The sequence below is a fragment of the Pelophylax lessonae genome (assembly GCF_965119305.1).
Source record: "Pelophylax lessonae genome assembly, chromosome: 1".
Taxonomy (NCBI): domain Eukaryota; kingdom Metazoa; phylum Chordata; class Amphibia; order Anura; family Ranidae; genus Pelophylax; species Pelophylax lessonae.
The window spans coordinates 151,550,409-151,622,497 of record NC_138768.1 but is presented as its reverse complement, the minus strand read 5'-3'; the positions used below and the strand labels follow the sequence as shown (position 1 = coordinate 151,622,497).

Below are 72,089 nucleotides of genomic sequence, written 5' to 3'. Positions count from 1 at the left end.
TAATATCCAGACCTTGAATACTAAGAGGTATACCTTATCCATGGTTACACAGTACATGATGATGTGATAGTGAACCTTTAGGACAGTCAGAGTAGCTTGTGCATGTACACCTATGCACATATGGCTTGTTCATATGGGGTGCCTGTCCTTCTACAGTAGGCATTGGTGATGTGGTTGGCAGACCGAAGATGATCCATGTCTGCATGGCAGTGCTGTCCCTTTGGAACGCACGCCAGCCCGCACCCAGAAGCCAGGAACCGGAAGTGTGGGTGGATGCGTTCCACCGCATCCTACGTCACTTCCGCCCACTACCGCTACGTTCTTTAGGGCCCAAGGGTGACCATGGACCGGTAGATACACACTCATGGTCATTTGCTCAGAACGGACTCTCTGCCATGCAACATGTCCTCTTTGCAGCTTTTTGGTTTTGTGTATGTCTTCTTTTCCCCTTTCACATTAGCACATACATATTTTTGCAAGGGGATAGCATTTGCTCTCATCATTCTATATGTCCCCATGGAGACATATTCTCCTTAGCTATCATATATTATGCTGAATATGTATGTGCATCCAGTTTGATCATGCGGGTCTCTCTGTTTTCTATGGCCTGTCCTGGTTTGGCCGTCTGCGACTAATGGCAATGCAATGGCCACTGACAGTACTACTACTAACACAATTGTTGTAATTATTGTTGGGATGCATCCATTAGCATTTGCCCGAGCCACAGCAGCCCCATACGGCACACTGCATGCCATTCAGCTTCGTGTGGGACCTTGGCTACCTTGGAGATTTTATGTACATTATGTTGATGTGTGTACATTCACACCTGCTTTGTGAGTATACTACATACTTTTAAAATTTTAATAAATGGTTTTAGTTTTAATGCACTAGGTCGGTGCGCCCCTTTTCTTTTGTCTTTTTCCCAGTTGGTTCTGGATACCCTTGATCCTGAGGGGGCAGCAAGACCCAGGTAGGACAAGTGATCCCTAGCGCTGTGGCCAATCCCCATGTCTCGGGGGGCGGGTAGTAGACCACCGCAAGGTTAGGAGGGGGGAAGTAGACCACCACAAGGTCAGGAGAGGGGAAGTAGACCACTGCAAGGTCAGTAGACCCCACGGGACCGACCACCCCAAGGAGTACCCGCGCCCCAAACCATGTCCAGAGATGGAAGGGATAGGGCAATGCTACTTACCAGTCCAGTGTAGCATGTGGGTAAGGCTCCCGTGACAGATCCCCCTCTCTACCGAAGTGGGGCGGCTGTCGGCCAGAGGTAGTAATGTGACATGGACTGAAGGCGCCTGGTCATATGTGTCTCTGCGAGACATTTAACTTGCTGGTCATCCCGGTCTGTGGGGTATCATCACGGCTGACCAAGCACGAAGCAAACGGTCTGCACGCGCTCGCAGATTGGAGTGACCACTGGATTTAGATTATCCAGCCCGTTGCCCAGCCAGACTGTTGATCTCTGCAGGAAAAAAGCCAAAAGTCCATTAACAGGGGAAAAAACTGTGGGACCGCACATCCCAGCAGAACAACAAAGTCCATAATCCTGAAGACAATAGGCAGAAAAGAATGGAAGCCTATAGCAGAGAGGGGTTTTTATGCCCAGAGAGGACTGCCCATAGGAGGTGCCGAGTCTTTTTCTGCCTAGTGTCCTACTCCTGTAGGTGGGGCTATAAAATGCTGTCTTGTCATTGATAAAGAAGAGCAGCTGTATCCGTCAGTGAACGTAAGAGAAATTATTTCTAGTAAATTAAGATGGAGATGGGTTATAAATGGTAAAAAAAAGTATTACTAGCAAATCTTCGTTTCTTGGTGGACTGTCGTGTTGGGTGGAAGCCATCATCCGACACTGACCAGAAGGTGAGTACTGCACCTTTATTAGGTGCTCCCCCTTACCACAGTCTGCTATGCAAATATGTTTTAACTCTGTGAAAGCATTGCTGCTGTAACTCCTCCCATAATGCTGAATCTAGGCCATTAATAGAGAAAAATAGCAAGTCTGATTTCACAGCCCCTGAGATATACAGTATCTCACAAAAGTGAGTACACCCCTAACATTTTTGTAAATATTTTATTATATTTTTTCATGTGACAACACTGAAGAAATGACACTTTGCTACAATGTAAAGTAGTGAGTGTACAGCTTGTATAACAGTGTACTTTTTCTGTCCACTCAAAATAACTCAACACACAGCCATTAATGTCTAAACCTCTGGCAACAAAAGTGAGTACACCAATAAGTGAAAATGTGCAAATTGGGCCCAATTAGTAATTTTCTCTCCCTGGTGTCATGTGACTCGTTAGTGTTAGAAAGTCTCAAGTGTGAATGGGGAGCAGGTGTGTTAAATTTGGTGTTATCGCTTTCAGTCTCTCATACCGGTCACTGGAAGTTCAACATGGCACCTCATGGCAAAGAACTTCCTGGGGATCTGAAAAAAAGAATTGTTGCTCTACATAAAGCCTAGGCTATAGGAAGGTTGCCAAGACCCTGAAACTGAGCCGCAGCATGGTGGCCAAGACCATATAGCGGTTTAACAGGACAGGTTCCACTCAGAACAGGCCTCGCCATGGTCAACCAAAGAAGTTGAGTGCACGTGCTCAGCTTCATATCTAGAGGTTGTCTTTGGGAAATACTGTAGATGAATGAGTGCTGCCAGCATTGCTGCAGAGGTTGAAGAGGTGAGGGGTCAGCCTGTCAGTGCTCAGACCATACGCTGCACACTGCATCAAATTGGTCTGCATGGCTGTTGTCCCAGAAGGAAACCTCTTTTAAAGATGATGCACAAGAGAGCCTGCAAACAGTTTGCTGAGGACAAGCAGACTAAGGACATGGACTACTTGAACCATGTCCTGTGGTCTGATGAGGCCAAGATAAAATTATTTGGTTCAGATGGTGTCAAACGTGTGTGTCTTGCCTACAGTCAAGCATGGTGGGGGAAGTGTCATACTCTGGGGCTGCATAAGTGCTGTCAGCACTGGGGAGATACAGTTCATTGAGGGAACCATGAATGCTAACATGTACTGTGAAATACTGAAGCAGAGCATGATCCCCTCCCTTTGGAGACTGGGCCGCAGGGCAGTATTCCAACATGATAATGACCGAAACACACCTCCAAGATGACCATTGCCTTGCTAAAGAAGCTGAGGGTAGAGGTGATGGACTGGCCTAGCATGTCTACAGACCTAAACCCTATTGAGCATCCTCAAACGGAAGGTGTATAGGCACAAGGTTGCTAACATCCACCAGCTCTGTGATTTCATCATGGAGAAGTGAATGAGGACTCCAGTGGCAACCTGTGAAGCTCTGGTGAACTCCATGCCCAAGAGGCTTAAGGCAGTGCTGGAAAATAATGGTGGCCACACAAAATATTGACACTTTAGGGCCCAATTTGGACATGTTCACTTAGGGGTGTACTCACTTTTGTTGCCAGCAGTTTAGGCATTAATGGCTGTGTGTTGAGTTATTTTGAGTGTGTTGAGTTATTTTGAGTTATTTTTGAGCAAATTTACACTGTTATACAAGCTGTACACTCACTACTTTACTTTGTAGCAAAGTGTAATTTCGTCAGTGTTGTCACATGAAGATATAAAAAAATCTTTACAAAAATGTTAGGGGTGTTCTCACTTTTGTGAGATACTGTAACTTATCCTCTTCCCCACCACTATTATAAAGGAAAGAGGAGGAAAGAGAGATATGGTATCCCTTCTGCTTATCGCTTATCGCTCTCCTTTTGTCTGCCACATACAGTCTGGGACATGATGTTCCCTTTGCTATACACCCAATATTATCCTCTGCCATACACCCAGTATGAAGGGATGGAGAAGCCATGTACTCGTGTATCCTTTCCCTATTCTCCCCTGCCATACACCCAGTATGAAGGGATGGAGAAGTCATGTCCTCCTGGTGTATCCTATCCTTAGTCTCCTCTGCCATGCACCCAGCATGAAGAGATGGAGAAGTCACGTCCTCCTGGTGTATCCTATCCCTCCTCTCCTCTGTCATACACCCAGTATGAAGGGTTGAAGAAGTCATGTCCTCCTGGTGTATCCTATCCTTTGTCTCCTCTGCCATACACCCAGTATGAAGAGATGGAGAAGTCATGTCCTGGTGTTTTCTATTCCTCCTCTCCTCTGTCATGCACCCAGTATGAAGGAAATGAGAAGACATATCCTCCTGGTGTATCCTATCCCTCCTCTCCTCTGCCATACACCCAGCATAAAGGGAATAAGAAGACATGTCCTCCTGGTGTATCCTTTCCCTATTCTCTTCTGCCATACACCCAGTACGAAGGGATGGGGAAGACATGTCCTCCTGGTGTATCTTATCTTCCTCTCCTCTGCCATAGACTCAGTATGAAGGGATGTAGAAGCCATATTCTCCTGGTGTATCTTATCTCTCCTCTCCCATACACCCAGTATGAAGGGATGGAGAAGCCATGTCCTCCTGGTGTATCCTATCCCTATTCTCCTCTGCCATACACCCAGTATGAAGGGATGGAGAAGATATGTCCTCCTGGTGTATCCCAGAAGACATGTCTTCCAGGTGTATCCCATTCCTCCTCTCCTCTGTCATGCATCCAGTATGAAGGGATGGAGAAGACATGTCCTCCTGGTGTATCCTATCCCTCCTCTCCTCTGCCATACACCCAGTATGAAGGGATGGAGAAGACATGTCCTCCTGGTGTATCCTATCCCTCCTCTCCTCTGCCATACACCCAGTATGAAGGGATGGAGAAGAGATGTCCTCCTGGTGTATCCCATTCCTCCTCTACTCTGCCATACACCCAGTATGAAGGGATGGAGAAGAGATGTCCTCCTGGTGTATCCTATCCCTCCTCTTCTCTGCCATACACCCAATATGAAGGGATGGAGAAGACATGTTCTTCTGGTGTATCCTATCCCTCCTCTTCTCTGCCATACACCCAGTATGAAGGAATGGAGAAGACATGTCCTCCTGGTGTATCCTATCCCTCCTCTCCTCTGTCATACACCCAATATGAAGGGATGGAGAAGATATGTCCTCCTGGTGTATCACATTCCTCCTCTCCTCTGCCATACACCCAGTATGAAGGAATGGAGAAGACATGTCCTCCTGGTGTATCCTATCCCTCCTCTCCTCTGCCATACAGCCAGTATGAAGGGATGGAGAAGACATGTCCTCCTGATGTATCCCATTCCTCCTCTCCTCTGCCATACACCCAGTATGAAGGAATGGAGAAGAGATGTCTTCCTGGTGTATCCCATTCCTCCTCTCCTCTGTCATGCACCCAGTATGAAGGAATGGAGAAGAGATGTCTTCCTGGTGTATCCCATTCCTCCTCTCCTCTGTCATGCACCCAGTATGAATGAATGGAGAAGACATGTACTCCTGGTGTATCACATTCCTCCTCTCCTCTGCCATACACCCAGTATGAAGGGATGGAGAAGACATGTCCTCTTTGTGTATCCTATCCCTACTCTACCATACACCCAGTATGAAAGGATAAAGAAGACATGTCCTCCTGGTGTATCCCATTCCTTCTCTCCTCTGCCATACACCCAGTATGAAGGGATGGAGAAGACATGTCCTCCTGGTGTATCCCATTCCTCCTCTTCTCTGGCATACACCCAGTATGAAGGGATGGAGAAGACATTTTCCTCCTCTCCTCTGCCATACACCCAGTATGAAGAGATGGAGAAGACATGTCCTCTTGGTGTATCCTATCTCTCCTCTCCTCTGCCATACACCCAGTATGAAGGGATGGAGAAGACATGTCCTCCTGGTGTATCCTATCCCTCCTCTCCTCTGCCATACACCCAGTATGAAGGGATGGAGAAGACATGTCCTCCTGGTGTATCCTATCCCTCCTCTCCTCTGCCATACACCCAGTATGAAGGAATGGAGAAGACATGTCCTTCTGGTGTATCCTATCCCTCCTCTCCTCTGCCATACACCCAGTATGAAGGGATGGAGAAGACATGTCCTCCTGGTGTATCCCATTCCTCCTCTCCTCTGCCATACACCCAGTATGAAGAGATGGAGAAGACATGTCCTCCTGGTGTATCCTATCCCTCCTCTCCTCTGCCATACACCCAGTATGAAGGGATGGAGAAGACATGTCCTCCTGGTGTATCCCATTCCTCCTCTTCTCTGGCATACACCCAGTATGAAGAGATGGAGAAGACATGTCCTCCTGGTGTATCCTATCCCTCCTCTCCTCTGCCATACACCCAGTATGAAGGGATGGAGAAGACATTTTCCTCCTCTCCTCTTCCATACACCCAGTATGAAGGGATGGAGAAGACGTGCCCTCCTGGTGTATCCTATCCCTCCTCTCCTCTGCCATACACCCAGTATGAAGAGATGGAGAAGACATGTCCTCCTGGTGTATCCTATCCCTCCTCTCCTCTGCCATACACCCAGTATGAAGGAATGGAGAAGACATGTCCTCCTGGTGTATCCTATCCCTCCTCTCCTCTGCCATACATCCAGTATGAAGGGATGGAGAAGACATGTCCTCCTGGTGTATCCCATTCCTCCTCTCCTCTGCCATACACCCAGTATGAAGAGATGGAGAAGACATGTCCTCTTGGTGTATCCTATCCCTCCTCTCCTCTGCCATACACCCAATATGAAGGGATGGAGAAGATATGTCCTCCTGGTGTATCTCATTCCTCCTCTCCTCTGACATACACCCAGTATGAAGGAATGGAGAAGAGATGTCTTCCTGGTGTATCCCATTCCTCCTCTCCTCTGTCATGCACCCAGTATGAATGAATGGCGAAGACATGTCCTCCTGGTGTATCTCATTCCTCCTCTCCTCTGCCATACACCCAGTATGAAGCAATGGAGAAGAAATGTCCTCCTGGTGTATCCCATTCCTCCTCTCCTTTGCCATACACCCAGTATGAAGGGATGGAGAAGACATGTCCTCCTGGTGTATCCCATTCCTCCTCTTCTCTGGCATACGCCCAGTATGAAGGGATGGAGAAGACATATTCCTTCTCTCCTCTGCCATACACCCAGTATGAAGGGATGGAGAAGACATGTCCTCTTGGTGTATTCTATCCCTCCTCTCCTCTGCCATACACCTAGTATGAAGGGATAAGGGATGGAGAAGACATGTCCTCTTTGTGTATCCTATCCCTACTCTCCTCTGCCATGCACCCAGTATGAAGGGATGGAGAAGAGATGTCCTCCTGGTGTATCCCATTCCTCCTCTCCTCTGCCATACACCCAGTATGAAGGGATGGAGAAGACATGTCCTCCTGGTGTATCCTATCCCTCCTCTCCTCTGCCATACACCCAGTATGAAGGAATGGAGAAGACATGTCCTTCTGGTGTATCCTATCCCTCCTCTCCTCTGCCATACACCCAGTATGAAGGGATGGAGAAGACATTTCCTCCTGGTGTATCCCATTCCTCCTCTCCTCTGCCATACACCCAGTATGAAGAGATGGAGAAGACATGTCCTCTTGGTGTATCCTATCCCTCCTCTCCTCTGCCATACACCCAATATGAAGGGATGGAGAAGATATGTCCTCCTGGTGTATCTCATTCCTCCTCTCCTCTGACATACACCCAGTATGAAGGAATGGAGAAGACATGTCTTCCTGGTGTATCCCATTCCTCCTCTCCTCTGTCATGCACCCAGTATGAAGGGATGGAGAAGACATATTCCTCCTCTCCTCTGCCATACACCCAGTATGAAGGGATGGAGAAGACATGTCATCTTGGTGTATTCTATCCCTCCTCTCCTCTGCCATACACCTAGTATGAAGGGATAAGGAATGGAGAAGACATGTCCTCTTTGTGTATCCTATCCCTACTCTCCTCTGCCATGCACCCAGTATGAAGGGATGGAGAAGACATGTCCTCCTGGTGTATCCTATCCCTCCTCTCCTCTGCCATACACCCAGTATGAAGGGATGGAGAAGACATGTCCTCCTGGTGTATCCTATCCCTCCTCTCCTCTGCCATACACCCAGTATGAAGGGATGGAGAAGACATGTCCTCCTGGTGTATCCTATCCCTCCTCTCCTCTGCCATACACCCAGTATGAAGGAATGGAGAAGACATGTCCTCCTGGTGTATCCTATCCCTCCTCTCCTCTGCCATACACCCAGTATGAAGGGATGGAGAAGATATGTCCTCCTGGTGTATCCCAGAAGACATGTCTTCCAGGTGTATCCCATTCCTCCTCTCCTCTGTCATGCATCCAGTATGAAGGGATGGAGAAGACATGTCCTCCTGGTGTATCCTATCCCTCCTCTCCTCTGCCATACACCCAGTATGAAGGGATGGAGAAGACATGTCCTCCTGGTGTATCCTATCCCTCCTCTCCTCTGCCATACACCCAGTATGAAGGGATGGAGAAGAGATGTCCTCCTGGTGTATCCCATTCCTCCTCTACTCTGCCATACACCCAGTATGAAGGGATGGAGAAGAGATGTCCTCCTGGTGTATCCTATCCCTCCTCTTCTCTGCCATACACCCAATATGAAGGGATGGAGAAGACATGTTCTTCTGGTGTATCCTATCCCTCCTCTTCTCTGCCATACACCCAGTATGAAGGAATGGAGAAGACATGTCCTCCTGGTGTATCCTATCCCTCCTCTCCTCTGTCATACACCCAATATGAAGGGATGGAGAAGATATGTCCTCCTGGTGTATCACATTCCTCCTCTCCTCTGCCATACACCCAGTATGAAGGAATGGAGAAGACATGTCCTCCTGGTGTATCCTATCCCTCCTCTCCTCTGCCATACAGCCAGTATGAAGGGATGGAGAAGACATGTCCTCCTGATGTATCCCATTCCTCCTCTCCTCTGCCATACACCCAGTATGAAGGAATGGAGAAGAGATGTCTTCCTGGTGTATCCCATTCCTCCTCTCCTCTGTCATGCACCCAGTATGAAGGAATGGAGAAGAGATGTCTTCCTGGTGTATCCCATTCCTCCTCTCCTCTGTCATGCACCCAGTATGAATGAATGGAGAAGACATGTACTCCTGGTGTATCACATTCCTCCTCTCCTCTGCCATACACCCAGGATGAAGGGATGGAGAAGACATGTCCTCTTTGTGTATCCTATCCCTACTCTACCATACACCCAGTATGAAGGGATAAAGAAGACATGTCCTCCTGGTGTATCCCATTCCTTCTCTCCTCTGCCATACACCCAGTATGAAGGGATGGAGAAGACATGTCCTCCTGGTGTATCCCATTCCTCCTCTTCTCTGGCATACACCCAGTATGAAGGGATGGAGAAGACATTTTCCTCCTCTCCTCTGCCATACACCCAGTATGAAGGGATGGAGAAGACATGTCCTCTTGGTGTATCCTATCTCTCCTCTCCTCTGCCATACACCCAGTATGAAGGGATGGAGAAGACATGTCCTCCTGGTGTATCCTATCCCTCCTCTCCTCTGCCATACACCCAGTATGAAGGGATGGAGAAGACATGTCCTCCTGGTGTATCCTATCCCTCCTCTCCTCTGCCATACACCCAGTATGAAGGAATGGAGAAGACATGTCCTTCTGGTGTATCCTATCCCTCCTCTCCTCTGCCATACACCCAGTATGAAGGGATGGAGAAGACATGTCCTCCTGGTGTATCCCATTCCTCCTCTCCTCTGCCATACACCCAGTATGAAGAGATGGAGAAGACATGTCCTCCTGGTGTATCCTATCCCTCCTCTCCTCTGCCATACACCCAGTATGAAGGGATGGAGAAGACATGTCCTCCTGGTGTATCCCATTCCTCCTCTTCTCTGGCATACACCCAGTATGAAGAGATGGAGAAGACATGTCCTCCTGGTGTATCCTATCCCTCCTCTCCTCTGCCATACACCCAGTATGAAGGGATGGAGAAGACATTTTCCTCCTCTCCTCTTCCATACACCCAGTATGAAGGGATGGAGAAGACGTGCCCTCCTGGTGTATCCTATCCCTCCTCTCCTCTGCCATACACCCAGTATGAAGAGATGGAGAAGACATGTCCTCCTGGTGTATCCTATCCCTCCTCTCCTCTGCCATACACCCAGTATGAAGGAATGGAGAAGACATGTCCTCCTGGTGTATCCTATCCCTCCTCTCCTCTGCCATACATCCAGTATGAAGGGATGGAGAAGACATGTCCTCCTGGTGTATCCCATTCCTCCTCTCCTCTGCCATACACCCAGTATGAAGAGATGGAGAAGACATGTCCTCTTGGTGTATCCTATCCCTCCTCTCCTCTGCCATACACCCAATATGAAGGGATGGAGAAGATATGTCCTCCTGGTGTATCTCATTCCTCCTCTCCTCTGACATACACCCAGTATGAAGGAATGGAGAAGAGATGTCTTCCTGGTGTATCCCATTCCTCCTCTCCTCTGTCATGCACCCAGTATGAATGAATGGCGAAGACATGTCCTCCTGGTGTATCTCATTCCTCCTCTCCTCTGCCATACACCCAGTATGAAGCAATGGAGAAGAAATGTCCTCCTGGTGTATCCCATTCCTCCTCTCCTTTGCCATACACCCAGTATGAAGGGATGGAGAAGACATGTCCTCCTGGTGTATCCCATTCCTCCTCTTCTCTGGCATACGCCCAGTATGAAGGGATGGAGAAGACATATTCCTTCTCTCCTCTGCCATACACCCAGTATGAAGGGATGGAGAAGACATGTCCTCTTGGTGTATTCTATCCCTCCTCTCCTCTGCCATACACCTAGTATGAAGGGATAAGGGATGGAGAAGACATGTCCTCTTTGTGTATCCTATCCCTACTCTCCTCTGCCATGCACCCAGTATGAAGGGATGGAGAAGAGATGTCCTCCTGGTGTATCCCATTCCTCCTCTCCTCTGCCATACACCCAGTATGAAGGGATGGAGAAGACATGTCCTCCTGGTGTATCCTATCCCTCCTCTCCTCTGCCATACACCCAGTATGAAGGAATGGAGAAGACATGTCCTTCTGGTGTATCCTATCCCTCCTCTCCTCTGCCATACACCCAGTATGAAGGGATGGAGAAGACATTTCCTCCTGGTGTATCCCATTCCTCCTCTCCTCTGCCATACACCCAGTATGAAGAGATGGAGAAGACATGTCCTCTTGGTGTATCCTATCCCTCCTCTCCTCTGCCATACACCCAATATGAAGGGATGGAGAAGATATGTCCTCCTGGTGTATCTCATTCCTCCTCTCCTCTGACATACACCCAGTATGAAGGAATGGAGAAGACATGTCTTCCTGGTGTATCCCATTCCTCCTCTCCTCTGTCATGCACCCAGTATGAAGGGATGGAGAAGACATATTCCTCCTCTCCTCTGCCATACACCCAGTATGAAGGGATGGAGAAGACATGTCATCTTGGTGTATTCTATCCCTCCTCTCCTCTGCCATACACCTAGTATGAAGGGATAAGGAATGGAGAAGACATGTCCTCTTTGTGTATCCTATCCCTACTCTCCTCTGCCATGCACCCAGTATGAAGGGATGGAGAAGACATGTCCTCCTGGTGTATCCTATCCCTCCTCTCCTCTGCCATACACCCAGTATGAAGGGATGGAGAAGACATGTCCTCCTGGTGTATCCTATCCCTCCTCTCCTCTGCCATACACCCAGTATGAAGGGATGGAGAAGACATGTCCTCCTGGTGTATCCTATCCCTCCTCTCCTCTGCCATACACCCAGTATGAAGGAATGGAGAAGACATGTCCTCCTGGTGTATCCTATCCCTCCTCTCCTCTGCCATACACCCAGTATGAAGGGATGGAGAAGACATGTCCTCCTGGTGTATCCTATCCCTCCTCTCCTCTGCCATACACCCAGTATGAAGGGATGGAGAAGACATGTCCTCCTGGTGTATCCCATTCCTCCTCTTCTCTGGCATACACCCAGTATGAAGGGATGGAGAAGACATTTTCCTCCTCTCCTCTGCCATACACCCAGTATGAAGGGATGGAGAAGACATGTCCTCCTGGTGTATCCTATCCCTCCTCTCCTCTGCCATACACCCAGTATGAAGGGATGGAGAAGACATGTCCTCCTGGTGTATCCCATTCCTCCTCTCCTCTGCCATACACCCAGTATGAAGAGATGGAGAAGACATGTCCTCTTGGTGTATCCTATCCCTCCTCTCCTCTGTCATGCACCCAGTATGAATGAATGGCGAAGACATGTCCTCCTGGTGTATCTCATTCCTCCTCTCCTCTGCCATACACCCAGTATGAAGCAATGGAGAAGAAATGTCCTCCTGGTGTATCCCATTCCTCCTCTCCTTTGCCATACACCCAGTATGAAGGGATGGAGAAGACATGTCCTCCTGGTGTATCCCATTCCTCCTCTTCTCTGGCATACACCCAGTATGAAGGGATGGAGAAGACATATTCCTCCTCTCCTCTGCCATACACCCAGTATGAAGGGATGGAGAAGACATGTCCTCTTGGTGTATTCTATCCCTCCTCTCCTCTGCCATACACCTAGTATGAAGGGATAAGGGATGGAGAAGACATGTCCTCTTTGTGTATCCTATCCCTACTCTCCTCTGCCATGCACCCAGTATGAAGGGATGGAGAAGAGATGTCCTCCTGGTGTATCCCATTCCTCCTCTCCTCTGCCATACACCCAGTATGAAGGGATGGAGAAGACATGTCCTCCTGGTGTATCCTATCCCTCCTCTCCTCTGCCATACACCCAGTATGAAGGAATGGAGAAGACATGTCCTTCTGGTGTATCCTATCCCTCCTCTCCTCTGCCATACACCCAGTATGAAGGGATGGAGAAGACAGGTCCTCCTGGTGTATCCCATTCCTCCTCTCCTCTGCCATACACCCAGTATGAAGAGATGGAGAAGACATGTCCTCTTGGTGTATCCTATCCCTCCTCTCCTCTGCCATACACCCAATATGAAGGGATGGAGAAGATATGTCCTCCTGGTGTATCTCATTCCTCCTCTCCTCTGACATACACCCAGTATGAAGGAATGGAGAAGACATGTCTTCCTGGTGTATCCCATTCCTCCTCTCCTCTGTCATGCACCCAGTATGAAGGGATGGAGAAGACATATTCCTCCTCTCCTCTGCCATACACCCAGTATGAAGGGATAAGGGATGGAGAAGACATGTCCTCTTTGTGTATCCTATCCCTACTCTCCTCTGCCATGCACCCAGTATGAAGGGATGGAGAAGAGATGTCCTCCTGGTGTATCCTATCCCTCCTCTCCTCTGCCATACACCCAGTATGAAGGGATGGAGAAGACATGTCCTCCTGGTGTATCCCATTCCTCCTCTCCTCTGCCATACACCCAGTATGAAGAGATGGAGAAGACATGTCCTCTTGGTGTATCCTATCCCTCCTCTCCTCTGTCATGCACCCAGTATGAATGAATGGCGAAGACATGTCCTCCTGGTGTATCTCATTCCTCCTCTCCTCTGCCATACACCCAGTATGAAGCAATGGAGAAGAAATGTCCTCCTGGTGTATCCCATTCCTCCTCTCCTTTGCCATACACCCAGTATGAAGGGATGGAGAAGAGATGTCCTCCTGGTGTATCCTATCCCTCCTCTTCTCTGCCATACACCCAATATGAAGGGATGGAGAAGACATGTTCTTCTGGTGTATCCTATCCCTCCTCTTCTCTGCCATACACCCAGTATGAAGGAATGGAGAAGACATGTCCTCCTGGTGTATCCTATCCCTCCTCTCCTCTGTCATACACCCAATATGAAGGGATGGAGAAGATATGTCCTCCTGGTGTATCACATTCCTCCTCTCCTCTGCCATACACCCAGTATGAAGGAATGGAGAAGACATGTCCTCCTGGTGTATCCTATCCCTCCTCTCCTCTGCCATACAGCCAGTATGAAGGGATGGAGAAGACATGTCCTCCTGATGTATCCCATTCCTCCTCTCCTCTGCCATACACCCAGTATGAAGGAATGGAGAAGAGATGTCTTCCTGGTGTATCCCATTCCTCCTCTCCTCTGTCATGCACCCAGTATGAAGGAATGGAGAAGAGATGTCTTCCTGGTGTATCCCATTCCTCCTCTCCTCTGTCATGCACCCAGTATGAATGAATGGAGAAGACATGTACTCCTGGTGTATCACATTCCTCCTCTCCTCTGCCATACACCCAGTATGAAGGGATGGAGAAGACATGTCCTCTTTGTGTATCCTATCCCTACTCTACCATACACCCAGTATGAAAGGATAAAGAAGACATGTCCTCCTGGTGTATCTCATTCCTCCTCTCCTCTGCCATACACCCAGTATGAAGCAATGGAGAAGAAATGTCCTCCTGGTGTATCCTATCCCTCCTCTCCTCTGTCATGCACCCAGTATGAATGAATGGCGAAGACATGTCCTCCTGGTGTATCCCATTCCTCCTCTTCTCTGGCATACACCCAGTATGAAGGGATGGAGAAGACATATTCCTCCTCTCCTCTGCCATACACCCAGTATGAAGGGATGGAGAAGACATGTCCTCTTGGTGTATTCTATCCCTCCTCTCCTCTGCCATACACCTAGTATGAAGGGATAAGGGATGGAGAAGACATGTCCTCTTTGTGTATCCTATCCCTACTCTCCTCTGCCATGCACCCAGTATGAAGGGATGGAGAAGAGATGTCCTCCTGGTGTATCCCATTCCTCCTCTCCTCTGCCATACACCCAGTATGAAGGGATGGAGAAGACATGTCCTCCTGGTGTATCCTATCCCTCCTCTCCTCTGCCATACACCCAGTATGAAGGAATGGAGAAGACATGTCCTTCTGGTGTATCCTATCCCTCCTCTCCTCTGCCATACACCCAGTATGAAGGGATGGAGAAGACAGGTCCTCCTGGTGTATCCCATTCCTCCTCTCCTCTGCCATACACCCAGTATGAAGAGATGGAGAAGACATGTCCTCTTGGTGTATCCTATCCCTCCTCTCCTCTGCCATACACCCAATATGAAGGGATGGAGAAGATATGTCCTCCTGGTGTATCTCATTCCTCCTCTCCTCTGACATACACCCAGTATGAAGGAATGGAGAAGACATGTCTTCCTGGTGTATCCCATTCCTCCTCTCCTCTGTCATGCACCCAGTATGAAGGGATGGAGAAGACATATTCCTCCTCTCCTCTGTCATGCACCCAGTATGAAGGGATGGAGAAGACATATTCCTCCTCTCCTCTGCCATACACCCAGTATGAAGGGATAAGGGATGGAGAAGACATGTCCTCTTTGTGTATCCTATCCCTACTCTCCTCTGCCATGCACCCAGTATGAAGGGATGGAGAAGAGATGTCCTCCTGGTGTATCCTATCCCTCCTCTCCTCTGCCATACACCCAGTATGAAGGGATGGAGAAGACATGTCCTCCTGGTGTATCCTATCCCTCCTCTCCTCTGCCATACACCCAGTATGAAGGGATGGAGAAGACATATTCCTCATCTCCTCTGCCATACACCCAGTATGAAGGGATGGAGAAGACATATTCCTCATCTCCTCTGCCATACACCTAGTATGAAGGGATAAGTAATGGAGAAGACATATTCCTCCTCTCCTCTGCCATACACCCAGTATGAAGGGATGGAGAAGACATGTCCTCCTGGTGTATCCTATCCTTAGTCTCCTCTGCCATACACCCAATATGAAGAGATAAGGGATGGAGAAGACATATTCCTCCTCTCCTCTGCCATACACCCAATATGAAGAGATAAGGGATGGAGAAGACATATTCCTCCTCTCCTCTGCCATACACCCAATATGAAGAGATAAGGGATGGAGAAGACATATTCCTCCTCTCCTCTGCCATACACCCAATATGAAGAGATAAGGGATGGAGAAGACATATTCCTCCTCTCCTCTGCCATACACCCAATATGAAGAGATAAGGGATGGAGAAGACATATTCCTCCTCTCCTCTGCCATACACCCAATATGAAGAGATAAGGGATGGAGAAGACATATTCCTCCTCTCCTCTGCCATACACCTAGTATGAAGGGATAAGGGATGGAGAAGCCATGTCTTGTTGGTCTAGCACTGCTCTCCCCTCCTTTGCCACACACAGCCCCTGAAGATATGATGTCGCTTTTCCCCACCCCACCTATAAATGGAATGAGAAGACACGTCCTCCTGGTGAAATTTATCTCTCTCCTCACAGAAGCACCAATCCCCAGCACAGTTCCTGACACACACCACGTGGTGGCGCTCGGCACCCTCTGACATCTCGGTGACGTATATTGTCCGCGCCAGCAGCGCCGTTGTGTGAGAGGAAAATGTATCATAACAGCACCCAGAAGAAACATTGGACCTTCCCCAGTGAGGAGGACATAGAGCGGCTCCGGACACAGACCAATAGTCGGTGTCGGGCCCGAATACGAGGGACGGGGCTGGTAAGGAGTGGGGTGTCTGCTCAGTCAGGCTGCCTTCTGTGTGGTATTAGACGGAGAGCCTCACACAGCATGCAGTATTACTTCTCTAGAGGTTTTCTGGGGGCATTTCTACTCTCCTTATAGGGACTGTCATGGAATAGCAGCTTGGAAGGTGCAGAGAAGCAATGGAATAGATGGCAGGCAGTATCCGGTGTAGCGAAGGACAGGATCCCACATTTCATGTAGTACAGCTCAGCAGTCCTTCGATGTGCTGGCTGCACCATCTCTTCTCTAATCCCATTTATTGTGTCCTCACTCCCTGTACTGTCTATGGAGGAGGGAGGGAGCAGTGTGTCACCCTAGGCTACTTCCCTGATTGCACTACAAACACCTCCCCCACTTCATTACATAGGGGAAGGAGGGGTTTTATAGCTCACAAATGTTACATGGGAAATCTGACAATGTAGGTCGTAAGGTTTCTGGCAGGATCACCAGCTATTTTTTTTTTGTGCTTGCAGAAAATGTGTTCAGCCTGAACAACAAAAAAAGGAAACCAATGCAGCCGCAGCAATATTTGAAATGTTTGTTCTTTGGTTTACAAACAAAAAGGAGCTGGGGGAGCACACCCTGGACATGCATTTCTAAGGCTGGTGCTGCTAGACCAAGAGACATACATATTTACAAAAAAGCACACACATGCAAAAAAAATGACTGTCAAATATAAAGGCAATCAATGAATGAATAAAAATGGGGATTTAGTCCCACCATATGGCCATATCGTGCTCAAGCCCACCACTATGTCAAAGTACCCCATTATCAGTGGGTTCTACACTATCCATAAAATGAAGGATGAATCCAGCCTCTCTAACCATTGGAGCTACTAACTCCTTGCTGGGAGAGATGTGCGAGTGCACTATGAGGGACTCCTCCTATATCTGCCAGTAATGTATTCGGTCTGACCAGACTCTGGGGTTGAGACACCTGTACTCTATCAGTGTCCATTGCCTGGCAGATATAGGAGGAGTCCCTCATAGTGCAGTCGCACATCTTTCCCAGCAAGGAGTTAGTATCTCCAATGGTTTGAGAAGCTGGATTCATCCTTCTTTTTATGGATAGTGTAGGACCCACTGATTATGGGGTACTTTGACATAGTGGTGGGCTTGAGCACGATATGGCTATATGGTGGGACCAAATCCCCATTTTTATTCATTCATTGATTGCCTTTATATTTGACAGTCATTTTTTTTGCATGTGTGCGCTTTTTTGTAAATATGTATTTTCTTTGGTTTAGACATGCTGCTTTAACCCCTCGTTTACCAAGGTACATTTATAAGCGTCCCGCTGTTGTTTTTTTTTTTTTTTTTTGCACACGTTTAAAAAAATAATTTTTGACCTGATGATTATGTAAAACCCTCAAGCGTTCTATATTTTCTTAAAGCAGACACCCTAGAGCAGTGATGGGGAACCTTGGCACCCCAGATGTTTTGTAACTATATTTCCAATGATGCTCAACTACACTGCAGAAGGCATGAGCATCATGGGAAATGTAGTTCCAAAACATCTGGGGTGCCAAGGTTCGGCCATCACTGCCCTAGAGAATAAAATATTGTGGATAACTTTTTTTTTTTATTATTATTTAAATCCAATTTTTTTACTCCAAAAGGATTTCATTAAAGTTAATTTGCTAAAAATCCCCCAAAAATCTATCTAAAGAGAGTTTTCTATTTCAGATACATTAATAACTGACTTTATTTATAAAGCATGAAATGGAGCTTCGTTATGTGGCATGAGGCTGTATATTCTGCAATATTTACATTTTTGGTAAACTCATACAATGAATCCAATGCGATAACATGCCCTGCATTTCACACTAACTACTAGCAAGAATTGGTCTCTTAAAGTTAAAGAGCACCTGTCATTTCAGATCTTTTATGGCAGCGCCTGTTCGTGGTCATCCACTGACCTGCTGCTGCCACTTCAAGCACCCATTTTGTGTCAATGCCACATCATCAGCTGCCCCATTAAAGTGCCTGGGACTGTGGGTTAGTCAACAGTGGGTCAGAGGAGGAACAGCCTTTGGACAGAGATGACAGTTGCTCTTTAAAAATTATGATTTAAATCAAGTTGATATAAAGTGATTGTAAAGGTTCATTTTCTTTTTTTTTTTTTTCAAAAAAACAAACATGCAAGGATTTTGCACAGAGCAGCCCTGCTCCTCCTCTTCTGGGGTGCCCCGGCGATGCTCCTGCCTCTTCTTCATCGGGTGCCCCCCACAAAGAGCCGCTTTCCATTGGGGCATCCATGCGGGCACGCTCACGAGTCCCACTGATGTGTCCATTGACACAGACCGCAGGACTTGGCCCTGCCCCTGATCCGTCACTGGATATGATTGACAGCAGCGTGAGCCAATGGCTGGAAAGATCGGGTTCGGGTAAGAATAAGGGGGGGGGGGTCTGGGGGACAGCTGCAGCACCAAAGGTTTTTCATCCTAATGCATACAATGCATTTAGGTGAAAAACCCTGAGACTTTACAACTCCTTTAAATCAAGCCCTTTTACTAGTGATTTACATCGACTTGAGTTCAATCAAATTCACCCTGAAAATAGTGCTAGTTCCAATTTTTTTACATCATATAGTATTGAAAAAACTGTTTGTGAAATGCAACATTTCAGCAAAAAATATACTAAAGTAAATTTTAGGGCTACAACTATTTTATTCTCTAGGGTGTGTGTGTGTGTGTGTGTGTGTGTGTGTGTGTGTGTGTGGTGTGTGTTATTTGTTATTTGGGTTATGTATTCTTCAGGCCTAAAATGTATTTTTAAGCATGTGTGCAAAAAAAAAAAAAAAACCCAGCTCTTGCAGCAAAAGTTTAAGTCTCTACAGGTCATCAATCAGATTTGAGTTAAAGCGGAGTTCCAGTCTGGGGGGGGGGGGGGGGTGGTAAAACTTAAGTCAGCAGCTACAAATACTGTAGCTGCTGACATTTAATATAAGGACACTTACCTGTCCAGGGAGCCTGTGATGTCAGCACCCAAAGCTGACCTAACCATCGGCTCCGGGTGCAGGCGCCGGCATCCTTACTAAGGGAAACGGGACGTGAAGCCTTTCTGAATGGTCCCGCTGTGTCCCCTTCTGGGACCTGTGTGTGTCTCCCAGAAGGCGGGGCTGCAAATGACGTAAGTTGCCGTGGCGCCTTTACACGGAAGTGGGAGCGGGTACCTGTTTGGGGAGGAAGCAGTAAAGCGGAGCTTCTGTTTTTGGGTGGAACTCTGCTTTAACTGTGAACAATGGGTCTAGAGTTACTGCTGTCATTCCAGGAAGTGGGAAGTGACGTCACCCATAGACTTACTATGGGGCTTCCGTTGTATAGTGCCTCTCCTGCAGCTGCCTCCACGCTGACAGATCAGCATGGGACTGGACTGGATTGGGTATAGAAAAGTTAAGTACAGTGATTTTTGCTTTACAGGGTTAGATAGAATAGTCTTAGAATGTGGCAAAGAGCAGTTTTAGCGTTCGTTTTTGACTGGACTTATCCTTTAAAAAAGAATCATGATGTCTCACTTTTCCTCCAGTGAAAATATTGGAGTTCAGATCACATTCCATTAGTTCCTGTCCCATCAAAACTGACTGTAGACAGTGATACCAGAACACGAAAGTCCCTTCCGGGTCATTAGCAGCAAGAGGAGTTCGGCGAATATATGTTCGCTGATCTTTCTCCCCTCTACCCAGTGGCACCTGTTCTACAAGTCTTGAGTCTGGTATGCAGAGCCCTGGAAACAGGGTGGAAGCTCACACGGGGAGGTGTTGGAACACCGGCAGTTATCAGGGTGTGTGGATTCAATATGACGACTCCACAGGCACCGGATCTCTTTCGTATGATAGTCAGCGCGTCAGTCTTACATACACTCCCAGCGACTGCAGGCTCTGTAATCATGTGTAAAACGTCCTGTCACCAACGACGTACTACATATATTCATGGCAGTAAAAGGCTATCCCCAGCTTTAACAACATCTTCTTACATGTTACACCCATATTTATAGTGTAACATGTATGTTGCTAAGCAATCCAGTGACAATAAAGTAGATCATGATTCAGCGTTGTTACGAGACACTCAGGTTTTTGCATCTCAGTATCGCTGATACCCAGCATCCTCTTTGCAGCCACTTCCGGTCTATATGCACTCAGTCCAGTGTCATCTGCATGTCAGTGCCGGATGGGTTTTCTGTATGGCAACAATGTTAGACTATGCTTACGTAATGAGCATGGCTGCTTGCAGCCTCAATCAGGGTGCAGGTGGCAGGATTTCCAAGCAGGAGAGCATTAGGTTAGGGAGACAGGGACAGACCATTGTCACATGAAATACAAAAAAACTATCAGCGCAAACCCAATATATGTGATAAAATAACTCAACCTCAATTCACTGTGCATAAATCAGGTGTGTGAAAGTATATAAGTGGTATCCGGCAGCATACACCAATCGTGTTTCACAAATCACAATAAACTATAAATCCTACCAAAATGTGATGCGCCAGAAATATAATAAAAAAGTGATGACTTTAAATACAATAAATCATATCCAGTTCATAAGGCACATAGCAATGTGTGTGCTTCCAATATAGTGATATGAAGAGTGTCCCCGTATCCAATTGAAGAAAATCCAGTGATGAAAACAAGTTGTAAATTAGTGAATCCCTCCACCAGGTGAATTAGCCTCTCACCTTCCTAAAGGACCCAAACGGGCCAGCAATCACATGTATCATGGATCAGACTTCCAGGAAAGAGCCACACTGTATTGCACCTCGAGGGATCCCGGGACATATAAAAAACAGATGAAGAAATCTAGTGCTCTCTGCTTACTAATAAGGGTGTGCTTTATTAGAGAAAGGCAGATCAACTCACATTTGTTGGGCACTCAGCCGTGCCTGCTGTATAAGCGATGTCAGCGATCTGTTACCAGAGAGAGACTCTGCGTCGGCCACGCACGCTCCGTCCCCCTATACGCGTTACGTCGAGCGTAATGCTCCTTTGACTTCCTCGGTAGGGGTCTACTATATTTTTTTTAGCAGAGACCCTACAGAATAAAATGGCGATTGTTGTAATATTTTATGTCACACTGTATTTGCACAGCAGTCTTTCAAACGCAATTAATAGACTTTAATGAATAAAAAAAAAACGTAACAGTAAAGTTATCCCAATTTTTTTTTGTTACACAGAGAATCGTGAGAGAATCGTGATCTTTATTCCAAGCTAAAAAATCGTGATTCTCATTTTGGCCAGAATCGTGCAGCTCTATTGTGAATAGACTTGGAGTTTATTCATTCTGTGACTAAATCAATTACAAGTTCTGTCTTCCACTGCAAGAGATAGACTTGTAGTTATCAATGGTACATGAGTTTTGTAAATTTTTGTTTATTAAAAATCTCACAAGCATAATACAAACATATTTACATACGGTATATACAAAATTAAATAAATATATAAACAAAAATAGCTTACTTCAGCATAGAAACAGAAAATTGTTACTATCATGACTAAACTCAACAAAGCCCTAACCTCCACCTAAACACACCCTCAGGCTAAGAAACTATTACACATTTATCCCATGCATGCAGCCTTTTTTCAAAAATTCAATATTATAAAAATATAGGGGACGTGAAAGGACAGATAGAAAAGCCGCACACCCAGAGACTGACAGACAGCAGCTACGGGGACCTGACATTCCTCCATGCCTTTGCCCAGGCTCCCGGCTGCCACCTGTCCTTCTCAAGAACCTGAATCTTCCCAACCTCACCCAGAATGTTGTGCACCACCATCTCGACAGGAATTACTTTTTTCCGAGTGGAAACCTGACACCGTGCATTCCATGTGAAGTAACGGACTATTAAGCTAACTAGAAAAAGTGTCTCGAAATCAAAATTCCGATGTGTCTCAAAACACCCATACGACCACTCCGCATAACTTAAGCGGGAAAGGAAAGGGATACCCAGAGCCCCACCCACCCCCTTACAGACTTCTATATTGAAGGGGCACTGAAGCAAGAAATGGTTCATAGTCTCCTCCACACCTCCACACTCCACTCATGAGTTTTGTAATCACCACCCGTGTTGTCCATTGTCCACAGCTTTCCTACTGAAAGCTCATTCAGAGGTATCGACGGAGAGCTGGAGGAAGGCTGATATTACACCCGTGATTCACTGATCATTGATGCAATGGTTTGTAGTAGTGATCGACCAATATCGTTTTTTTAGTGCCGATACCAATACCGATATTTTGGTCATCGAATATCTGTATCGGCCAATATTTTTGGACATTTATCTTTTTTTTTTCACAGGTACTGTTTTGGAGGCATCTGGGGGTCTAAAAGACCCCAAACCCCTCCTCTGCACTTAAAAGCATTCAAAACGCCAAGTTTGGCTGTTTTTGAATGCTCGCATTTTTTTTAATTTGCCGCCGAGTACCACTTCCGGGTTTTTTACATGGAGACCCGATCAGAGCCGAATGCGGCTTTGATCGGGTCTTCTCTTTGGCGGCTGTGCAGGTAGGATGCCCGGGTCTCCCGGTGGGACGGGAGACCCGGGCAAGCCGTGGAAGGCGGCAAGAGGGGGGGGGGGGGACGTCCCCGCCCGCTCCTTATAATGACAGCTGAGCAGCTTCTCAGTTGCATCGGTTGTCATTACAAGACAGCCGACCGTCGGCTATGGACGCCGGTACCGGGGTGATGCCTCTAGCTGCAGGCATCACTCCGGTACAGCACTTTTCCAGAAATATTGGCGATATCGGTAACTTCAGGGGCCGATTCTGATATATCGGGGAAAGTGCATATCGGCCCCCAATATATCGCCATTGCCAATAATCAGTCGATCCCTAGTTTGTAGGCTTCTGTAAAAAAAAATAATAAATGCACATTTTCTTTCCTGCAAAAATATGTGCATGTTTTTATTTTGTTCTTAAGATATACCTAAAGGCAAAACAGTTTTTTTTTTCTAGTTTTACATAGAGTGGAGAGAGTTTTTAGAAGTTTTTTTTTTTTTTGCTGTCTGCCCAGTTAGGGAGATCTACACTCACTATTTGTCTTGTTTACTGTTATCGACTGTGAAAGAAAGTCGTGACATCTATGTGAGGTTTTGCAAACGTGTACTGTATACATCAACCAAATGTAAATGTAAAATGTCTCTCACAGGCACACTTGGGTGAGATATTTAATGTGGAGCCTCAAGAAGAGGGGATCATCTGCAAATACTATGAGAAGAAGTTGGTGGATTTCTGCAATGCTTTCAAACCCACAATGCCTAAATCTGTCTTGGTAAGTAATAGTAATTGAACTTGTAGGTTTTATAATAGATATGCTTATAATTGTAGCCCTAGGCACAGGCAAACTTTATTATTCGGCTGTATGTTGTCAATTTATTTAATCACTTCAACTCTTCTGACATGGTATGCATATCCAGAGAGTGAAGGGTTAAACACAAATTTGTGCCTAATTTTTTTCAGCTGGCTCTCTTGATATAGGCTCCTTTCACACGGCCGCTCCGTGTGTCCGCAAATCATCCAATCCGTTTGCGGATGATTTGCGGACATAATGTAAGTGAATGGCACTGCGGGTGTCAGCGGAATACCACCCGCTGACACCCGATTTTCCTCCATTCAGTTCTGTTCCGTTTTTACAAATGGAACAGAACCCATTTTTTCTTCCGTGTAAAACACGGAAAGGAAGGAAAATCGGGTGTCAGCGGTGTCATCCGCTGACACCCGCAGTGCCATAGACATACATTATGTCCGCATATCATCCGCAAACGGATGGGATGATATGCGGGCACACGGAGCGGATGACAGAAATGTCATCCGCTCCGTGGTAAAAAAAAAAAAAAAGTCCCGCAGCGGACCTTTCACACGGAGCGGCCGTGTGAAAGGAGCCATAGAGTGAAAGTTATCACTTTCACAGTACTGGTGGTGGAGTTCCTGGACTCTCCCACTCTAAAGGGCCATACACACTATAAGATTTTCTGAAGACTTTTTCCTTCAGATTTACCTTTTCTATGTAGTGCAAGGGCCTGCCAGATTGCATACAAATTGAAAGTGTTTAGGTTTGACCTCATATTATATGGTTTTGGTAAGTCTAAAGGAAAAAGTCTTCAGAAAATCTTAGTGTGTATGGCCCATTAAGCTGGATACACACTATACAATTTTCTTTAGATTTTTTTCCTTTAGATTTACCAAGACCATATAATATGAGATCAAACCTAAACACTTTCAATTAGTATGCAATCAGGCAGGCCCTTGCACTACATAGTTGAAGGTAAATCTAAAGGAAATCTACCAACAAAAGTTGTATAGTGTGTATCCAGCTTTAACCCCCATACACACGTACCGATTGTCGGCTTGTTAGTATGATGCTTCCGACAGCCGACAGCGCATTTTCGGCCGAACAGAATCTGTCGTGCAGGCATTAAAATTTTTGTTGGCCCACACCAGAACGGCCGATTGTTCGCCAGTCAGTACAGAATTCGGCCGACAATCAGCAGATTTGCAAGACTGGGCATGCTCAGAGAAGAAAAAACACACGGAAAGTTAACCATCACATGACATCACTTCTGCAGTCGGCTGTTGTTGGCCGACAAAATTCGTGTGCAGTCTTTTGCACTTTTCAGTGGACAGGACAGCCCTGGACAAAAGACGGCCGATCGTTCGGCCGACGATCGCTACGTGTGTACGGGGCTTTACCCTCTTTGCTGGGAGCCCTGGACCGCAAACAGCTTCAGAAATGGGAAGCGGAAGGAGACAGAGGAACATCTTTTTCTTAATCTCCTCTGCATGGAGTGAAACAAGGAGCGTCAATAGTTTAGTCACTTCTGGTTTCAGAGCTGTGCGGCAGCTAACAGACCAAATCTGTGCTTGGTTATTTGCTTTGGAGAGCAGGGGCGGTAGACCCCCGATGTCCCCATAAAGAGTACCTGTCACCTGCCCAATGCTATCACAGCTTGTGAAAGCAAACAAGTTTGAAATATAATTAAATTAATTGCCACCCAAAAAAAAAAAATTAAATAACATACCCCATGTTGCCCTGCACGAATCCACAAATGCAGATGCACACACAGAGTGCGCACTTGTATGTAAAGCACAATTGCACCACATGTGAGATATTGCCCCAAATGTCAGCGTGAGAAAGATAATTCTTGCACAATAGCTCAGTTACCTCTAAACTGAAGAGTAAAGCTACACTGAACAAAGGGCGCGTTTCCCTTATGCACCATAAACCATAGGTATTTGAAATATAACTTTTAATTCATTCCTATAAAACATTGTCTGGACTGTATATATGTACAAAAAGGGAGGGTGGGTTTATTAGTTGGCCAATAGTGTACTAATGATTGAGGACACACAATGATGAATAATAAATCCGAAAGAGAAGATAGATAATGAGAAAAGTGAAAACAATTACTCTCTCCTATGGAGTCTCAATTTATGCCTGTCTAGACACCACTAGAAAGCTGTAAGGCTCTTTCTTTCTAGCTCTCAAATGTCAGACCGCCATTTATCTTTGTGAGCAGTGAACACACAGGTACTAGCTCCAGTGGATAGCTTTGCTATAAGAGAAGATATTTAGGATAGAAATGAGCCAGAGATGGAGCGCCTTACAGCTTTTAGATTGACTTGATGAGTAAGAGGAGCAAGCATAATCTGTGGTGTGCGGCTACATAAATCCTTATAGACCAGTGGGTCTCAACTCCAGTCCTCAGGAACCACTAACAGGCCAGACTTGAAGTATTACCTTGGGGAGATGCAGACTAGAGTACTGCAATCACTGAGCAGCAAATTATATCATCTGTGATATATTTCAGTTCGCTTGCAAACCTGGCCTGTTAGTGGGTCCGGAGGACCGGAGTTGGGAACCACTGTTAGACCATCTTGTCTAGACAGGCACAATTTGAGACTCCATAGGAGAGAGTAATATTTTCACTTTTCTCTTTATCTATCTTCTCTTTCAGCTTGATTATTCATCATTGTGTGTCCTCAATCATTAGTACACTATTGGCCAACCAATAAACCCACCCTCCCTTTTTGTACATATATACAGTCCAGACAACGTTTTATAGGAAAGAATAAAGTTAAATTTCAAATACCTATGGTTTATGGTGCGTAAGGGTCACGCACCCTTCATTCAGTGTAGCTTCAGTTTGTTGCCAGTCTGGTCGTTTTTGCTAAACTTCAGGTATTAGTCTATGTTAAACTGAAGAGTAGTAAAGGGTTTTAAATTCTCACCTAATGGAGATTTTTTTTTAATACCATAGTTTCATGATCTCATGGGTGCATGCAATTTTAATTCTTCACATGTTTGGTATCTATTTTCTTGGAGCAATCCCATATTTTATATGTTACCAAAAAATTGGGTATTGTATTGCGTTTGGGCTCATGTACACAGAGCAGTTGAAAACCTTTTCTAAACGCTGGAAACCGACGGTAAAAAAACGTCTGTTTTACAGCTTATACATACTGAGTTTATGCGATTGTAGCAGCAGTTATGAGCATTTGAGGTTAGAAGGGTTTTTAAAGATAACTTCATGATACCCTCTCAAATGCCCACAATGCATGGAAAAAAATGTAAACTATTAACTATTTCAGTAATTCAGTCATTCTGTGAGAAGAGAGAGCAGTGTGCTTGAAGATTGCTGTCTTATTTTTTGTGTTTTCACTATGGATCCCATCATGAGCATGTGTGAGGAAATGCTCCTGATCTTGCTGTTGCTTAGGCTCCTGAAGACTTAGAAAATTTTATGAGAGGTCCAGAGTTCATCTCTCCTGGACTAATCCATTGATGCGGGCAACAGCATGTGGTTAAATTGTGTTTTTTCTACATTTTTTTTATATGTTTTAAAAAATCAGAAATGTTTTCCCCCTTTAAAAACGCTTATAAACGCAAACGAGCATAAACGTGGGTTACTGCGTTTACAAGCATTTGGTGTTTGAAATGCCCATAAACGATAGTCCTTAACGTGGTTTTTCTGCTTTAAAAAAAAAAATGCCAGTAACCTCAACTGCCTCTAAACTAAAATAAATACATGAGTGAGTGAACATGTAGGCATAAGATAACATTATGGAAAGTTCAGGGGCTGCTGAAAAAATGCCCAACTGCTCCTAAATGTCTGTTTAGTAGTTGCAGTGTACAATGAGGTCTTTGTGTGCACTAAAATACATTTTATTATTATATAAATCCATTTAGATGTATTTTTACTATCTTTTTTTATTCTACAGGGCCTCTGCTTTTAGAAAATATATAGTTTTCTAGTTTTAGGTCATTTTATGGCCAAAAATTGCTCTAAAGCAGAACTGGGTATTATGCAAGAGCATAATTATACAAAAGCAAAAAACCTTTGCAATACATACACATTTTTTTGTTTTTTATGCCTTAACCCTTCGCTGCCAGACCCTTTTTTTTTTTTATTTATTTTTTTCTTTACACACATGCTAAAATGCACATTTCTGGCCCAAAGAATACATATAACCCCCAAAACATTATCCAGAGAATTCACATAGGGTGTCGTAGATACCCTTTAGAATTCCATTGGGGAGTAGCTCTGAAAGTGATGGTGCTTGCACTCGATTCATGTACTTGTCACAGACGGGTACATGATTCTGTTGGTACTCGCACTCCACGCTGGACACTTTCCTCTGAGCATTCACTCACTTCCCAGCCGCTATGCTCTTTATTATGCCTCACACTGACCTACTCGTGGCTGAGTAGTTTTATACTGGGATGGGCAGAGTCTAAAGGGAATTAGGAGACTAGTTCCCCATCAGGTCTGCTTTACTTTTGATTGACAGCACATGGCAGTGGGCAGATCCATAGCCTCTTTTCAGTCCAATAGCAGCTTTTAAATCTGCCCAATGCTGTGTGCTGTAAGTGTAAAGTTAAGTGGACATCAAGGGGAACTAGTTTCTCACTTCCTTGTAAAGCTCCGCCCACCCAGGTACAAGTAGTTTTACTACAATGGGCAATTTTGGATAATAACATCACCATTATCCCTGGACCCTTTGTATACCTTCAGTTTTCCTCCGGGAATTTCTTGGCCGACCCCTTAATTGGGCCAAGGATACAGCACTGTGCAGGAAGCTGGCATATACATGGCAGCTTCCAAGCACAGAGATGCTCCACTCTGAGTACTAGGCTACCTCCTGCAAAAACTGGCCTGAATTAAGTGAAGGTAGTTCTAATGGAAACTACTGCCAAAAAAGTGCTGTTAAAGCTATGGTTCACGTGTTCATAAAAAATGAAAAGGTGAACTAAGCCTAGATATCTTGGCCACCCCTCAGGACCCTGCTGCACAAAGTGGCCATATTGCCCCGTGCTGTCGATGTAGTGCCCTAAACATCACAATACACAGCCCAAGATTAAGTACCATCCTAACGCTTGCAATGGCAAGCACTCTTTGGTCAACTCGATCACATGACCAAGCTGACCAGTGAGAAGCCCTTCTTTCTTCTGGGTCACATTAATGGAAGTAGAAGCTTTAGATGCACTTCTCATTGGTCAGAATGGTCATAAGCATGCAACAAATGACCTACCTGTTAAAAGCAGAATGTTCTGCATCTATGTCACAATTCCTTGGAAAAAAAAAATCAGCTTTAATACAGCCATCTTTGCCCAGGGCTCAAAAATGCCACACCTCTTCTACTCCCCTTTCTCGACCTAAGTCAGATCCCTTAATACCCTAGATCTTTGGCAGACGCAGAAGGCAATGATGAGGACATTGAGGCAGTATTGGAGGAAGCTGTGGAAGATTATTCTTCCCCGGGTTATCACTATATTGATTGGGAGCTTTACACAGCATACGTGTTAGCGTGGTAAAGGTCACTGCTGCTCCCCTCCCCCCCCCCCCCCCCCCAAAAGTCTTTGGGTACAAAGAGACTTGTAAAGTCTCTTTAAAGACATTCCGTGTTCATGAAAAGATAGAACATACAACCTATGACGATTGGATCACTCCAGAAAGAATTTTCATTCCTTGCAAATTTGTTACTGAGCTCTATCCAGCAGAAAAGAGTTCACAAGTAAGTGGTTGATCCTGCCATCTGTCTTCTACATCTCACTGAATATGTTCCTTCTTTAAAGATTCTGCAGATAGAAAGTTTGAAACGCTCTTAGAGTGGTTGCTAAGCCACTTCTATGACCTTTCCCCTCTAATCCCCTCTGTAATAGAACAATAAGTATCCCTGTGTCTGTCTTATAGAAAAAATATGTAGATCTGTACCTAAATCAGAGCAGCTCCCTCCGCTCAGCTGACCCCTTGGCTCTTTTCTCTGCCTGGTTTTAGAGTTGCACAAGAGGTCTGGTGCTAGAATTATTGCTCTCGCTCTGACGTTGGCGAAAATACCTCACACGTGTGGTGTGCTGATCATTTATATGTGCTTGCGGGAGTAATGTATGCGTTCGCATTTGCGTATAAGCACGGTGGAACAGGGGCAATTTAATTGTTGTTTTTTATTTTTTTTTATTTATTTTTTATCCTTTTTTTTATCTACTACATTTATTGCTATCACAAGGGGTGAACAACATCCCTTGTGACAGCATGGGCCGTGACAGGTTCTGTTTATGGAGAGATTTAGGGTCTAAAAAATGTGCACTTACTGTTCTTTTCTATTTTTTTTTTTTTTTTTCTATTTTCTGAAGCCTGGAAAGCATTGCACCAGCGATCAGCAGATCACAGGTGCAATGCAGAATGTCAGTGTAAGCTGTCTGCCCGTACCTCGCACGTCACGACAGGAATACTTCATGAACTACCACAGCACTTATTAGCACAATGGTAGTTCATTGAGAACTAAAAGCCGACAGCTTGTAGTTTTCGATGAACAGGCTATCTGTAGTTGTACTTCATTCATTCACATAACTCTGTGAATGGATGATGCGACTGTGTGGACGGAGCTATTTTTAAGAAAATGACAGCTTGTACTGGAAACCTTTTCCCGTACTGCTGTCGCAGTGAGAGCTCTGATCGCCATGCCGCTGCATAAACGGGAACATGTTACATGTTCCACACTAAAGACTGGCAGAACATGTAATATGTTCCCATAGCTGAACTTATCTTTAAAACAGACAAAAAGTTTGTAGATTTGTTGTTCAAGATTACATACACTTTTTAAAATGAAAAAAAAAACCTTCAAATTATTATTATAGGATTACATAAAGGGTGTCGCACAACTTTAAATTTTAGTCTTAATTTTTGTGCATAATTCACTCCGCTATAACATTGTCGTGACAACGGTTATTTGCAGCACTGACAGCCAATGTGAGGTGAAATTAACAGACAGGTGCCTGAAAAGAACGATTGTTAGGTCCAATAACCCTGGCCTTATAGAATAATGAATCGGGCCTCTTGTGTTTTAAACAAGTTACAAGTTGTATAGATATTTAAGTACACAAAGATTTAGCATCTTCTTTGTTTTCCTGTTTATTATTGGCTGTTTATTTTCTTTCAGGGCACAGCTTGTATGTATTTCAAACGATTTTACCTGAATAATTCAGTTATGGAACATCATCCACGAATAATAATGTAAGCCTTTGAATCTGGTGTCTAGGTAATCCATGTAACTACTACTTGTTGCATATCTGTTTCCCCAAGCAGACTGTTTTTCCTTACCTCTGTACTCACAACTGAAATCAAAGTTGGATCATATGAAAACCAATGTTTTCGTTTTTAAGCCTTTGGGGGGCCTCTGAAGATGATCCTGCATTTCATACACTGTACGAGTGTCAGATTATTAAGTTGATTTCCACTTTAATTGTTCCTTAAATCTTAACTATCTTGTCCCCTTTTAAAATGTTAAAGTTAAGCAATACTTAATCACAAACCACAGTTCCATGTCATCCAGTCCCATGACAAAATGCTTGGGCATTAATCCTTTGATTTCAACTAGAATGGCTTTGGGGATTGGAACTAATGCAGAGGTAGTGGCTAGTCAGCAGCTGGCATGAACAATAATGCTGCTCATTAGCTGAGATCACATGACCAATGTCTGTGCACTTGGTCATATGACTTAGTGCCATGAAAGCCGGGGATAGCAATTTATGAAAGGCTGGCAATAGATAGCTTTTAAGCATTTGTTATTGCATGGAGACCTTTAAATATGCTGCTGAAAGTGATTAAAAGAACTGAGGGTTTAATATACTTTAACTTCTGTTCTGCATGTTTGGAAACAAATATTCCTGCAGCTGGTGCTTTAAACCCCACTGCCTCACTAATTGTCCACAGCTGTGATGAGCGGTCTCATCGACCGCTATGCGTTGCACAAGGTGTGAAGGCGGTGGATCTTTGCACAATAGAGTGCACCCTGTTTTGGATTAATGGTGACCAGCATCAGTAACCAATGCAGCACATTAAAAGTTGAAAGTAAATGCTTGTTGTCACTATGACACACCAGTGTTATTTTAGTTTGTGAAGCACTTTACAATGCAAGGGCAGACAGTACAGTTACAATTTAATACAGAAGGAATCGGAGGGCCCTGCTCGTCAGAGCTTACACCATTCCTTTCTTATTCTTGCCCTCCCTCTTAAAACAGTATAGCAACTTTTAGGTTTTTACTGTGTTGGTTTGTTATTACTCTTATTGTTTTTTTCTTTTTTTTTTATCTTTAAGGCTAACGTGTGCATTCTTAGCTTGTAAAGTAGATGAATTTAATGTGTCCAGTGTCCAGTTTGTTGGTAACCTCCCAGAAAACCCTGCAGCCCAGGAGAAGATTCTAGAACAGATTCTGGAATATGAACTGCTGCTCATCCAACAGCTGAACTTCCACCTAATAGTGCACAACCCTTACCGACCTTTTGAAGGGTATTTAATTGATTTAAAGGTATTATGGAGAGCAATATTCCTCTGTCTTAAACTGGTATGTTGTAAGTTTTATAAATATGAACCAGAGTGAAAGAAAAATAGATCTTGAGATCGGTAGCAGAGGGGGTTGTTCTTCAGTTTCAGCTGCTTTGTGTTAATGACATTAACAGCTGCATTAGATGGGCAACAATGAGACGACCTCCAAAACAGGAATGGTTTTACAGGTGGAGGCCACTGACATATTTTTTTTTTTTTACTCTTCTTTTCTGACTGTTTTTTTTTTTTACTAGTTTTGCATTTGGCTGGGGTCAGTGTCACTACTGGTAGTGTGAGGCGAAACCTGGACTCTATAGAGGTTGTACAGGTAGTCCAACTCCCCAGGATGGCACATCCATACGTGCCATTGCCAGAAGGTTTCTTGTGTCTCCCAGCACAGTCTCAAGAACATAGAGGAGTTTCCGGGATACAGGCAGTTACTCTAGGAGAGCTGGACAGGGACGTAGAAGGTTCTTAACCCATTAGCAGGACCAGTATCTGCTACTTTGTCCGAGGAGGAACAGGATGAGCAATGCCAGAGTCCTACAAAATGACCTCAGGCAGGCCACTGGTGTGAATGTCTCTGACTAAACAATCAGAAACCAACTTCACGAGGATGACCCGAGGGCCTGATGTCCTCTGATGCCTGTGCTCACTGCCTGGCACCGTGGAGCGCGATTGGCATTTGCCATTGAACACCAGAATGGTCCGGTCTGCCAGAGCACATGTAACATACGTGAAAGGGTCTGGAGAAGCCATCGAGAACATTATGCTGCATGTAATATCGTTCAGCATGACCGGTTTGGTGGTGGGTCAGTGATGGTCTGGGGAGGCATATCCATGGAGGGACGCACAGACCTCTACAGGCTAGCCAATGGCACCCTGGCTGCCTTTAGGTATCAGGATTAATTCCTTTGACCCATTGTCAGACCCTAAGCTGGTGCAGTGGGTCCTGGGTTCCTCCTGGGTGCACAACAATACCTGGCCTCATGTGGCAAGAATATGCAGCCATTTTCTGGAGGATGAAGATTTGATATCAATCTCCCCACGCTCGTCTGACCTAAATCCAATAGAACACTTATGGGACATTATTCTGTTTCGGTCCATCCGACGCTGCCAGGTTGCACCTCAGTCTGTTCAGGAGCTCAGTGATGCCCTAGCCCAGATCTGGGACGAAATACCCCAAGACACTATATGTCCTCATTAGGCACATGCCCCAACAATGTCAGGCATGCATACAAGCATGTGGGGGCCATTCAAACTACTATTTTGAGTTGCTGCAATGAAATTTCTGGAAAATGGACCAGCCTGCTGCATCATTTTTTCACTTTGATTTTCAGGGATGTCTTTTAATCCAGTCCTCTGTTGGTTGATAGTTTTCATTTCCATCAAACGATGCGGCATCCTTTCATTCCTAACACATTACCCAGTCCATATCCGTATAGATATCCAGCATTATATTTTTCCCCATTTAGATCTGATGTGTTTTCAAAGTGTTCCTTACATTTTTTTGAGCAGTGTATATACACACAATATATTACCAAAAGTATTGGGACACCTGGCTTCACACACACATGAACTTTAATGGCGTCTTAGTCCGTAGGGTTCAATATTGAGTTCCCCTATGTTCGCATGCGTCTGTCCTGCAGGCGCGCAAACAGCAATCATCCCACACACGTGGAGTATCATCGCGAACGTCAGATCATTGGCAGTAATTCTAGCATCAGACCTCCTGTTTAAATCTACAGTTGTAACCTGTAAAGGCTTTTACAGTGTGACATGTTTGGTATCTATGTACTCTGCATAACATTATCTTTTTATATATTTTACCAAAAGATTGGGTTATGTATTATTATTATAACATTATTTTTATTATTTTGCATTAAAACCCCAAACAAAAAAAAACACCCACCATTGCATGCTCTAGGGCCACTGCTTTCAGAAAAATGTTTGAGGGATCGAATAATTTTTTTTAGCAAAAAAATACTGACTTGACTGTTACATGTATTTTGTATAAAACAAAAAAAAAAAAAGTGCCAGAAAAGGCCTGGTGGTCAAGTGGTTCATTTTTCTAATGTCCTGTGATATACACATACCGGCCACTTTATTTGGTACACATGTTCAATTGCTTGGTAACACAAATTGCTAATCAGCCAATCACATGGCAGCATTTGCATTTAGGCATCTAGACCTGGTGAAGAGGACTTGCTGAAGTTCAAACTGAGCATCAGAATGGAGAAGGGCATGGGCTGGTCTGAGTATCTTAAACTACTGATCTATTGGGATTTTCACACACCACAATCTCTAGGGTTTACAGAGAATGGTCTGAAAAAGAGAAAATATCCAGTGAGCAGCTGTTTTGAGGAGGAAAAGGCCTTGATGATGTCACAGGAGAATGGACACACTGGTTGGGCACACTGATGTAAGAAAGGCAACAGTAACTCAAACAGTCATTACAACCAAGGAATTCAGAATACCTTCTCTGAACGAACAACACATTGATTCTTGAAGTGGATGGGCTACAGCAGCAGAAGACCACACTGGGTGCCACTCCTGTCATCTAAGAACAGGAATCTGAGGCTACAATTCACACAGGCTCAAGATTGGAAAAACGTTGCCTGGTTTGATGAGTCTCGATTTCAGCTGCGACATTCAGATGGTAGGGTCAGAATTTGGCGTGAACATCATGAAAGCATAAATCCATCCTGCCTTATATCAACGGTTCAGGCTAGTGGTGGGGGAACCCCTTTTCTTGGCACACTTTGGGCCCCTTAGTACCAATTGAGCATCGTTTAACCGCTTCCGGAGTGCCCACAGTATATACATGTCAATATTTTGATGTTAAATACCGGGGGTATGGCAGCAGCTTGCTGCCATAGCCCTGGTATCATTTTAAATTGTGCGCGATTTGGCATCTAATAAAAGTGGTTCCGGCGGCGGATTCGCCATGGGATTACTTTTATAGGCGGCGAGAGGTGAATGGTGTTGCCATTCCACGAGCATGCGCAATTTTAAAACATGGCATGTTGGGTATCTTTTTACTCGGCGTAACATCAGCTTTCACATTTATATGAAAAAATTGGGCTAACTTTACTGTTCTTTTTTTTTTTTTTTGGTGTTTTTATTCAAAAAAGTGGTTTTTTTCCAAAAAATGTGCTTTTGTAAAAGCCGCTGCGCAAATACAGTGTGACATAAAATATTGCAACTAACAAGGTGTACCTAATAAAGTGTCTGGTGAGGGTATATTGTTGGCATAGACATATGCTTAGTTACATGTATACAAATAGGAACTGGATGTAGGGATGTGTTTTCAAAGGGGTCATGTGATTCTTTTTGTTGAAACAATATTACTTGAAAGCAGGATTTGATAACCGTACAGTGTGAAATGCGTTAAGGCTACGTTCACATTCTGTCCGCGATCCGTATGTGCGTTGCCCGTGATTTGCAATGGCACCCCAAACGCTGTGCGATGTTGACGCTATTTCCGCCTGCCGAATCGGGGTAACATTGCGCAAACAAAATCGCGGGACGCATGGCGCCCAAAAAAGGTACAAGAGCTTCTTTGGGGCGTCATGCGTCCCGCGATTTTGTTTGCGCGATGTTACCGCGATTCGGCAGGCGGAAATAGCGTCAACATCGCACAGCATTTGGGGTGCCATTGCAAATCGCGGGCAACGCACATGCGTCACGCGATTTGCATTGATTTCCAGATCGCGGGCAGAATCGCGGTGATTCTGCCTGCGATCCGCTACGCCCACATGTGAACGTAGCCTTATGGAAAGACTTAAGATTTGTAGTGAAATAAACCCAACCAATAAATCAAAATGTAATAGTTGGCAGCTATGACCTAAAGAATATGAAGGCATTCTAGTCCATTACAAGTGTTGAATGTATAATAGAAATAAGATGTACTTTTTCCTTTTAGACGCGATATCCTTTGCTAGGTAATCCCGAGAAGTTGCGGAAAATGGCCGATGACTTCTTGAATCGAGTTGCTCTGACTGATGCTTGCTTGCTGTTTACACCATCCATTATTGCTCTTACTGCTGTCTTATCTAGTGCTTGCAGAGAAGGTCTTAATATGGAGAGGTATGTTGTCACAAATAGACACAGTGTAATGACATTTAGAAATGCAGCATGGCTTGGGATATTAAAAATAAATCTTTGCCAAGGAAGACTAGTCATGTTCTTTCTGTAAAATCTGGTTGCTGGCTGTCTAGTTGGACCTCAGGCTTCGACATGATTTAAAGTTTAAAATAAACACAACTTTTTTATAGCTTTGCACAGAGTGGAGAGGGATAAGAACACCTATTGGATTTATTTTAGTGTCAGTGGCTCCATTTGATTCACCCTCTCCATTTGTCCTGTTTACTAATTTCATCAAATGTAAAAGTAAAAAAAAATCCCAAATTTTGGGTTCTCTCCACAAATTATTAGAGAAGAAAACTTCCAATGGGGACCTGGGAGTCCCAAGGGGTTCACTTAATTTGCAGAGATTTCCTCTCTCCCTTTTTTTGGTATGGGATGGGTTCTGAAGGGAAATCTCCTCAAAGGGACACAGCTGGCAGAAAAAAAAAAACTGGCAAGTTATAATCCTCCTTTACCCAGAATAAAAAAAAAAAAAAGTTTTAGTTCTACTTTTAAGTCTTTGACCTAAACTAAAACAGGTATACAGCTGAAGAATCCAAAATACCTGAGCTGCCTTAAGTATGGAAGTCATGGGGTAACCTTGATAGCAGGCCTATGTAATTCTCATCACAGGTCTCCTCTAAAACAGATGTTGAGATGGCATGCCACCAAAAATCAAATGGTCTGTGCCCTCCAATGCTATTTATTTCTACTTACATAAAATGAGAGGCTCCTGTTGCATTAACCACTTCAGCTCTGGAAGATTTAACCCCCTTCATGACCAGGCCATTTTTTGCTATTCAGCACTGTGCTACTTTAACAGGTGATTGCACAGTCATGCAGTGCTGTACCCAAAAAAAATTATATATCATTTTTTTTTTTCACACAAATAGAGCTTTCATTTGGTAGCATTTAATCACCACTGTGTTTTTTTATTTTTGAAATATAAATGAAAAAAGACCGAACATGTTGAAGAAAAAAACGTTTTTATTTTCTGCTATAAAACCTATCCAATAAATATTTTAAAAAAATCTAATTTCTTCATAAATTTTGGCCAAAATGTATACTGCTACATGTGTTTGGTAAAAAAAAAAAAAAAAAATAAAGAAAAATCCCAATAAGTGTTTATTGATTGGTTTGTGTGAAAGTCATAGCGCCTAAAAACTGATATATATATACTGGAATTGATTTTATTTCTTTAAATAATATAATTATTATGATTATAATGATATAATCTGACACTGGTAGGAATTTACTAACTGCCACTGACATAATCGTGACATTAAAGCACATATAAAAATCATCTAAAAAGCAAAGAAATCCATGTGTGTTTGGTTAGTCACAAACTTGTGAGTACATGTAGCTAAAGGTTATTTATTTGCTTGATTACTGCTAAATATCTGGTGATCCTGCTGGTTCCCTGTGGTTCCTTTTTTAAACTGACCACACAGGCATGGAAGCAGATCCATCCCAGTGTGGTCAGTTTGCGTTCCTGAGATCCCTGGGAAGACATACAGAACACTGTACAGATGTCCAGCGTGCTTGTGTCACCTGTAGTCGGGTTCCACACCCCCGCCCAGCCCCACTCTGTGCTGTGCATTGTTCTGCATCTCCCTTTACTCAGAGCTGCCACATCCCCCTTCAACCTGACAGCTTGGATTCACAAAGTCGGTATGCATTACCGTTCCTGATATACCAGTCAAGATGCTGGGCAGCCTGCAGCTCTCTAATCTTCTACTAGCCAGCCATTAAAGTGCTGGCAGCCCCTCTCAACCTTACAGTGCAACAACCTGTTGATTCACTGCCCTAAGTTTAGTGTAAACAGAAGGGGAATACACTTCTCTGTATGTGACGACCCCTGCTTACACACTCCTCTCTTTGGGCAGTCAGGATGCAGCCAAACAAATAAAAGTATTTTTCTTTCCTCTTAAGTTTGTCTAATTCACAGTGAGAAGCTGTGAATATTCTCCAGCCTGCACAGCACAAAATACATCAGGGAACATTCACACATAGGAAGGATTTTCCCTCTGCAGGTGGCTGACAGCTAACATGCCAGACTCCCAGTGACCCACAGTTTTAGTATCCCGCTCAGGCTCAATCACTGCAGGGAGTAGTATGGGTGATACCGTGTCCGCTGCAAGAGTGTCAGCAAGGGATGGAGCTCGTCCCAGCTCCTGTAGTCACTGGAAGAAAGAGAGGAAAGATCCCTGGTTCTGCACATCCACTGAGTCCTATGGTGGTATGAGAGAGGAAACTTCAGTCTGGGCTCCCACCAGGCCAGCCTCAGGCATGGAGTCAGTGTGAGGTGAAGAGCGGTTGCCGGGACCTGAATACAGCAGTCAGCAGTATGAGATTGCAAGTAGAGAAGGCTACAGACTGCCCAGACAGTCAGCTAGAGTCAGTGCAGCATAGTAACTAATGTGTCGGGGACGGCAATGCACACACACCAGGACTGTATGTCCCTCCTCTGTGTGTTGTCAGACGCTGCCTGCCCATACTAATCAGACGCTCCCACTGCTAGGAGGAGGGAGCCAAGAAAGACTGAGCAGTCACGTGATTGCAGAATCAGACATCACAAAAAAGTACTAAACATTTTATTTTTTGCCAAACTAAATTTGAATATGGTAATATGTAATATTTCCTGTATTAAACTGCTTTTATTACAGTGTGTTTACATATTCTTTAATACAGTGATCAGTGATACTACTATACTAATGACACTGCCTGGGAAGGGGTTAACCTCTAGGGCAAGCAAGGGGTTAAATATGTGCCTAACAATGTGTAAAGTGTGCTGCTTTTTAATAACTGATCTGTTTCACATGGGTGAGAAACTGACTGCTCGTTCCCTTTCTACATAGCTCTGTGTTTACCAGCACAAGCGCTCTGGGCTGTAATTGCATACAGCCGATCAGCAGGACCCGGCCGTGAATCATTGGCCAGGACTAGCTGACAGGCTCCCCCTGTGTACAATCACACTGGGAGCCAAGTGGGGTGCCTAAACCCAGAAGTAGGCAGCGACATTTGGGTACGTCGCTTTCCCTACAGCGGCTGCTCGCCTACAGTACATTGTGTAAGGGTGGGCGGGCGGCAAGAAGTGAAGGTTGGCGGAAGTTTTATGGTTTCAACATGCTTGGCTATGCTTTGATGATTAAGAGAAGCTGCCACAAGCAAACTAACTTATTAGGAGACGTTGTTCAGAATACTACTTTAGTAAAAGTAATATTTTGTATTTCAGTTATTTATTGGAGTGTCTTTCTCTAAAAGACAGCCGGGAAACAATGGCTCATCTACAGGATGGAATGAAACGTATGTCTTTGGGATATGTGGTAAAAATACGTTGGAACTTGTTTTTATAGTTCATTCAAACTTTTCAAGCAATGTTGTGTTCATTGTAGTAGAATCATTATGATATGCTGTACGTTGAACAATAAAATTCTGTATACTCAGGGATTTGGTGGTTGTTTGGCACCCATTTCAACTCAATTTTGCTTAGTTCTTCTAACATTTTACATTTATTTTGCTGTACTGTAGTTCTCCAGCTACAAGACTATTGTGTATATAGTTCAATGCAACCTAACGGTTGTTTTGTTCCCCAATGACTGTATTCACTTCAGATTCATATGATTTCTCAAGCAGAAAGCACATTGTTATGGGCTACTTCTGCCTTCATCATTTATTAGGAATATAAAGACTTGTTTGCCCTCTTGTTTTAGGCAAAAGCAAAATTTAGCCTAAAACATTTTCTATCTGTAATAGTTTTATTAATGAAAGTGATCTTCCTGGAATCGCAGTTGAACACCAGGACCTGCTATTTCTGGTTTCTGTAGACTGTTCGAGTCTTGGGCGGTTCAGCAGGAACTGGCCGAGATTCGAACCATGTATGGGCATGCTGAATGTACCCAAGTTGATTGATCAATCAACTTGGGTACAACCAGTCTGCTGGATTTTACATGTGATCATTGCTAGTGGCTGTTATAGCCGCTAGCAATAATCACTGTGTTGACAGCTACCCCTCTCCCCCCCCCCCCCCAACCCTCCTACCAGGAGAACACAATGGCTTTGCGGGACTCTTTGTTATGGAATTGAGCAAATTTCTTTCCTGCAACCTGTAGTTGCAGGAAAGAAATTTGCTCCGTCTTTGGCTGGCCTAGGTATGCATGAACTATGGATCTTGTGATCCTGGTGTGCACCTCCTGGTTAAATGATTTTGAGCAGTGGTTCCACTGTAGTGAATTAGGATTGGTATATACCCCTAGTAAATGTGTGCTGTAATGTTAGTTACTTGCACTTTAATGGTATATTTTTCCCAATTTATCACATAGGTCTAAAGATACTGGTATCAAAATATGAGTTTGCTAGACCTGAAGATGTCACTTTAATACAGAAGAAATTGGAAAAGTGCCACAGTAGTGAAGTTTCTTCTTTGGTTAACACGTAAGTAGCAAAAGTATCTGTACATAAATTCACCAGGCGTCCTATTGAAAACCTTTTACCGGTCAAAATGACCCTCCCCACAAGAAAGCAAAATAATTTTTATTTTTTTTCCATACTGGAGTCCACAGCAGGAGGGTCTTTTCTGGGATAGAAATCTGGCAGTCCCTCATCTTGGTGTCATTGGTGCTGACGTCTATAGGATACTGTGAGGACCCAGCCAAAGTGTTAATGCTGCCAGGCAGCAGTATAGCTATCTAAAGAGGGACCCTCTCACTCCAGCAGCCCAGAATAGAGTATAATATTTTTTTTAGGTTGTGGCTCTCCCTTTCAGCCCAGCCATGGCTCCCTGAATTTTTAAAAAGGTCTTGGTTCCAGTGGTGGCTCTGTTACAATCCAAAGGGATTCATATTCTAGGACACCTAGACAATCTGCCTTTTATATTATATTAATAGAGAGGGTCTGTTTTAAAAAAATGAATGCACAGCTGTCTCAAATAATACCATAATTTTTGTAATATATTTACTTGCTATGATCGTCTGCTCCACCTGTTGCCCATAATGAAGTATTTTCCGGAATTACCTCAATCTGGAAAATGCAGTATTATGACCACTAGATGAAGCTAAAGATCATGGGAAGTAAAATTATTCCACAAATTACAGCTTTTTTTGTGACCGGTTATAAGCATTAACACAGCCAATTTTATTTAAATGGACCCCTAAGTTTTGGTTTACATTCATTAGAAAACGGGGTGTTAGTGAACAATGGTGCGCTGTATAGTTTATTCCTAATTTTTGCTATTCTAGTTCTGCTAAAGGCAAATTTGAAATCAGGAATTTATATTATATAAACGCAGACAAATTATAGTCCTATCAATTAATGTGTACTGAACAGTGCACTAAACTAGTTCCAATGTGATCCCTGTTATTGTCCTTCATGGTTTAACTGTGCTGTGTCCAGGGCTGCTGATAGCTGTGTACTTTGCTTCCTCCTGTAGCAGGCCCCTGGCCTCTTCTGCTCAGCGGATGGGTCTGCCAGGGGCTGCCTGTAGCGCTCCCCTTTCCATAGTCATTTTACCCTCCCCGGTGCCCCATGCAAAGTAGGAGGAAGCCAGGCAGCGCTCAGCAGCTTCTCCTGGGGCAGCCAGAGGTGGTGGGGCAAGGGGTATGGCCACTTTCTCCTCTCTTTGCACAAATGGCTTCATTCTGGCTGATCTAGAGATGAAGGTGAGGGAGGGGAAGCAGAGATAGTAGCCATGCAGTTTGTCCATTTCCAGCAAATTGGTAAGTGAATGACTTGCTGCCCTGGCACTACATACTGCTCCCTGACCACCGTACCGCTGTATAATGCTCACTGACTGCTCTACCACCTCATACTGCTATCTGCCCTGCCATTACATACTTGTCGCTGAACACCATACCACTACATACTGTTTTCTGACTGCCATGTCACTGCATACTGATCACTGACTGCCCTACCACCGCACATACTTATCTACACTGCCAGTACATACTGGTCTCTCACTGCCCTGCCACTATACATACCAATCTACATTGCCACTACATACTGCTCACTGACTGCCTTTCTACTTCATATTGCTTACTGTCTGCCCGGTTTCTGCATACTGCCCTGCTGTTGCATATTGCTTACTGAGGCGCCTCTAAGTGTAGACTTTATGCAACAGATTTAATGAATAAAATTATCCACTCGTTAGTAAGTATATATTCATGCCCATAAGACAAAGTTCCAGTGTGAAGAAGTGTACATCATCCAGTCATGGACATCCGTCCTGCTGGAGCCGAAATCCTTTCGCCGTGGCCGGCTTGTACGGCAAAGTTAGAACCAGGAAGTAGGCTTGGTGTATTTTCTTGACAACGAGGCTTGGTGGATAGTCGAACCTGGATGATGTCATCTGCATGCGACGCGTTTTCGAGCGTGCTTGCTGCCTGGGGCAGGGCAGCCGCGCTCCTTCTTCACGGCAAGTATTATAGCAAGTGACACAGTGTACATTTAAGAAATTAGAAATAATATGAGAGAAAGAAAACAAAATATATATATAATTTTTTTTTTTTTTTTTTATACAAAAATATATATAAGAAATGTATACATATACGTGTATGTATTTTAAATGAGAGATATTGCTAATGAATGTCGGAAATTGATAAATATATTCATAAATAAAGATAATAATGTTAAACGTCAGAGATTTTATGAAGAAAATTAATAGATTCATTATAAATAGGATTAAAATAGTGTGGCAATCCCCTCCTGTATATCAATATGCATCCATATAGGCATGTGAATCTATATACAGTCATGTATGTCTGAAACAAATATAGCCTGTAGTTATTCATCATATGGTGGCAATCTCGATACCCTCATTGAGGCCACCAGGCGAAAGAGAATCCAGGGAGTAAATCCAATATGTCTCCCTGGCACATAGTTTCTTAAAACGTTCAGCTGCTGTAAGGGTTTTTGTTATCTGTTCAATAACCCATACAGTTAGACCTATAGTAGATCCCTGGTGAGCCTCAGCAAAGTGTCGAGGAACACTCCGCTTGTCTTTGCCAAGTTCTATAGAACGTCTATTTTCTCCAAAACGTTGGCAAATTGGACGAATGGTGCGGCCCACATGGACCAGCCCACATGGACAGGACAGGCCATATATAACAAAATCTGATGAGCCGTAAAAAATTCACCCAGATGAAAACGTTTTCCTTTTGTTTGAAAGGAGATTTGGCCATGTTTGACAAACGAACACATTTTGCATAAAGGTTTCCGACATTGGAACATTCCTTTAACCTCCCTGGCGGTATGATTATGTCAGGAATTATGTACCAAAAGCGGTACAATTTTTTGCATGGAAATTTGGCGTTATGTATTGTAGGCCTACAATTCTTAGTATATACTTAACCACTTGCCGACCGCTCACATTGAGCGTACTGCTGCAAAGTGGTTCGTTATCGTCCAGCGACGTAGTACTACGTCGCTGGACTCCTCCCCCTGTAGGCGGCGCTCGCGCGCCGCCGGAGGCACGCTCCCGCTGATTTCAGTCACAGCGGGAGACGGGCCAGGGGAGGAGCGGCGGCGATTGCCGCCGCTCTTCCCCGATTGTCGGGGAATCTAGTTTGGAGGTCCGCCCGTCTGTGTAAACAGAGCGGGCGGATCTCCTAAGTGACAGGGAGTGACAGATTGCAGTGTTCAGCATAGCTGAACATGCGATCTGTCCCTGACTCACTCAGTCACCTCCCCCCACACACGTCAGTAAGCACCAGGCATACATTAACCCCTCCCTCTCCAATAAAATTAACCCCTTCCCTGCCAGTGTCATTTTTACAGTAACAGTGCATATATATAGCACTGATTACTGCAGTAATGTCACTGGTACCACCAAAAGTGTCAAAAATGTCAGTCAAGGGTCCGATCTGTCTGCCGCAATGTCGCAGTCCCGCAAAAAAAAAATCGCAGATCCTCGCCATTACTCGTTAAAAAAAAAAAAAACACCAAAAATGACAAAAATCTTTCCCTTAGTTAGTAAACGCAATAACTTTTGCGCAAACCAATCAAAATACGCTTATTGTGATTTTTTTTTTACCAAACATAGCAGAAAACAAATTGGCCAAAAATGTAAAAAAAATTTGATTTTTACATTTTTTTTTTGGGGGGGGGGGGAATTTCATATAAAAAAATGTTAAAAATATTGTTATTTTTTCAAAATAAACGCTATTTTTTTGTTTATAGCGCAAAAAGTAAAAATCGCACAGGTGATCAAATACCATCAAAAGAAAGCTCTGTTTGTGGGGAAAAAAGGACGTAAATTTTGTTTGGGTACGGCGTCGCACGACTGCGCAATTGTCAGTTAAAGTCGCACAGCGCCGAATCGCACAAAGTGGCCAGGACGTAAGACAGCAAAATCCTCCGGTGGTAAAGTGGTTAAACCTGACCAAAACAAGACTCTAGTACAGCCTTTCTCAACCAGTGTGCCGCGGCACACTGGTGTGCCGCCAGAGGTCCTCAGGGGTGCTGCGGGATCATGGGAGAGAAGGACTGTCAGATGGGCCTGGTCTCCCGATCCCCTGCCGAACTGTACATCGGCAATGTGAGGGAGCTCAGTCAGCCTCAGCAAAGTGAAAGTAAAGGAGGGGGGAGTGTGTTGTGCCCTTTCCTTTCCCCTACGGTGAGTAACCGGCTGAATGAGGAAAGGTACTGTGCTAAAATATTTTAAAAGGGCTTTCTACGTGTTGTGTGTGTGTGTGTGTGTGTGTGTGTGTGTGTGTGTGTATGTATGTGTGTATGTATGTGTCTTTGTGTCAGGAACGAATGCGATTTGTGAATGCGATGCTGCGCGTGTTCCGCAACATTCAGTAACGTGAACCAAGCCTTGGATAGGGGTGCCTCAAGACTGAAAACACTTTTCAAGGGCACCCCAACTGGAGAAAGGTTGAGAAACCCTGCTCTAGTAGACATCCCAGAAGTGATAAATTTGAAACACAATCACATGAATTATCTAATCAATAATATAATTTTATTCAATAATGCAATGAAAAATAATGAAATTTGTCAAACAAAGAAATTCAATACACATCCTGAGTGTGAAACAGTTTGAAGCATGGAACTAGACAAAGTCCGACGTTGCAATCAGGACAATAGTACCTTGTTTTTTTTCTGACTTTTCTTCCATTGCCATCTCTCTTGGAACAGCAAACGACGCACATCCTGGTAGGCGCTAACTTTCTTGCGGTTGGCGGTACGAAGTCTACAAAATGACGACCTGTCAGGCGTTCTGGATTGCCAACGTCAACAGCGCGTCGTCTGGGTCTGTTAGCAGATACTGATGGCGTCGGGTGGTTGACAAAAATCTGCTCAGCCACCTTCCAGATAAAGTCAGAATGAACAAGAGGTATGTTATTGTTTGCTTTATAAAGGATATAGACGTTCCAAAGGCATTGTTCAAGGAGATGCCTGAAAATCTTTTTGTAATATTTCTTCTGTTGCTTCCGCATCGCCGGGTAAAATGTCATTGCCTGATCGGCTTGGTCGACACCTCCCATTGTGTGATTATAGTGGATTGCGGCTTCAGCACATCTGTTCCGTGTTTTGTGCGGACCATGGCAGTGGAGGTGCTGTGCACGGTACTCATGAGACACACGTCCTTTTTGTCTCGCCACCTCATTGCCATCATTTTACCCTTTTGAAAGGCAACCATCTCTCCTTTTTTTTAGTTTTTTCCTGCTAAACATTGATGGCATGTCACGCCGGTTTGGCCTAACAGTACCATACCCATCAGTTTTGTTTAGGAGCAAAACCTCATAAAGTTCCGGAGAGGTGTAAAAATTGTCTGTTGTCACGCAATATCCCTGGTTCAGCAATGGGTCCAGCGGTGAAAGGACAGAGGATGTGGCCATCCCATAGCCGCTGTACCTGGGATTGAACTTGGTACCTTTTTACCGGTGTAAATGACCGCATTCCAGATATATCCGGTGGATGATTCCCAGAGCATATAAAATTTGATGCCAAACCGCACTCTTTTGGATGCAATAAACTGTATCCAGCTCAGGCGTCCCTTGTAGGCCATCAGACTTTCGTCCACACTGACATCCCTTTCTGGCACGTAGGTCCGCTGGAAGTTGGTGACAATCATTTGGCATACCTCCCATATTTTTGTGAGTTTGGGCGCAGGATGCGTGGCCTCATCAAACTCTTCGTTGTTGGCGAAATGTAAATTTTTCATAAGTGAAAAACGATATTCGGACATCACTGTGCCAAAAAATTGAGTGGCCAGCATCTTATTGGTGGTCCAATACCATTTCTGGAGCAGTTTCCCCACCACCCCCTGAAGGATGATGAGTCCCAGAAACTGCCAGATGTCCTCTTTAGTGACCGGTTTCCATTTTCTGGATCTGGAAAATCTGGCACGCAGCGTAGCGGATTGCTGCTCATGGTTGGGGTTGGTTTCTGTGACGATTTTTTAAAATTACCTCCTCAGTAAGAAATAATTTCAGGTATGCCACAGGGTTGTCACTCTCCACATCAACCTTCATCCCAGGAGATCCAGTGAATCGGAATCTCGGGGGCGCTTCCTGGTCCGCATCGCTGTTTAGAGGGCACCAAGTGCACACATCGCTTAGGTCAGGTGCGGGATCATCGGCGTTGTCACTTTCTGGATCGTGTCAGATGACAAATCTCCCCACGACTCACTGACGCTCTGTTCTGCGAGCAGCTCCGTGTCGCTGCAGCTGTCGCAGTCGCTCAGCTGATCCAAAAGCGCATTTGTAGGACAGCTCTTTTTGATGCCATTTTCAAACGGTTTTATTTGTCACAAATGACAATGGCAAGGGGCACTGAAAGGGCACTGTGCCTGATACTAAGGTGATACAGTGTAATCCTCTCAGATTACACTGTATCACCTCCTTTTTATGTGTTTGTGTTGGTGCAACTTTTGAATTTCCCTCCCAGGTCCGCTCCCATGCACCATTGCTGCTGCAGGGAACGGATCCAGGAAGTCATCAGAGCGACGGACGAGCGACGGGGATCTCGGCGGCGATCACAGCAATGGGAGATCATCGCTGGATCGCCAGGAGAAGGTAAGGAACCCCGCTGCAAGCTCTGCACATCTACCCCGAGCATGACTCGGGGATACCGATAGTAGCATGAAAAAACCACCCGAGTCTCGCTCGGGGTTACCGCTAAGGGGGTTAAGGGGAATGAAAATCGGTACAGAAGTAGTCGGAGTGATAGATTTGATTTTACTAGTAGCCACTTTATTTTTCAAATTTAAGGCCTTTCGATAACTCACCCTGGGTCTTTCCAGTATTATGGTTTTAAGATTAGGGTCTTCCTTTAAGATGTTCCAGTGTCTGGCCAGAATTTTTTCCATTTTTTTTTATGTTGAAAGTGGTGGTAAATCTAAGGGTCTGATCTGACGTAGGTTGACTCTTTTTTGGTGTTTTTTTACCTTTTATACATCTCAAAAGCTTCATTGACCAAAGGTAGTGGATATGCTTTGTCTAAAAATTTGTTTTTCATGACAGTACCTTGGTAAATATAGTCTGACTCTAAGGTACAATTTGAGTCAGCAAAATTGTCCCTTGGGAATATTCATGATCCATTTTGAAAAGTGACAGCTTTCGAAATGAAGAAAGAAGTTGCCAGCTGTCGGTTTGGTATAATTTCTAGCACAGATTTTCTCTCCAAGATGATACAGCTCCAGATCCAAAAAAGCCAATGAATCAGTACCTGATACTGAGGTAAAAGAGAGCCCATATGTGTTCCGGTTACAATGATGGACAAAATCGTCAATGAGTTCTAGGGATCCATTCCATATGACAATGATGTCGTCTATGTACCTGCCAAAAACACGATATTGGCCAAAAAAGGATTACATTTCCATATGTAATTGTGTTCCCAGTACCCCATTGCCAGGTTAGCATATGAGGTCGCAAAATTCGCACCCATCGCGGTTCCCTGAAGTTGTAGGTAGAATTGTCTGTCAAATTCAAATTAATAATTAGGAGTCAAACAGAAGGCCGTGGCCTCTAAAATGAAGGCTGACTGTCTAGCATTGGTCAGCGGATCCTGGGCGAGAGAGAACTCCAACGCCCTCAGTCCAAACTCATGGGGGATAGAGGTGTATAGGGAATTCACGTCCAGGGAGAGCCAAGTATACGAAGTCTCCCAAGAATAGGGGGCAAGAAGTTCTAACAGATGCTGACTGTCTCTGATGTAAGACTGAGGTTGATGTACTAATGGTTGAAGGTACTGATCAATATATTGGCTGATAATACCATTATCAAGTGTAGACTTGATTAATTTGTCAGCTTCTAAGAACTCCGTAATGGGATCTTTAAACAGTTTTTTGTATATAGTGGGATCTGACAATCTGTTGGCTTCTGCCACATACTCGGTGCGGTCTTGTAATACAATGCCGCCACCTTTATCGGCAGATTTGACGACAAGGTTAACATTTTTGGTAAGTTTAAGAAGTGCTTGATGTTCTTGTTGAGATAGATTATGTCTATGGGGTTTGATGGATGTGGGGTGTTTACATAATTTTTCAAATTCTGCAATAACAACCCTATAAAAACTTTCTAAATACGGGCTTTTCGCATGTGCTGGAAAAAATGTTGATTTTGGTCTAAGGGAGGAGTGTACTACTGGTGGGGAGGTCACTAGATGTTGGGTAAACAGACTCAGTGATTCGAGTCTAGAATATCTATAAGGTCGCCTTCATATTCAAAAATAGGAGAGGAAGGAATGGGAGGTGAACCTACGGTGGCAATAAATGGATTTTTGTAAGATCTTACCGTAAAATCCTTTTCTCTTAAGCTCATTGACAGACGCAGTCCTCCTTGATTCATATCAACTCGGGTTATACTGCCTTCTACAGGAGTAGGACTAGGCAGAAAAGAATAACATTCTGGCCACACCTTAGGGGCAGTCCCAGAGGGTATATCCTCTCTCTCTCTGCTACAGGAAGTCAGTTATGTCACAAAGCAGTGTTTAGAGAATTTAACCCAACCCAACTCAAAAATAGAGGGGCGGGTACTGCGTCTGTCAATGAGCTCAAGAGAAAAGGATTTTACGGTAAGATCTTAGAAAAATCCATTTTTCTCTGTCGCTCATTGACAGACGCAGTCCTCCTTGTTTCATATCAACTCGGGACGTCCCAAAGCAGTGCCACAAATGAGGGGTGGGATAATGGAAATCAAAATCCAATCTAGAAGGCCCAACCGGTGCCAACTAGAAGTTTTAAAGGCTCATCAATCAAAAGATGAGACTCAACTGAAATTCCAATGGAAAAAAACCCTCGAGGTAGATCACCGGTCTCCTCAAATTGCGGCCTGCAAAACCTTGCGGCCATCACATCAACTTTATAAAATTTTGTAAAGGTATGCACCGACGACCAGGTAGCCGCCTTGCACACCTGGACCACTGACGCCTGATGGCGGCAGGCCCAGGAAGTACTGAGCGCTCGAGTGGAGTGCACCTTAACAGGGAACGGAGGATTCCGACCCTTAATAGAATAAGCCTGTACCACCGTCTGTCTAATCCATTTGGAGATAGTCGCGTCAGATGCAGGCAACCCCTTTCTGGGGCCATCCGTGATCACAAAAAGTGAATCCGTTTTACGGAACGATTCCGTAGTTCCTGATTGCCCGAACCACATCCAAGGAATGCAACGCACATTCCCGAGGATGACTAGGCTTAGGACACAAGGAAGGTAGCACAATATCTTCATTCAGATGAAAGTCTGAAACCACCTTAGGAAGAAAGGATGGCTTCGGATGAAGAACTACCTTATCCCTATGAATCACCAAATATGGGGAATGACCCGATAATGCGGCCAGTTCTGACACCCTGCGTGCAGAAGTAATGGCCACCAAGAAAGCCACCTTCTGAGATAATGTAAGCAAGGGAATCTCCCTAATATTTTCAAAGGGAGGTTTTTGCAGAACCGACAACACCAAATTAAGATCCCAGGGCGGTAAGGGCGCGCTCACTGGCGGAGCCAAGTGCCGCACCCCCTGGATGAAATTCCGCACCAAGGAATGAGTAGCCAGAGGCTTCTGAAAGAAGATTGCGAACGCTGAAACCTGACCCTTGATAGTGCTCAAGGATAGTTTCTGCTCAACCCCCTTTTGCAGAAAAGCCAAGATTCGGGTCACCAAATAGGTACGTGGGGGAAATCCCAATGATTCTCACCACGCAATATAAGTCTTCCATGTGCGATAATAGACCTTGCTGGAAGTCGCTTTCCTTGCTTTAATTAGAGTAGGAATAACTGAAGCTGACAATCCCCTGTCCTTCAGTACCTGGGTCTCAATGGCCAGGCCGTTAAAGCCAGCGACTGTAAAGCACGATGGAAGATCGGTCCTTGAGACCGCAGATCCTCCCTGAGAGGAAGTCTCCAAGGAGCGTCCGCGACTAGTCTGCCCAAGTCGGCGTACCCGGCTTGACGAGGCCAGCCCGGAATTACCAGGATAACTGGAGTTCCCTCCACCTCTATCCTGCGGAGAAATCTCAGCAGCAACTTGAGAGGGGGGAAAACATACAGTAGCTGATACTGCCCCTACGGGGCGCTCAGCGCGTCTGCTGTGTCCGCTAGAGGATCGCGGGCGCGAGCTACCAACCTCCACGCCATCCTGTTGAGCCGACATGCCAACAGATCTACCTCCGGGATGCCCTATTGAAGACACAGCTGGTGAAATCCTTGGTGACCGACCTAAGTCACCACCATGGCATTGTCTGACTGGATCCGAACCAGGCTGCCCTAGAGCTGCTTGGTCCAGGCAATCAGACCAAGTCTGATCGCTTTCAGTTCCCACACCATTTATCAGAAACTTGATTCCTATCGGAAGTGATGACTTCTCCTGGCTGAGCTTTAGAGACCGGAGTCACCGGACCAGAGACTCCCTGGTCCGCTCGCTCATCCGGATCCGATTCCTGGAGGGAACTGGGAATGACCTTTGGAAAAGGTAAAGAAAACGTTCTGCTCAAGGAACGGAAACTACCGCTCCCTGTAGCATATGAATGTTGGAAGGGAAGAATTGCACCAGTAGAATTGATCGACACTCGATCTTGTATCCCGATCAGATGATCTCCTGAACCCCTTAGTCCGGGATTCAGGAAAGCCCTGGATTTGAACACCGGTGAAGACGTCCCCCCCCCACCCCTGAGCTGGGTGGGGGCGCACCTTCAGGCTGTATTAGTTTTATCTTCAGGTCGGCCTTTTGTTTACCCGACCAGCGCCCTTTGAAACCTCCTGAAGGGGCTTTGCCCTTTACGCTCGCCCCAGCGGAGCGAACAAACCTTTTATGAGCGGAAAAGGAAGGTCCTCGCCTGTTACGAGGTCCTTTAGCTTTAGCAGTCTGCGGCAAAAAAGTGCTCTTGCCCCCAGTGACATCCTTTATGATCTCATCTAGGGTGGCCCCAAATAGGCGATCCCCCTGAAAAGGGAGATTAGCCAAAGCTTTCTTGGAACCTTGATCCGCCGACCAACACTTTAACCACAGCACACGTCTGAGGACTACAGCTGACATCGATGCATGCCCTAACAAGGGAGTGGCATCCAGGGCTGCGTCACAGACGAACTGTAGTCCTTGTATAATTTGCTCCATCAAATCAGATGCTGCCGGGGGGATACTTCTCCCCTTTAAGTCATGGCGTAGCAATTTTGCCCATTCTGTCAATGTTTGTGAAACTAAACCAATGGCAACCACTGGTCTAAAGGTTGACCCTATCAGGGAAAAAACAGTGCGGGATTCTGCTTCCACTTTTCAATCCACCGGATCCTTAAAGGACGGAGCGTCCTCCAACGGGATAACAGTGGCTTTATTTAGTCTGGAAATCGGTGAGTCCACCAATGGTGGTACCGTCCATTTTTTAATGAGGGATTCCTCACAGATATCGTCTAGCAATGCGTTTGGAAATAGTAAGGATTCGTTTCGGATGATCCCATTCCTCTTTAATTTTATTACCAAAACATTTGGGTAAGGGAAAAACCTTCGCCGTTTTGGTAGGCTTACTAGTACCAAAAGGAATTTCCATCTCGGTTACTTCTGCCGGTGTAACCTCAAGTCTTAAGGTTTCCCGGACAGACACAACTAGTGCGTCCACCAACGCATCTTCTCGTGCTATGGCGGAGGTAGAAACATCCTCCTCACTATCTGAGGAGACATTACCTGAGACAACAGCCCCAGCAGCGGGACCTGCAGCTGCAATGACCATCTCAGAATCTGAATCTGAAGTATCAGATGAAATAGGGGTAGGTGGGGGTCGCTTTCTTGACCCCCGTCCCTGACAGGCCATCTCCACCCAGGATACCAAAGACTCCAAAACTGCTGATAATGCATCAAAACTCTGTGAGGAACTGGAGGGTCCTGCAGCCACCTCGAGGGGATCAGGTGGGGATACATGTGTGGCAGGGTCCATGATTATACAGGACACTTGCCAAGAAATAAAAAATTGCAATTTTAAAAACAAAAGAAAACTTTTTTTTTTTTTTTCTTTAGTCCCCCAGCGCAGCAGCGCCCCTCAGTGTTACCTGCTTTTGGACCCCACAGAGAGAGAGAGAGAGACCCCAAGGCTCACCACCTGATGCTCAGAAGTTTCTATTCAACCTGCTTCCAGCACTGTCTGTTACAGACAGGAAGTCTTTGGCTTGCTTTCCCGGGTAAAGGAGGCGGCTCCGCCCCTTTACACGCCTTCCGGCGCCTCCCAATTACTCCACCAGGTGTTTGGTCACCTCAAACATGGCTGCCCCCATGCTGGAGACACGAGGCTACGCCAATATGGCGGCCCCGTGCGATCTATGGGAAAATGGCGGCGGCCTGTGGAGGATAGCGGCGGCTTGTGCAAGGTAGCAGCGGCCTGCGGGAGGTGTGTCCTTGGCCTGTGCGGCCTGCGGGAGGCTGTGCGGCCTGCGGGAGGTGAACGGCTTATGGAAGGATGGCGACCTGCGGATGCTGTATCCAGGCATAGGCATCGGCCTGTATAGTGTCAGGTAGGATACTATCACCTCTATACTCAACAGTAATGCCTTTTAGCAGTCTGCCACTGACTACAGTCATCTCCCTTACAGTGTCATATAGTGACTTATAGATAGTCAGCTCCCAAACCAAGCTTTTAAGAGGGGGATTAATGACACCTGTTAGGATCACGTCCATCCATCCCAGAGAGGGGCCAGCGTCCACCAACAAACCCGACAAGGGGAGAGGAAGAACATTTTACTCACCATACCGGAACCAGGTGGGCGCCAACTCCTGACAGAACCCCTCTCCACCGGAGTGGGGGGGCTGTCGACCAATCTGGACGCCGTGACTCCGCTGGTCATTGGCGTCCAGGCGAGACGTTTAACTCGCAGGGTCAGTCCCCGTCCAGTGGGACTATGTCGCGGCCGACCCAGCGCGGAGCTAGGGCCTGCACGCGCTCGTAGGCTGAACTGGGGTGACCACTGGATCTCAACATCCAGCCCGTCGCCCAGTTATAGCGTAGTTGCTTGAAGATCTCACAGGAACACTGGAGAAGAAAAGCTGCCTAAAAAAGTATTTCTAAAAAATCTTGCCAGGACCAAAGATCCCAGCAAGGAACTTAGGTCCTTACTCCTAACTAGACAGAAAAAAACTGACTTCCTGTAGCAGAGAGAGAGAGGATATACCCTCTGGGACTGCCCCTAAGGTGTGGCCAGAACGTTTTTCTTTTCTGCCTAGTCCTACTCCTGTAGAGGGCAGTATAACCCGAGTTGATATGAATCAAGGAGGACTGCGTCTGTCAATGAGCGACAGAGAAACTGGGTTCTTTATCTTTCATCTGGAAATATCTTTTCAAGGTAAGGTTTCTGATGTACCTATTAAGATCTTTAAAAAGTATAAAAGGGTTAGGTTTATTGGTGGGAGCAAAGTTTTTAAACCTCGGCTAAGTAATGAGGTTTCTACTCCTGAAAGTGCATATGAGGAAAGATTGTAAATCTTTAGTTTGCGAGACTTGTGAAGTTTTTTTGGGGTGGTTTCGTCCTCCGCGACATCCTCTTTTTCGTGCTTACTGTTCTGTGGAAAGATGACCTCTAATGAGGGGAGTATTAGACCTCACAGGAACATTGGGACGTGACAAGGATGTACCATTGTCACATGAAGATGAAGTCTGGCTGTTAGCTGAACAGGGGAGGGGTGAACTGAATATATCCTGGGGTATGGTGTTGGTGGGACCAGACTCTGGAACAAGTGGTTTTCTAGAGACAGTGATGTTGGAACTAGAGTCACTACTAATGAGTGTAGAGTGATCCTTATTGATAGAAGATGTGGTTAAAGGTGGTCGACGTCTATTGTAAAATGAATTCAGGTCAGCAAGAACCTTATGTCCCTGATGCCTATTCGGTTTAGTGTTTTTGATATTTTTATTATATTGATAATTGGGATTATGAGATCCAGAAACAGCAACTGAATGCATAAAAGATGAAGGGGGACGGGTGGGCCAGGATAAGCTCATGAGTGGTACGATATGGTTGGTGTTGGTATGAGACGACATGGTAGTAGATGGTCCCTGAGATGTCCTGAATTTCTTTTTCCATGTATTTACCCTGTCTTGGTTGTGATCATCTAGATCACGTCTAAATTTTCCCAGTTTTTTGCTGATAATACTATCTTCTTCTCTCTTAGTGTTAAGTTTGAGAGTAGTAAACCATGACATGGGGATAATGGCATGTAGATCAAGAATGTCTGTGGCAAGCATTTGGACCTCATGTACGAGCTTTTCATATTTTTGTATCCTATGGGTGGCAAGTATTTCCATCCATTTTAATGCACAAAAATCTGCTATACCAGCCCATTCTTTAGCAATATCTGCAAATGGGCATTCTTTTTCTACTCTGAGTCCTCTAGGGGAGATTTTTATACTGATATTTTTTTTTTTTTTGGAAATTTCTGTTTATTAAAAGTTTTCAAGAAAAGACAACACCTTACACAGCACAGTGCCACGCAGGGCAACCACACACAAAAACAAAAATAACAGGGGACAACAGGTCACCCAAACCCACCCCCCACCCCAGGCTCCACCCAGTGGTCGTCATAAGCAGGAAAAGAAAGCCCCCGAAGAAGGCAGGACAACCCCTCGAGGTTAAATCAACACAGCATCAAAATGCAAAAAAAAAAAAAACCCGCTCAAAATGTGACGGTTAGCATGTGACAATGGCAGTCTTCGATCCCAAAGGAAAATCAAGCAGAAGGAGAAACAAGGAAACACGAACATCAACAGTGCAGCAGATAGGTGACACAGGCAGTCAACATCTCAACCCACATCCCCCCGCGTTATGAGCACAAAATAGGTACACTACAACAGGCCCACTAAGGCTGCTCATCAGAGGTCGAGGCCGGGGAGTCAATCCATATCTTCCATACCTTATGAAATTTACGAGGACAGCCTCTGCTGAGATACGTAACCTTATAGAGCGGAGTCACCTTGTTCACTAGACCCTTCCAAAATCGGACGGTGGGGGCCAACGGGCTCTTCCAGTGTAGGAGCAAGGCCTTACGGGCATAAAAGAGGAGCAAGCTAACAAGCGTACGAACGGCCCTCGCCGGGGCCAATTCCTCAACCAAGCCCAGAAGACACACCTCAACTGAATCGGGAACCGGGACTGTAACCACAGCCGTAATGCAGGCCAGCACAGCAGTCTAGTAATGCCGAACCACCGAGCAGCGCCAAAAAATGACTAAAGCCTTGTACTGATATATTTAAGTAAAAAGAATCTATCCCACCATTGCTGATTGGCAGCGGTGATTAATCTCTCAAGATGTTTAAATTTGCCACACAGAGTATGCCTAATTTTCCCTTTGAGGATCGCATTGCATGAGAAATTGCAAGGCAACAGGGTTGTATAGAGATCATCTAATACTCCATATTTGTGAGTTTCAATCTCTCTAAGAAATTCCATGACCCAAAAAAAAAAAAAAAGGGATTATGAATAAATTAAAAGGGGAAGGGGAGATGGAAAAAATGTGAATATGTGCATTAAATAAAAATAGGAAAGTTAACAAAGTCAGGATGTAAATTGTATATAAGAATTAGCTCACATGTATGAAGGATGCCAGTAATTGCTAAAATGACATAAATATATTACATAAGGACCATAGTACAAAAAAAGACCAGCAGCACTGAATGGCTCACAAGAAACAGAAATACACAGTGTTGACAGGTGCTTGATCACATATCGAACCAAAAGTCCATAGAGTTAAAAGTCATTAATGGCACAGGGGGAGAAAAAGTCCAACATGTAGGGCAGCCATCCAGAAACCAAAAGCCAGGGGTTCCACAGGGCTAAAACAAAGACAGACAGAGGCGCCTCTAAGTGTAAACTTTATGCAACAGGTTTAATGAATAAAATTATGCACTCATGTTTGTAAGTATATATTCATGCCCATAAAACAAAGTTCCAGTGTGGAGAAGTGTACATCATCCGGTCATGGACATCCGTACATACATATTGCTTACTGACTGCCCTGCTTTTTCATACTACGGGGCATGGGTTGAGGGCCCTCTCAGGCAAGCTGTGCAAGGCATGATTTCTACAGGTGGCCCTGACTGTCTTGTAGGTGTTATTTTATCTGCACACACACTTCTGAATTGTCCGTAAGTCAACTTCAGCTTTCAGGGATTTGTGGATCCAACTGCAAAAAAAAAAAAAAAAAAAGCAAAGGCCTCCTTTTTTTAAATTGTCAGAATGTGTCTTATAAACTCGCTACACGTCAGACTAAATAATGTTCAACAAACTTTACTAGTTATGTGTTACTGAGAAATATCAAATGGTTTTGTAGACCTGTGACTATTGATCTTATGGGTGCTACTAAAAATGGCTTAATTTGCCTTAAGTTACTGACTCCTGTAAGCTACATTTGTAGCTTTTGTAAGTTGGAATTTGCCACAAGCAAAGGTTTAGGTCTGCCTAAGCAGAGTTTAATCCATATGCAGTAACCCCATCAACCCCCTTTTTAATGAGAAAGTCGTAGGAAACCTTTTTCCCCAAAGTGAATTGTCCGTTATTGACAAAATAAATACTTTCCTTTTTTATTGTAGAAAGAAGAGAAAGGGTTATGAAGATGATGATTATATATCCAAAAAGCCCAGAATGGAAGAGGTTTGCACACATTTTGTATTTTGACAATTATGAGTTATTGAAATGTTAAAGGATGAGCTCACCTTTTTATAATTTAATAAAAAATAACAAATGCACATCTATTTGCAGGTAAAATGTGCGTTTATTATTTTTTACACTGGCGCCTGGAAAGCATTGCACCCATGATCAGCAGATCATGGGCGCAATTGCAGGATCCTCACTGTCTGCCGTACCTCCGATACAAACAGCCAGTTACTGAATTGCAGGAAGAATCAATGAAATACGAGCGTGCTCACCTGCACCCCCACAGTTCATTGAGAACTACAAGCCGTTGGCCATGGTGGATGACAGTACTTGTAGTTCATTCATTCACAGAACTCTGTAAATGAATGACAAGGCTGTACTGTTTTTAAATTGTGACAGTGGGTGCGGGGAGAAGATCTAACTTCACATAAGAGATTTGGCTTCACCTGTTCTTCCTTCTGGGTCCACTGGTTGTGGTCGCTTGAATGGCTGAGCCGTGATTACGTCACTCCCACGCATGCATGCGAGAGTCATGGCTGCGGCACAGAGCTTTGAAGGACCGGCGCGGGTATGCCATTCCTTCAGAGCGCATGCTGCGGTGCTATCACTGGCTCCTGCTCACCAGAATATCTCCTAAACAGTGCACGTTTAGGGGCTATTCTTTTTACCTTCAGGAAAGCTTTATTATAAACTTACCTGTAGGTAAAAATATAATTCAGGAGTGTACTTCCACTTTTTAACACGGGGGGGGGGGGGGGGTGACAAGTTTTTTTTTTTTTTTTCGTTTCTTTTCCCTTAATGCAGGGAATGAATCTTTTAACATCAGCCACCCAATCAAATCTGAGTTGTCCCTATTACATAGCCTCCTAATTGCGCAGTCCCTTATTTACATCAGAGCTTTTGGTGCAAGCAGTGCAACAGAGGACGGGAGGTAGAGGAGGTGTATTTCTGTCATCTTCTGAATGTTTGTAGAGGCCCTGCATGCTGCCTGCACTAGATCAGACGTATGTCTTTTAAACACCTTGATTGATATATAGTAAAATCTTATAGCCCAGGCTGGCAGAATGTTAAGTAGATTACCATACTCTCAGCACAGGGTATTGTGCAGATGATTGTTGACCTACAGAATTCAGGTGGGGAGGGGTTAAAGACTAAATGAGAAAATGTGTTAAAAAACAGGACTTCCATTGCTCTATACTAGTTTTTGGGCACCAGAGATGAAACTAGTCACTTGTTCACTGCCTTGCAGGTAGAATGTGGTCCGTGATCGAAGTAATGGGCATTACCATAAAAGCCTTCTGGCACAGGGGCTTGCTTTGTGGCAGAATCCCATGAAATCGCATACTGAAGTAAGCATGCTGAAAAAAAAACAAATTTGCAGTTCACCTTTTCTTTTATTTTTTTTTTTTCAGGAGGAGTGGAGTGATGACGATTTGGTGGATTCTTTATAGTTACTGGATATGTACCACAGTTTTGTACATAACAAATGTGTATTTTTGTTTCAGGTATTTAAACTGTTTGTGTAAAAGGTATTATATTGTTAAATACAGCTTTAAAATACATTTTGTTTCTAATAGCTAATGCATGGCCTCTTTTCTTTGTACTGGGCATCACTGTTTTCCCTAGTCTCATTCCAACCATGGCAATTGCATGAGCTGAGTTTGTAAACTGAATATCTTAATCATTTAGTACAGAAAACAGGCTGAGTATTCAAAGAGTCTGCGCTATAGGCCCATATTTTCAGGTGATTGGACACTGGCAAACTTTTCAGGACATGCCCCATGGGTGCCTCCCCTATAACCCTACCCCACTCCGGGAGTCCTCAGTTTTTTGTGTATTCTAAGGCGATGGACCTCTTTGCCTTTCAGATGAATCATTTTTAGCTTAATTATATAAAGCAAGCATGTCTAACCTGCGGCCTAGGGGCCGCATGCGGCCTAGGGGCCGCATGCGGCCCACTGCCCCCTGACAATTTTTTTTATTTTTTTTGCTAGGAAGGAAGTCGAGTCGGGGGCACGGCCACAGCTGTTTACAACTAACTGTAGACAGAGGCCGCCTTGGAGGAGAGGAGAGGGGAGGGGAGGAGGGGGGGCGAGCACCGCCGGATTACAAACAGAGGGGGGATCTCCTGCTTACCCGGCGGCCACTGTCATACGAAGCCCCGCCTCCTGGACTGGCTCTTAAGATAGACAGAACATTGGTGACGTCTATCATAGGAGCCGGTCCAGGAGGCAGGACTTCATATGACAGCGGTCGTCGGGTAAGCGGGAGTTCCCCGCTCTGTGTAATCCAGCGGCTCTCCTCTCCATTGCAGACTGCATTGGATGGGCTTGAACTGGTGAGGCTGCATTGGATGGGCACACACTGGTGAAGCTGCATTGGATGGGCACTGTTTAGGCTGCATTGGATGGGCACGCACTGGGCTGCAAGTGCCGTGCGATTTTCCGGCTGCTGCGGAAGACTTAGGATATCTGCAGTCAGTGACAGAGCCACTGCTTCCTGTATAGTTCCGGCTCTGTCGCAGGTGGAGTGATATGAAATACACCCCTCTTCCGCCTGTGACAGCAGCCATACAGGAAGCAGCAGCTCTGCTCTCTACTGCAGCCGCTGCTTCCTCCAGCAGTACCCGCATGACCAGCATTACCCGCCAGCAGTCTACAAAATGAGTAGAATAGGTACAGTATGTGCATTAGCGTGTGTAAATTGTTGCAATATGTTTTTCAATAACTAGTTGTGTTTTGTCATAATATGTCATGACCTTGTTCATACATGTATGAATAAGGACATGACATTTTCTGGCTGCCTAAGTCATATGTGCTAGGGGTGCAACTATGCCCTCACCAAATAACTATAACTATCCCAGCATGTGCAGTGTTTCTGACTCCTACCTCCATGACCACTTCAAATCACTGAAGTGGTCATTGTGGTTAGGGTGTTCTTTTAAGATCTCTCTGAAGAAGTAAACCTCTGTATACTGATTCCATTGCATTTCATCATCCTCTAGTTGTGTTAAATTAGTGCTGGGGGGGGGGGGGGGACGCGGCGGCGCAGGAAGGGCACGACAGCGTTTTATTGCTTATCTACCGTAACTATAGTATATATTTTATATGCGGCCTGAGAAAATTTCTCTACACTTAATGTGGCCCAGAGAAGCCAAAAGGTTTGGACACCCATGATATAAAGAGTGGTTGTAGACCAATATGACCCTCCAAACACTCACCCAGCTCTTATAATAATCACTCGTACCTCCCAGAAGATAAAAATGATAAATTAACCTAAAACAATATATAACCAACTCTGAAGACAATCCATAAATAAAAATGGGGATTTGGTCCCACCATATGGCCATATCGTGCTCAAGCCCACTACTGCCTCAAAGTACCCCATTATCAGTGGGTCCTACACTATCCATGAAAAAGAGATGAATCCAGCCTTTCTAACCCTTGGAGATAATACTCCTTGCCGGGAAAGATGTGCAAATGCACTACAGGGGACTCCTCCTATATCCACTTGATGGTGGACACTGATTGAGCACAGGTGTGTGTGGGGGGTGGGGAGGGTTGCTCAACCTCGGTGGTCTGGTCATACCGAGCTGAGTATTATCTCCAAGGGTTAGAAAGGCTGGATTCATCTCTTTTTCATGGATAGTGTAGGACCCACTGATAATGGGGTACTTTGACGCAGTAGTGGGCTTGAGCACGATATGGCCATATGGTGGGACCAAATCCCCATTTTTATTTATGTATTGTCTTCAGATTTGGTAGTAATTTCTTTTGCATTTGCGCGCTATTCTTTTTTAATATACATGTCTTTAGGTTCATAGCTGCAGCAGCTTTAGAAATACATGGGTATGCTCCCCCAAATTTTTTGCCTGTTTATAATATATAACCAACGCTGAGAGCAGCTACTGTAAAATAAAGAAGCTAGAAAAAAATGTAATAAATACTGCAACCTCTAATGAACTCCAGTATCATTCACATTCAGCAGCGCTAATATGCATGAACATATCAAACATTATTTACTTAATGTCAGCATAGAGAAAAAATTAAAATAGCTGCATATAATTCAACATAAAGTCCACAATGTGCTATATCACTTGGTGACTAGTATTCCTGTAACTGTCCTTTTTGTAAGTATCCAAACAATACTTGACAAACGGTGGTACTCCCAGTGCTCGAATGGAAGAATTAGTATGGGCTGTATATCCTCCACCACACCTTCAGTGCTCCCCGTAGTAATGAACACTCACCAGATATAATTAAGCAACAGGCACTTCAATTATGTCAGCATGAACATTTCTCTCCTCCAAAATTTCTCCTCCTCAGCTTCTATTAGCAGGTACGGTTCCTCAGGTCAGTATGTCATTCCCCAAAGATAGTCAACTGTGCTTCTCGATAATCACTGAACCACCAGACCATATAACTCAGAACCACACCGATGGGAGGGCAGTGAAATAGAGAAGCCAATAGTGTGATACCGTTTAAAAGCTTTTTCTCTTACGTCCTCTGACAGTCGCCGCCCACTCATACAATCTGCACGTCTGGGTATTGGCCTTCTCCATAGGAGTAAGCTAGGCAGAAGATTTTGTTGGAACATTCACAAAAACTTTGTATAGATACACCTACAGGGGGCTGTCCCTCTGGTCCAATACCCCCAGCTAGCAGCATTTCCAATTCAGTTTTCTGATGCCTAGCTTAGGAGTAGGCTGGCTTTTACCTGGCTGCGGCTGCGGTCTCAGCCTTTCTTCTTCTTTTTATTTTTCTCTCTTGAAAAGTGTTTTTTCTTTTTAAAAAGATAGCTTTTTATTTGTTCCTGCAATTAGTTAGTCGGACTTCGGATGACTACAGCGTTTGCGGAGCTGGAAATCGCACTGGTTATTCTAGAGCCTTATGGAATCCCAGCCTGCCATCATGCATTAGCAGGCTATGTGTACACTCAGGCCTCGCAAACGACTATGTCCCTGATCTCAGGGTCTACCCTGCGAAGTTGCTATCTTTGCTGGGATGTCTCAACTGCGGTACGCCGCGTGTTGCTAGCGTCCCCTTTGGATGACGGCACCACCACCCAGAGTGGGAGGCTTCCTGTCACAGAGAGGTACCCACATTTTTGCTGGACCGGTGAGTACCATGCTACCCCTCTGTCTCTGACGTATGTCGGGGTGTGTATATGGGCCCTCTGTTTTATAGGGATGGCAGATCGGTATGGGTTCTGTAATGTCCCCCTCATGTCTGTAGGTGCGGTCTGTGTGTCCCTTCCCGATCCCTGCGGGGGCGTTGTTGCGGCTCCGCCGCTGTGGGGGGGGGGGTGCGGGGGTCGCCTATGTCCCTGAGGTGCTTGTGCACCTAATTGGGGTACAGTACATGGTGTGTGGGGGCCGCAATCGGCACAAAACCGCGCGGCCGCCATTTTAGGTGTGGGCAGGCTGTCTAGCTTCATTGTGAGGGCAGCAGCCATTTTCTGCAATGCTGTTGGCGCAGATCGGGCGCCATCTTTAGTGTGGGCACAATGTCCTTATGAGGACAGCAGCCATTTTCCCAGAGCTTTCCCCATAGACTTGCATTGGCAACCATTTTTTTTGTGGATCAGGGCTGTGTCTGCCTCTAGAGGCGTGAGGTCACTTCCTCTTTCTTTCACATGCAGATCGATTCAGCAGCGTGGGGCAAGTATAGATCACTGTGGGGGATTTTATTGTGTTTCCTGGCCTGCATTCCTGCTAGCATTCATTTTTTTTTTTTTGCAGTTTTTACTGTAGCACAGGACTTGCTCTTCATTGCGGTGCATTTGCGGTGGGGACCGTGGAAATTGTCGATTTTAAAGGGCCAGCATCATTTAACTTGATATTGCTATTATGGAGTCCCAGGATAGCAAATTCCCCCCAGATCTGGTAGAGGGTTCAGGTACTCCTGAATCCTCTGCTATAATCTCACTTACTGCTGCACTTGCGACTTTAGTGTTTAAAGTGGATTTGTTGATGTCTGACTGGGCTTCTAAGAAAATGCCTATGGCCCTCTCAGTCTTCTGATTCAGAGCCAGATTTGGTTGTCACGGACAGCGTACCCCCTGAGGAGTCTCTGTCCTCTCAGTCGGATGTGGAGGAGGAGGATTCCCCCTCCGGATCAGCACGGGACCGTGCTCCGGTGTCCACGCTTATTAGCTCTGTTAAAAACACTTTAAATTTGGATGATGAGCCCCACCTGTTGGGTAAGCGGTCTTCCTTTGGGACCCGCAAAGCCCAAAAATCGGGTCAGGTTTTTCCTTGTCCTGTAGAGTTTCACGATACCGTGAATGAACAATGGCGTCATTTAAAACGTAATTTTGTGGTGCCCAAGAGGTTCAGTACCGTTATCCCTTTGCGGATCCGGTGGATTCTCACTGGACTGTGGCTCCTAAGGTGGACCACACTGTGTCCAGGTTAAATAAGGCCACTTTAAACACCGGAGAATCCTCCTCGGGCATTAAAGACCCTGCGGATAGGCGGGTGGAAACTTTACCGTCTATTCATGGTAACCTTACAGGACAACTACATATCACAGTTGGTGGATTCTCCTACTAGAGAAAATGCAGTCTTGGATCTATTAATTACGAGTGACTCAGACCTAATCTCGGAGGTAGGAGTCCAGGAAAACCTGGGCTCTAGCGATCACAGGATGATCACATTTAGCGTAAATAACAATATAACAAGGCAAGTGGGGAACATAAGAACCCTAAACTTCAGAAGGGCAAACTTTCCAAAATTATGCTCATTGATGGAAAGGGTAAACTAGGACCAAACCCTGGGATCACGGACCACGGAGGAAAAATGGGAATGCTTTAGGAACATATTAAACAAATGCATCCTGCAGTGCATTCCTATGGGAAATACATTTAGAAAAAGACAAGGCCAAACCTGGCTGGCTAAACCATAATGTTAAAAAACTTATAAGGGGAAAAAAAATGGCCTTCAAGAAATATAAATCGGAGGGCACAGTATCGGCTTTCGAGCAATACAAGGAGGCAAATGAGAAAAGTAAATACGAAATCAAAATGGCTAAAATCAACTTTGAGAGACAAATAGCGGAGGATAGTAAAAAGAAACCAAAGAAATTCTTTAAATATATCAACAGAAAAAAAGCTAGGGCAGAGCATATTGCACACATAATTAACGAAGATGGGGGGATGGTTACAGAGGACACTGAAAAGGCAACCGTGCTGAAAGCCTTTTTCTCATCCATCGTTACTCAGGAAAAGGAGGGGTACACTGACCATGACTGTATGGTTAGTAGTAATACACAGGACTTGCCGCTATGGCTAACAGAGGGTGAAATCAGGAAAAGGCTGGATAAAATTAACACAAACAAATCACCAGGCCCGGATGGCGTACATGCGAGAGTACTCAATGAACTCAGTAAGGTTATATCTAGACCACTGTTCCTGATCTTTGCTGATAGTATTATGACAGGAAATGTACCAGGGGATTGGAGGAAAGCTAACGTGATACCGATATTCAAAAAAGGGCAGAGGCATGTCCCGGGTAATTATAGGCCTGTCAGTCTGACATCGATAGTATGTAAACTACTGGAGGGGATGATAAGGGACTATATCATAGAGTTTGCTAAAGACAACAACATCATCAGCAGTAATCAGCACGGGTTTACAAATGGGTGTTCTTGTCAAACCAATCTCGTAACATTCTACGAGGAGGTGAGCTGTGAGCTAGATAGGGGCAGACCAGTGGATGTGGTGTACCTGGATTTCGCCAAGGCGCCTAATTTATAAAATAAGGTCTGCAGGTATTGACCACAGGGTTTGCTCTTGGATACGGAATTGGCTAAAAGGGCGTGTCCAAAGGGTGGTAATAAACCGCGCATACTCAGACTGGTCTGAGGTGGTAAGCTGGGTCCCCCAAGGCTCAGTCCTGGGACCAACCTTGTTCAATTTATTCATAAACAGCATCGAGGATGGGATCAGTAGTTCTATATCAGTTTTTGCGGATGACACAAAATTGGGCAGGGCAATAACTGCACAGCATGAAGCGGATATCCTACAAAATGACCTGGACAAAATAACGGAGTGGGCTACGACATGGCAAATGAGGTTTAATGTGGAGAAGTGTAAGGTTTTGCACTTGAGGACTAAAAACATAAAAACACAATACACACTGGGGGGGGGGGGCTTGGGAATCCTTGGGAGAATCAAAAATGGAGAAAGATCTGGGAGTCTTGGTAGATGATAGATTAGGCAATAGCATGCAATGTCAAGCGGCAGCTGCCAAAGACAGCAGAATATTAGCATGCATAAAGGGGATGTATTCCAGAGATAAGACTATAATCCTTCCACTTTGTAAAACTCTGGTCCGACCACATCTGGAGTATTCTGTCCAGTTCTGGTCACCAGTCCTCAGGAGGGATGTGTTGGAGCTGGAGAGGATCCAGAGAAGGGCAACTAAACTAATTAGGGGATTGGAGGACCTTAATTATGAAGAGCGTCTGCAATCGCTTGATTTATTCTCCCTGGAGAAGAGACGCCTGAGAGGGGACATGATAGCAATTTATAAATATCTCAATGGTGATCTCGACATCGAAAAAAAGATATTCAGTCGTAGAGAGTGCATGAGGACTCAAGGGCATACATTGCAATTAGAGGAGAAGCGTTTTAACCTCAGGCAACGTGGGGGGTTCTTTACTGTTAGAGCTACAAGAGTGTGGAATTCTCTACCACAAGAGGTGGTTTCTGCGGGAAGTATGGTGGCTTTCAAAAGACTCTTAGACGTACATCTCAAGGATCAGAACATTCAGGGGTATGTGAGATGACTACAGCCACACACACCTACACAGGTTGAACTGGATGGACTATTGTCTTTATTCAACCTCACCTACTATGTAACTATGTAAACTCTTACCCGCCACATCTACCTAGTAGCGGGTTCCTTGCTGAAGCCAGTGTTTGCTTCGGTGATGGTCTCTCAGGCTGTTGTGGAGTGGGACAAGGCGCTTAAGCGCACTCTGTTTGCTGACTCCGGCTGCGCTGGAGATGATGGATCAAATAGGCCAGGCTGTTTTATACCTGTGTGACGCGGCCTTGGATGAGGCCCCTTTAGTCGCACGGCTTTCTTCAGTCGCAGTTACGATTCGTCGCATCGTTTGGGTAAAAAGCTGGTCGGCCGACCAGTCTTCCAAGAAGACAGTGTCTGACATCCCTCATGCGGGGAGTCGTCTTTTTGGGGACTCCCTGGATGAACTGGTTAAGGGGATCACTGGGGGCAAGAGCACTCCAGGGGAAAATCCTTCCGCAGTAAGTGGGGTCCCTCCTTTAAACCTAACCAGGGGTCCTTTCGTGCCTTCAAGGCACAAGACAAAGGTAAGGCCTCTAGTGGTCAGAAGAAACCTTGGGCGGGCAAGTCAAAAGCCGCCCACACTGGCACAGCGGCTCAGTCTGCCTCGACCAGAAGGGGCGCCCTCACCCATTTCCAGGGTGGGGGGACGTCTGCGCTGTTTTCCTCAGCCTTGGCTGGCCAAGATTCAGGACAGGTGGGTTCAAGAACTCATTCGGTCAGGGTACAAGATCGAGTTTCGATCGTGCCCAGCAGACAGATTCTTTCCCTCAAATCTTCAATTTACCCCCGATCCGAGATCTCCATCGGGCGGTTCAGGATCTCCTCGCCCAAGGGGTGGTTGTCCCGGTTCCACAGTGGGACAGGTTTCGGGTTTTTACTCGAATCTGTTCACAGTGCCCAGAAAGGAGGGCAAGGTGCATCCAATTCTGGACTTTTCTAAACTGAAGTTTCTAAACTGCTTTGTGCAGGTTCAGAAGTTCCGAATGGAGTCCCCCTGGTCGGTGGTGGAATCCCTGAGTCCAGGAGATTTCCTGGCGTCCATCGACCTCAAGGATGCGTATCTACACATCCCTATTTTCAAGGGTCATCAGAGGTACCTCCGATTCGCAATCGCAGAGGAGCACTATCAGTTTGTGGCGTTGCCTTTCTGCCTCGCTTCGGCTCCAAGGGTTTTTACCAAAGTTTTGGCTCCTGTTCTAGCCTTGTTACGGGTACAGGAGATTGCCATCCTCGGTTACCTGGACGATCTATTAAGGTCGAGCTCCAGTGCCACTCTGTTCTGCGATCTGTCGATCACGGTTCAGATGCTCCAGGAGTTCGGGTGGACCATCAATTTTCAGAAGTCGACTTTGTCCCCTTCTGTTCGCCTCCCTTACCTGGGAATGATTCTGGACTCCGCCCAGGCGAAGGTCTTTCTTCCGGAGGACAAGCTCCGGATCCTGCAGGACGAGGTCAGGTCCCTCAGGGACAACGAGTTTTCCTCGCTTTGGACCTGCATGCGGTGCCTGGGTTTGATGGTGTCTGCTTTCGAGGCAATCCCATTTGCACAGTTTCACACGAGATCTCTTCAAGCGGAGATTCTGGTCCGGTGGGACAGACATCCTCAGTCTTTGGAGAGGAGGATTGCTTTGAGCCCCCAAGTCAGATCGGATCTCCTGTGGTAGCTCCAGTCTCCGGCTCTGAAGGAAGGCAAGTCCTTTCGTCCTTTGCTATGGACTGTGGTCACCACGGACGCCAGCCTGTCGGGCTGGGGTGGAGTTCTGGGCAAGTTGTCTGCCCAGGGCACTTGGTCGGAGGGGGAATCTGATTGCTGGCATGGTTTTGCACCGATTTCTCTTGCACTTAAGCACTTTTGTGGACTTTGTTTCACTGGCTACTTGCTGAAGCACTTTTTTGTGATTGTGTATGAACTTTTATGCGGAATTATCTATTATTTATTTATTTTTTAGTATTTATTAATGTCAATTCATTTTTATGGTGTATCTATATGCGTTTGATTTAGATTTGCACTTATTATTGCACAGGTTTGCACCGTGCACTTTAATTTTTATATGCACTTTAGGGGGTTTTTTATTACTTTTATTACTTCTATTAATACTTACAACCTTTTTGCGCTGTTTACTTGCACTGTCACTTTTCAAAAATCACTTCGATTTTTTGCACAGCAGCATTTTGAGTTGTTTATTTGGCCATAGCGCAGCACTTCTTTTTGTATTCACTGTTTTTTCTCAGTTAATCTGAGCATCTGCTGCAGCAATGGAAGTTTTCTCCTTTATTTCAGGGAGAAATATTGATGCTGATGAATTTTTTTCTAATAATACAGTTAGTTTTTTTTTACTTTTTTTCACATTATTGTGATCTATTTTATTTGATTTTCGGTTCAAACATTTTATTGGAGAACAAAGTAAACAGGTAACAACAATTGGTAAACAGAGTGACAAGATAAATACAAGCCAGATGCGCTTAACAAAATAACGGCTACAATAACCATGGGTCAAACTTAGGAGTAGGTGGAGAAGAGGCAACCAGGGGGGGCTGTGGTCAGGACCCTGCGACCAGCGTAGCCAACCCATAGGCACCCCATAAAGGGAACAATCTGTGCCCAGGTGGGAAGGCGCAGTCAAGCAGCAGACAAAGCAAGGGTGAACAAAGCCCAGTAGCACGTGAGAAGAAATAAATGGGTGCGATAATCCACATGGTAATGCAACTAGACGGGGGAAACAGAGGATACAATAAGTAAAACCAGGAAAAGCAGGCCAAACCAGGGAGCCTGCGGGGTGCACTCTGTAGTTCATGACAGGCTCAAACAGGTGTGTTGTTGGTACCAGAACAAATCACGTAGGGAGGTGGAGTAGGAAGAAAAAAGGGGGGGGGGGAAGAAAAAAAGGGGGGGGGAAGGAATGTTCGCCGGGGGGGCAATGAACAGGAAGTAGTAACCAATAAGCCTCAGGTTAACATCAGGGCAGTAGGAGGGAGGTGTCGAAATTGGAGGGAAGAAAATGGTCAACCCAAGGTTGCCAAAGTTTACTGTACTTGTCTATTTTATCCATTAGAACCGCCTCAATTTTGGCGTTTATCATGGCGGTGGTGACCCGCTGCTTGACCTCAGGCAAGGAGAGGTGCGGTGACTTCCATGCTCTCGCAATGGTTTGTTTGGCTGCCGTGGTGACTTGGAGGAATAATTTGTGCTGAGATTTAGATACAGGGTCTGGCTTCACATTGAGTAACGCGAAGAGGGGGTCAGGTGCGATTGATTCAGCCATCAAGGTAGAGAGGACTTGGAAGACAGCTTGCCAGAAGGTTTTTACTAGCGGGCAAGTCCACCAGATGTGCATGTTGTGTGCCTGCCTCCAGGCAGCCTCGGAATTAACGCAAAATTTTAAACAACTTAGAAACACTCTTGATAAGCAAGTTAGAACTTGGTGGGATATTTTTACCCTTAAGAAATAAATGAAAGAAGGTATCACACCAAGGAGACTTAGGTGGGACCTATCCCCCAATGATGGTATGTTGGGGAAGGAATTAGAGTAGAGGTTTTCCTTTTTCAACCATAAAGAAAATTGTTACAACTTATAGTCTCTAGAAAAGAGAAAAAACTCAAATTACTGGAAGAAAAAGTAAAGGGTCTAAAAGAGGCCATGACCCCTTTCCAAGAAACAGGGGAATATAAGGATAAAATGAAATTATTGCAAGACTTTGTGGGCAAAGTTGATAGGGACACGCAAAATAAAAAGATTAAAAAATTCAATAGGGATACCAATGACTACAAGAATAATAAAATCTATAAATGGCAGGAAGAAACCAATAACCCTCCCGAAACCTCCAGAGCTTCTTCAGAAGAAAGCGAAACGCTCCCTTATAGGAATTATGGGAATACCGAACTCAGAATAAACAGAGAGAGACGATCCAGTAGTGAAGATGGGTTTCATCACTCCACACCCTGGAAGATATGTACAGGGTACTTCCTATCCAGATACCCCACTAACGAGAGATCGCCATCTCAGCACACCCCAATATAGAGTAACGGTTCATAATAGATTTGAACCACAAAGAGATGAGCAACCATCCCCTTATGGGAACAATGGAGGGAATCAACCCACCTACTACAATGGGAACCACAGGGGTAGGGGTAGAGGCAGACCCCAAAGGCAACAAAACTACTATCATAATGCCAATCCACCATCTTGGAATCACAACCAACCTCAAGGGGGTTTTCCCAAGAGAGGGTATGGTGGACCACCCTGGAGGGGGAGAGGTCAAAATCCAAACCGGGAAGAGCAGGAAATCATGCCAACAATCCCCCAAGAGAAGAGGAATGGACACCGTGGCAATACACTCCCATCCCAAGCAGGGAACCAGGAGAGAAGAAACTGAGAACAAGAGGGTGCCGAGGAGGCCAGAGGAAAAAGAAAATGGGAACATTAGGCCTAGGTATCTTCAATCTCAGTGATGCCACGTTTACGGAAGATGAGTTAAAAGTTTTAGAATTAGGACTAAAATTTGCCCCAAACAAAAATCTTAAGTTTGAAGTTTTTATCGACCTGCAGAAATTTTTAAGGAAGATCAATATTAAGAAACATTATGTTAATAGCAAAGATTTTAGCCAATCTAATAATGGAAGATTTATTTATACACAGTTGAGGAATAAGTCTATTTTTAATCCAAAAGTACGCAACCCTCATTTTAGCGAAGTTTTTAAAGCATTGGTGGAACAAGAAATTGAGCAACTTGATGTGAAAGCTTGCAGAAAACAAAAAGATATCGACCAAGGGATAAAAATGTTAGAAAACAAGGAGGAGGTAGTGATTAGACCGGCAGATAAAGGGGGTGGTCTGGTTATCCTTAACAAAAAAAGATTTGGATGAACCTAATAGGCTTGTGGGGGACCAGGAAACCTATGAGAAACTAAAGGTTAACCCTACAAACAAAAATAAAGCAAAACTTAAAAGAATGATTAGGAGAGCCCAAAAAGATGAATTAATCAATAAAAGAGGCCAGTTATCTGGTCCCAGACGCCCCCCGGCTACCAGTCATTTACCAAATTCCCAAGGTCCATAAAGATAGACCCCTGGGACGACCCATTGTAAATGGGATTGAGTCCCTTTTTAGCAGATTGTGGGAATATTTGGATTGCTTTTTGCAACCTCTAGCTAAAGGTTTTCCAGCCTATCTTCAGGACAGCAAGGAGGCAATACAAGTTTCCCCCGTCATCCTCCAGGACAGTCACATGAGAGATAGGCTCCACCTCCTACAGGAAACACAAGCACACAAGTTTAAAACAAGCCGCCCTAGGCTGCCCCTTCAGTTCTTGTGTTTCCTGCATCCCGCAAACACAGCACCAGGGGATATCTCCCCAGTTTGTTTTTTTCGGACCTGGAAACAGGTTCTTATTACCCAGGGCAGGCGTCCGAGTACCCCTGAGACCAACTGAGCATGACTGGCGAGGCCGTCAGTCCCAGGCACAAGGAAAGGGGGACAAAAAGTGGGGGGCACAGCCCCAACACAGAAACCCCACAGCAACCTTCCCCTGTGACAGGTAAGCTACAGAGGAAGGACCAAAAAAGGGGTTTCCAAAAGAGGCCATCCCCGCTTTAGGCTAAGTAGGGGATGGCTACACAGCCCTGACGCCACTCACCGGGACTCCAGACGGTTCTCCCCGGTGCAGTCGGCATTTCGGCAACCTCCGGGCGGGCTCAGGGAGATGACAACGGCCGATACATCTCCCAGCATAAACAGCAAGGCTCTCTGTCTTCCGGGACGCCGTGAGCGGAAGTGACGTCACCAAGATGGCGCCCGCACAGGAAGTGCCTCGGCAGCCATCTTGGAAAAGGGAAACTATACGGCCGGCCTTTTCGGCAGCACTGGGGCGGGGATTTAGGTAAGAAACACGGCGGTTCGATTCCGGTG

General features: G+C 45.1%; 1 protein-coding gene across 1 annotated transcript; it reads left to right on the top strand.

The window, feature by feature from the left end:
- Window positions 1-16,194: 16,194 nt before the first annotated feature.
- On the top strand, window positions 16,195-58,951 carry CCNH (cyclin H). The gene is made up of 9 exons (XM_082243899.1): window positions 16,195-16,347; window positions 23,507-23,629; window positions 30,796-30,869; window positions 31,954-32,164; window positions 36,107-36,270; window positions 39,545-39,615; window positions 40,632-40,743; window positions 57,307-57,367; window positions 58,783-58,951. The coding sequence occupies exons 1-9, from the start codon at window positions 16,231-16,233 to the stop codon at window positions 58,819-58,821; spliced, it is 972 nt and encodes a 323-aa protein (XP_082100025.1). The 5' UTR covers window positions 16,195-16,230; the 3' UTR covers window positions 58,822-58,951.
- The last annotated feature ends 13,138 nt before the right edge of the window (window positions 58,952-72,089 follow it).

Coding starts and splice junctions, on each gene's coding strand:
- CCNH (XM_082243899.1), top strand. CDS start 16,231: ATGTATCATAACAGCACCCAGAAGAAACATTGGACCTTCCCCAGTGAG. Junction 23,630..30,795: donor CAATGCCTAAATCTGTCTTG/GTAAGTAATAGT, acceptor ATTTTCTTTCAG/GGCACAGCTTGTATGTATTT. Junction 36,271..39,544: donor GAAGGTCTTAATATGGAGAG/GTATGTTGTCAC, acceptor TTTGTATTTCAG/TTATTTATTGGAGTGTCTTT.